Source organism: Marmota flaviventris, chromosome 9 (assembly GCF_047511675.1).
Source record: "Marmota flaviventris isolate mMarFla1 chromosome 9, mMarFla1.hap1, whole genome shotgun sequence".
NCBI lineage: Eukaryota > Metazoa > Chordata > Mammalia > Rodentia > Sciuridae > Marmota > Marmota flaviventris.
Window position 1 is genome coordinate 55,063,339 of NC_092506.1, and position 72,089 is coordinate 55,135,427.

At 35.8% G+C, this 72,089-nt stretch overlaps 5 protein-coding genes across 6 annotated transcripts in view; 3 read left to right on the forward strand and 2 right to left on the reverse strand.

The window, feature by feature from the left end:
- The window catches only part of LOC114078782 (olfactory receptor 5P1-like), a 936-nt gene extending 486 nt beyond the window's left edge, over nt 1-450 (forward strand). The window contains exon 1 of the mRNA XM_027919836.2: nt 1-450. This exon is cut by the window's left edge and continues 486 nt beyond it. Coding sequence (XP_027775637.2) covers nt 1-450 — 450 coding nt within the window.
- Nucleotides 451-11,314: 10,864 nt separating this feature from the next.
- LOC114078784 (olfactory receptor 5P4) lies at nt 11,315-18,103 on the reverse strand. 2 transcript variants are annotated; one of them, XM_027919838.2, is made up of 2 exons: nt 18,095-18,103; nt 11,315-12,253 (listed from the first exon to the last, which is right to left on the reverse strand). In XM_027919838.2, exons 1-2 carry the CDS (start codon nt 18,101-18,103, stop codon nt 11,315-11,317), a joined length of 948 nt encoding a protein of 315 aa, XP_027775639.1. The 2 variants fall into 2 exon arrangements, with proteins under 2 accessions (XP_027775639.1, XP_071473239.1); XM_071617138.1 differs by lacking the exon at nt 18,095-18,103 and adding an exon at nt 17,174-17,200.
- A 2,822-nt stretch (nt 18,104-20,925) lies between these two features.
- LOC114078781 (olfactory receptor 5P80-like) lies at nt 20,926-21,864 on the forward strand. The gene has a single exon (XM_027919835.2). It carries the CDS (start codon nt 20,926-20,928, stop codon nt 21,862-21,864), a length of 939 nt encoding a protein of 312 aa, XP_027775636.1.
- A 7,928-nt stretch (nt 21,865-29,792) lies between these two features.
- LOC114078779 (olfactory receptor 10T2-like) lies at nt 29,793-30,740 on the reverse strand. Its single transcript, XM_027919833.2, has one exon. The coding sequence runs from the start codon at nt 30,738-30,740 to the stop codon at nt 29,793-29,795; it is 948 nt and encodes a 315-aa protein (XP_027775634.1).
- A 22,637-nt stretch (nt 30,741-53,377) lies between these two features.
- LOC114078785 (olfactory receptor 5P76-like) lies at nt 53,378-54,322 on the forward strand. The gene has a single exon (XM_027919839.2). It carries the CDS (start codon nt 53,378-53,380, stop codon nt 54,320-54,322), a length of 945 nt encoding a protein of 314 aa, XP_027775640.1.
- The last annotated feature ends 17,767 nt before the right edge of the window (nt 54,323-72,089 follow it).

The following is a 72,089-nucleotide window of genomic DNA, read 5'->3' on the forward strand; positions in this document are numbered from 1 at the left end:
TGTTTATTGAGTCTGTCTTTCTGTGGACCAAATCAAATCGATCACTTTTTCTGTGACTTCTCCCCTTTGTTGAAACTTGCCTGCTCAGATGTCTCCTTAATTGAAATTATCCCTTCCATCTCCTCTGGCTCCATCATTGTGGTCACAGTGTTTGTCATTGTTCTCTCTTACATCTACATCCTCACCACAGTCCTGAAGATGTGCTCCTCTGAAGGGCGCCACAAGGCCTTCTCCACCTGCACCTCCCACCTCACTGCAGTCACTCTCTACTATGGGACCATCACTTTCATCTATGTGATGCCCAAGTCCAGCTATTCCACCAGCCAGAATCGAGTGGTGTCTGTGTTCTACACAGTGGTGATTCCCATGTTGAACCCCCTCATCTACAGCCTGAGGAACAGAGATGTGAAGGAGGCCCTGCGGAAGACAACTGTCAGAATATATTCTTAGGATCTATTCTTTGAATTTAAAACAACCTATCTAGTGTTCATGTACTCATATCACACTTAGTACCTACCACATGCTTCTTAACTGATTGTTTAAATTAAATAATATTTATTTGTTCTAACTCTCACCTTTATACACCCATATCAGTTGGGAGATACCTCAAAATCAGTAAAAATGATAGTAATAGTTAGTGCTATTATTGAACTCCTGCAAATGCCAAGCCCTCTTCCTTTATTTAATTTATTTAACAAACAATAATTTGTACTATGTGTCAGGCCCCATTCTAAACGTATTATAGCTGTGAAATCATTTATTTTGCACAACAACCCAATTAAGAGGTGCCATCATTTTTATTTTACAAATAAACTATCTGGACAAAGAGATAGTCAGTAGAGTACCAATAGTCATACAGGTAAATAGATGTGAAGTCAACATTCAAATTAAGACTCCAAAACCCTGATGCTTCTACATTTAATTTTTCCAATAAATCTGATGCTGACATTATAAATTTTGCTTACAAATGAGAAAAGAAAGTCTTAGGGAGTTCAATAATTTATTCAGATTTAGATGGATTCAATTTCTCTTTTTCTAATGCTCGATCCACCTGATCTACACTATTCCACCACAATCAGTCTACTGATGTCAGCACTGTTAATGGATGTAGGGGATTTGTTTAAGGTTATCAAACCTAAGCTGGTATACTGCATAAACTTTTTGGACAAACTTTATGCAAGATGGTCTATTTTGTCCAGACACTGGCACAACTGTAAGGCCATGAAAACTGAATTGATTCCTATCTTTTGGGAAATCAGGTCTTGGCACCATCATCACTTGATTTGGCTGGAATTCTAACCATATTTAAATACACATTAAAAAAACAGACTACTGACATAATGTGTCCTTCATTATTTATAGAGCTTTATATAGGCATTCTAAAATCTAAACATTACAATTAGTATTTTTACAACAAGCATCATTCCATAGGACTAGATTTATAAAGAAATTAGAACTGGCAAAAATTGAGAAATTTTGTCACAGATAAATCTACATAATTGTTTTTCTAAAAAAGATCTACTTTTATTTACATTATCATCATCATGAGACTAGAAAGAATGAGAAGAGATTTGCTGCAATTTAGAAATTTCAAAGAAAATACTGACACAACTGTTTATGGTATCTTAAAGCAAATCTGAGAATCTGATTGTCCTTCCTCAGTGTAAGGAGGTGAGAGGGATGAGTTTGGGAGATACTAAAACAAGTTTGAAGCTGGGAGCAATGGCACACGCCTATAATCCCAGAAGTTTGGGAAGCTGAGGCAGGAGGATTGCAAATAGAATATAGAAAGTGCTTCAAGTACTACTTAGCTGCCTATGATAAAATACAAGAAGAAAGCTCTTAACTAAAAAAAGATTTGTTTTATTTTTGAGGAAAAAAATTAGAAAAAATAAGGCAGTTAGATATTGCTGGCTTTGAAAATAAGAATATTTCTCATTTCTAGTAACTTCCATAAAAAGATTCTCAAAGTTGGAAATGGCTTCAGATCAAAGATCAAATCCAGATTGAGACTGTAAGATCCTCTGTTAAGACCTCCAAATATCTATTGCCTGATTAAACCTTCCAGTTGGACTAAGTCCTTCTAAGTCATGTTCTGAAGACCCTTCTTTAAAAAATAAAGCTTTTTATAAATTTTACAGGAATTTTGTCATAGCAGTCCCATAAGCCTTCAGAGAAAGAATTATCTGGAAAATTTAGAAGTGTGAATTTTGTCTAACTCAATAGAGTATAATTTAGTACACAGGACTCACCAAGTTATATTTGACAACTCTCATGAAATTCATTTACATACCATACAATTCACACAATCTTTCTGGAAAACTTCCAAGCCAAATCCAAGGAATATGTTATGTTGATGTAAAATAACAACTCTGCTTTGAGAAAATAATAAAATGTTTTATTCTGAGACAAATCTTTCTGACCATGGCCCAGGAACACAAGTTACCTGGAACAACATGGTTCTTCTGTGGAAGAAGATACATGAGCTTTTAAAGCCACAAAAGAAAGTAGGTGGGGGTCATTAAGTTGGCAGGCTACAAAGAGACAGGGAAATCTCTTCTATAGGATTTACATGTTATCTTTTTTTTCTAGATTTATTTTTTAAAAGTACACATCACTTCCATGCATAAATACCATCAATCTGCAGGGTACCACTCTATAAATACTTTTTTAAATTGGTGCATTTTAGGTGTTCATGTTGATGAGATTTGTTGTTACATATTCATACATGAACACTATAGAACAATATAATTTGGCCAATATCACTCCCCAGCACTTCCCCTCCCTCCTTACCTCTCATCCCTTGTTCCCTTTCTCTACTAATCACCATTTTATTTTCATGAGATCTGTTCCTCCTTCTTTCCCTTTTTACTCTCTATCTTACACATATGAAAGAAAACATAGGACCCTTGGCACTCTGAGTTTGACTTGTTTTGCTTACCATAATAGTCTCAAGTTCCATTCATTTTCCTACAAATGACATAATTTCATTTTTCTTTAAGGATGGATAAAACTCCATTGTGTATATATATCACATTTCCTTTATCCATTCATCCATTAATAGACATCTAGGCTGGTTTCATAGTTTTTTTTATTGTGAATTGTGCTGCTGTAAACATGGATATGCATATATCATGTAGCATAATGACTTTAATTCAGATGTTATCTTTAACAAGGTAAGAAAATCTTTTACAGGATTCAGATGTAATCACATTCTTAGCTGTAGAGTTGGTAGACACCTAAGGTCATCCAAGCTTACTATATATTCTGGAAGTTTTATCTAGCAGTCATGAGAATGCTAGATCATTCCCAGAGGTTGATAATGAATGTCTAAAAAAGGGGACTAAAAATATCCTAAGTTAAATTTGGGTCTTGATGTGCAACATTCCATCTCTCCACAATCATGATATTTCAGTCAGCAAAGATCAAATAGTCTGCAGGCTCTTAAATGTAGTTTCAGTTTACAATGAGATACACTTTCTATTTTTCATTTTATTACAGGTGATGGTATTGTAAAGCTTTCCATCAGCTCTTTAAAAATACCATATTCTAGCTGAGTGTAGTGGCACACACCTGTAATCCCAATAGCTCAGGAGACTGAGACAGGAGAATCACAAGTTCAAAGCCAGCCTCAGCAAAAACAAGGTGCTAAGCAACTCAGTGAGGCCCTGTCTTTAAATAAAATAGAAAATAGGGCTGAGGATGTGGCTCAGTGGCCCAGGGCCCTTCAGTTCAATCCCTGGTACACTCTTCAAAAATTACCATATTCTTTAAACCCTCACTGCCTATGCAAAAATCAGTTAGCTCACAGAGAGCCCAATGTTGGATATATAAATCCGGGAGTCAACATTATTCAAGTGGTACTATGGTTTAAAAGTATTGTCACAATTCAGGTTTTGCCTACGTGGGGATATTTAGAGAGGGGTCCTTTCAGAGGCTATTGGGCCAGGAGAGATCCTGCATTGTGATTGGATAACTTCATAAAAGCACCTGGTCGAGGAAGTTCACTTTCTTCTGCCCTTCTGCCTCCTATCATGTGAAAATACAGTGTTTTTCCCCCTTAGAGGATGTCATTCTCACCAGACATCAAATATTGGTGCTGTAATCTTGGACTTTCAGCCTCCAGAGTTCTGAGAAATTAAACTTTTTTCTTTATAAGTTACCTAGTCTGTGAGATTCTTTTATAGCAGCATAGAATGTTCAAAGTAATGTCTAGATGTGACTAATAATTGGCTGTACATATAAGAATATGAGGAAGAAACCAAGGATAGTCCAACATTTTAAGTTCTGGTAAAGGTTGTACATCTTCATCAATGATGAATTTAAGTAGATAAGAGAGACAGGGAGAAGCCCCAATGAGGAATGTGAGATTACAGAATAACAAAAGAAAAGTGATTCAAAAAGAGAGATTATGGGTAATTTGATGTTTTTCAAATTTGGTGACTTAGGTGATTTAGTAAAAACAGTTTCACAGGGGTAAGATTGAAGCCAGTTGGGAATGTTCTTCATATGTAACTTACAGGTGGAAAGTAATGTTCTTCATATGTAACTTACAACAGGAAAGGCCATGGAGCAGAAAAATGGGGAGCATATTTAAGGAACAGTGAGTAACTAACTCAGTTTTGCAGGGTCATTGGGTAATTGTGGGAAATAGAGGGTCAAAATGCTGGAAGACTGTTACATCACATTGGGGAATTCTATAAAAGTCAGCTTAAGAAATTTAGACTTGAATTCATTAAGTTCTGTCTGATGTCTATAATTTATGGATGATAAAATAGTCTATTACTCTATATGTCATCTATTTGTTTATAGTATGATAAATATACTCTTTTGTAAAAAGAAAAGTGTATTTTTTCAAAAAAATTAAATGTTTTAAAGAATAAACATTGAAGTTTTAACAACAAATAACTTGTGGAAAGTGATGTGTTATTCAGGTTATCTGTAAGAAACAGATGGCTTGTTCAGTCTTGATAATTGAAGGGAATTCAGTAAAGGAGTAATTTACCAGGTCATGGGAAGAATTTAGGAAAAACTAAAGATTTCAGGAGTAATAGTGTTCCCCAGGGCTAGTGACCAGTTCAAGATCTGGAAGGGCAAGAGGTATAGATGATTACAGGAACCTGGAGAGTTATGCTGAGAGGACACCTGTCAAGAGATGTGGCATTTGGTGGAAGGCCACAGCCAACCCAGGTGACCTAAAAGGGAAAGAGCCAGGGGAGCATTCAGACTTCAGTCTCCTCTGCCAGTGTTTCCCAGGAGCCACAGGCAAGGGGGTCTGTAGACGGGATTCATATTGGTCAACCTCTTTAGATCGGAGTAAAAATAGGCAGAAAAAAATCTGGAAAGAGGAACAGGAGACGTCTACCACTATTGGGTTGAAATTATTTTTCTATTTGTATTTTATGGTGTGTGTACATATTTTTAAAATTTATATAATATGTGAACCACTTTTGTAGAACTGAAAATATTTTTAAGTTCTAAAACTAAAGTAAAAGCTAGAAGCAAGAAGAATATTTTTAAAAAATATTTTTATAGTAGATGGACACAATACCTTTATTTTATTTACATGGTGCTGAGGTTTGAACCCATTGCCTCACGTGTGCTGGGCAAGCGCTCTACCATTGAGCTACAACCCCAGCCCAAGAAGAATATTTCTGCCAAAGGGATTATACACGACCAAATTTAGACAGTGCAAAAGTGACCATGCCAGTGGAAAGGAGGTATAGAACTGGAAAGATATGACCAAAATGTGCTGCAGGTATTTCTCTGGACAAAAATCACCTAAGGATGGAAGTATTCAACCATAATTTGATTCCAGTTTACTGGAAGAAGTCTCCCACTCAGTGTCCAACACAGATAACCCTTTTTACCTGAGCACCTACTATATGACTTTTTCCTTACAACACACTTCAAAATATTTACTCAAAATTGGTCATCAGAAGAGAAAACTGGCTGTTATTCATCCACATGCAGAAATCACATAGGTAGAAATTGCTCGTGAGGCTAAGTGTGGGAAAATGGGGTCATAATGCTAGAAGACTGTTATAGTCACATTGGGGTGAGGCTGGATAAATAGAGAGTGTGCTTCAGTCACCCTTAGCTGTTTTACTAAGAGGGTTCCATTTCACGCTTGAATTATTTGAAAATACTTTGTGTCATTCCTATCATTTTCTTCATATTTTAGCAGAAAATTTCTTCTAATAAAGTAGAAAAGTATACAAAATAAGGTAAAACTAAAAAAAAGCCTAGAAATGTTTATACATTAAAATATTTTATATATTATATAGAAAAAAGTGAATAAATCAAAGGACAAACTTGATTATACATATGCTTCCATTTCCTCTGCATATAATTTTCATGCTGAGACTAAAGAAAATTGTGTATTAACTTCTGTCAGAAAGTATGTTAATAAAGTAACTCATTTGTGTGAATATATAAATTAATTCATTTTATGAATTATAAATAAATGCCATAATGTATATCATCCACAAAATTTTATAATAGCTAAAGTCATGTATGAATTAAATATTTTAGCTCCAATATTTAAATAACTATAAGATAACTGAAGCCAAGAACATGAGGCAGTTGGTCAAAGACTCCTTCAGGCAAATGAGCACCACTGATTGTAGGCATGAACAGAATACTTCCAAGGAGTTCTGGCAACTGAGTGTGCCTTCAGAAGAGGCCCGAGTATCTAGAAATTGCAGCAGACCAGGAATGGCATAAGGACCAAGCTTGCTTTGGTCCTTATGAAATAGAGATTCAGCAAAAAGGTAGGGCTTGGGCCTTTTGGTAGGGTGACAGGGTAAGTACATACTTTGGAGGTCGAAGATGCCAAGACAGCTAAGATTTACCAGGTCAAGATCCTGAAACCACTGTAGAGAAACAAGCCTGAAATTCTATGTGTGGTTTTCTCTCAAGAAATTTGACTACTCCTAATCCACACAGGGGCTGGCAGGACATCAAAACACCAGGCAGAAGGCATCCTGTGGGAGGCTGAAGATCTGAGCAGAGATTTTAGCCTTTTGTAGTGCTAATTTGATAGAGTTAGGCCACTTAAGATGGAGGAGACTGTAACATTCTAAGCTTTTGAGACTCCTAAAGGGTTATACCCTACCTTGAAGTAAGACTAAGCTAGTAATACATCATCACCAACAAAGTATAATGTCCAAGCAGCTCTGGAAATGCTATTTCTGTTCTAATACAATAGAAGTTTAGGAGTATATTGCATACTGAAATATCAGTTGTTTCTGTATGTGAATGATCTCTTTGAGTACAACATTTTCATTTCCTCAAAGGGATCAATCCAGTGCCTTTGTTACCTGCCAGAAGAAAATCAAATAGATTTTGGAGTAAGACACTCTCATGTACAGACTCTACAATTTTTTTATCCTCATTGCCCATCATTAAATTTAAAAAAAACTGAATTTTATAATACTCACCTAGCACGTGTGGGGTGCTGGGTTCGATCTTCAGCACCACATAAAATAAAATAAAAGTATTGTGTCCAACTACAACTAAAAATATTTTAAAAAACAGAGAAAGAGAGAAACTATAAGTTTCCAGGAGAAGATAAAAGTTATATTCCCTTAAACAAAAAGAAAAAAGATTGATGGTTGACTTTCAAGGAAAATGATTGAAACTAGAAAACAATGAAATTTTATAAGTGCTCTAAGATTTTTAACTGGTAAAAACAAAACCCTCAAACAACAACAGCAAAAAACATCACCAGTAAACTTGCATGAAAATGAAAACAATATTTTTTTTTAAGGAGGAAAATTTTTGCAGGTATAAGGATAGCATAAAATAAAGGAATTAAGAATACCAAAGAGCATAAACTTATAGAAAACCAGGGGAGGTATAACAGGAGAGGAAGCAACAGTTTTGAGAAATAGTTAAGAAACAGCATTAATCACATGGGCAGGTAGGTGATAACTGTAGCCTTAGTTAAAAATGGGAAAGAAAGAATTCTCTTGTAAAATCTTCTTAAAAACAACTTTATTGCAGTGTAATACACATACAAAAATTTAAATGTATAGGTGGAGGACTTTTGACAAATGTATGCATCTATATTACCATCATCCCAACCATAATATACAATGATTTCATGGCCCCCTCTTGTCCCTTTGTTTTTAATCTTCTCCAATACCCTGCTACAGTAAATATTTTATAAATTTTTGAGAAATGTTTATAACCCCCTAAGTCCCAATCCATTTCAGAAGGGGAATGTTTCTCAGAAATTTGTATAGACTAAGAAATTTTTAACAACACAACAGGTCAGAATCTTTTAAAATTCCTTTCAGTTTCAATCCTTATAAGTAGCAATCTATGATCTGTAGTAATTGAAAACTTTTAATAAAATTGTTTGAAATGAATTTTTGATTTTTCATAACAGGAATATTGATCTTCACTTACTGACTCACTCATTCTGTTTGGAGAAAATGATTTTTACCAATCAAGATACGTTTTCCTTTTTTTTTTTTTTTTTTTGGAGAGCCATCCATTAACATACCTGGCATCATTCCAAGCCTTCATGCCCTCCTCTTCCAGGATTAGATTAATTGACGGTGAATTTTAAGGGGGAAAGTTAGTTATGCAATTGTATTATTTGACTAGGGCTACTATAACAAAGTGATAAAAACTGGGCGTCTTAAAAAACAGAAATTTATTATCTCACAGTTCTGGAGGCTAGAAGTCAAAGATCAAGGTGTTGGCAGGATTGGTTCCTTCCGAGGGCAGTGGGAGAGAATATGTTCCATGTCTCTCTCCTAGCTTCTGAAATTTGAAGGTAGTCTTTGGCATTCCTTGGCACATAGAAGCATCATCCAGATTTACGTCTTTATCTCTGCATGGCATTCTCCCTGCATGATATCTATGTCCAAAATCCCCCTTTTTTCAAGGACATCAGCCATACTGGATTAGGAATCCACCCTATTCCAGTAAACTCTAATCTTAACAAATTAAATTTGCAATGAACCTTATTTCCAAATACAGTTACATTCTGAAGTATTAAGGCTTAAAAGTTCAATATATGAATTTTGAGAAGACATGATTTACCCCCAAAACAACATCCCAGCCCTTCTTTTTTCTCCTTTCTCTTGTGACCAGGCCTGCCCTCAGTGCTTATGACTGTTTTGGGCCATGTTGTAAGCTGATGGGTAAAAATAGTTTCAATGGAAAGACCTGAATGTCTGTTCAGTGACAGAGAAGGAAAGAGTATCAAATTCTAGGATTCAGAGCATGAAAACAGGGCTGGGGGTTTAGCTCCATGGAAGAACCCTTGTCTAGCATGCACAAGGGTTTGGGTTTGATCCCCAGCAGTGCAAATAACCAAAAGAGAAGAACAACAGAATATGAAAACATGTGTCCACAAATATAAAGCACATTCCCTAATATCATCTCTTTCGTTTCTACAGGTACTATTTTGCTCTTCCATATATCTTCATTTTATTTTCATGCTTCAATTGATTCAAAACTTCTGAGAGTACAATGAGCATAGATCTATAACCTGAACAATAAGGACTTAACAAGACAAATGCATCCACATCTCTTAAATCTGGATGATCGTTTAGAGTTGAAACACACAGGGCCAATCCAGGCATAGAGTTATCATAATTAATTGGGAAACATTTTAATCTCCAAACAAAAGGGGCTTAGATAAATGAGGTAAATACATAAATATTTTCCTTTTAAGAGAAGGAATGAGGCCAGCCATTTATAAGAGTGTGCAGTGAGGACTACCCCAAGTTTTTTGGAATACCAGTCTCACCAAGAAGTGACATTTACTGAGAAAGGAAATGGAGGAGATGGGGCAGCTTTGGAAGAAAGATGATAAATTTGGTCAGAGCACACTGAGTCTGAGAATCTGGGGAAAAGGCTAGTGAAGAAGTTCATGTGTTTTTCAAGAAAGACCACCCAGATGGCCATTGACCTCATGGGAGAAGATAGGGTCACTCAAGGAACCATGGGGAGGTGGGGAGATAGGGTAAGAATGAACCCTGTTCAAGGGCCAGGTGTGGAGGACGAGGTGAAGAGGACAGCTGGAAGCAGCCTGTGAAAAACTTCAACCAGCTGAGTATAGGTTCCCACCACAACACTAAGACGGCCCGTCCGAAACCAGACTGAAATCATGCCTTGAGAGCTCTCTGTTTGCCTAGGGCCATGTCTGTGGTGTCTTTAGCTCCAGAAGTTTTGCACTGAGGAGGATTATGGGTCCATAAAGATGCAAGTAAACAAGCATAGATGGGGAAATAGGACCAATGGCTTTTAGGCTGAAGAAGAGGCACTATCCCTTGATCTGGTCAGTGAAGAACCCAGGAATGGGAGGTCGGCTTGTGAAATGGTCCCTTCACACTGTCTCAGGATTTGTCCAACATAATTGCTATACTACTAATAAAAAATTCATCATCTTAAATATGAATCAGAAATTATTGCAGAAGAAGTTAACACATGAGGCAGGGAATCAATTTAGAGGCAATTGCCCTAACCAGACTACATCTTGAGCAGTTTTGCAAAGCGCAGTAGGAGAAGTAGTGACACTGGATACCCCTTGAGAGATACAGAAGTACATGGCAAATATATTTTTTGGCTTGAACCATAATTTTCTGTATATTAGCTATTACTCAGGATAGTCCAATGAAATGTCTGCTTCCAAAGTTCTATTCTAGAACTTATCTATGAAGACTTCAATTAATAATAAACCTCAGCTGAAATTCATTTTAGTTTCTTCTGTGCTATCTGAGATGATTCTCATAAGGACCAAGAGCAGAATCATTAATTTTTGCTTTGGTTTAATTAAAAGGAAAATAAGTAGGTTTTTTTTTTTTTTTCTGAGACATCAACATCACTGTTTCCAAAGATGTAAATATACATTGCTCATAGCTAGGAAGGACCTTAAAGGAAGTGACCTGAACTACTTGACTTGTCAATGTTGCTGATTATTACACATCTAACTGGGCATTTCTTTCCCAAATGTTATTTTACAAGATAAAATTTTCAATAAATTTGATCTTTGAAATGTCTCTGTTTAAATAGGACTCTGTAATTGATAAATAGGAAAGATTTTAAGTTAGCAACTATATTCTGAAGTATGCTTACCTTGTAAAATCTGTATTTCTTTTGAATCCAGCAGCTGATCATGTAAATGACACATTTAACTTCAAAAAATGGAAATAAACATTGGCTTTCTATATTGACAAGGAGCAGTTCGCTGACATGAAGTGATTAAGTTAATGATAAATATCATTAAAATATCAAGCACAAATGTCCCCAAAATCATTGATTTTATTATTTTTGGATTTATATCTGATTTAATTCAAGAAAACCAATGTGTTCTAGCCATCAATTTTCTCATGGCCTCTTTCACTTCCTTGTTCCTCAGACTATAGATGAGAGGGTTCAACATGGGGATCACCACTGTGTAGATCACAGAGGCCACTTTGACCTGATCAGCTGAATAGCTTGACTTGGGCATTACATACACAAACAAAACTGTCCCATAAAACAGAGTGACTGCAGTGAGGTGAGAAGTGCAGGTAGAGAAAGCCTTGTTCCTTCCCTCGGTGGAGCGCATCTTCACAATGGAGTGGAGGATGTATATGTAGGACACAATTATGGTAAACAATGTGCTTATCAGAACAGAGGCAGAAGAGATGGCAGGAGAAATCTCAGCGATGTAAACATGGCCACAAGAAAGCTTCAGGAGTGGGAAGAGGTCACAGAAAAAGTGGTTGATTTTATTTGGGCCACAGAAGGACAGGTTCATCAAACAGCCTGTAAATGATGATGCATTCATGCAACCACCTAGGTAGGATGCCCCCAATAGAAGGAAGCAGACCAGTGGGGACATCTGGGTGGAGTAGAGCAGGGGAGAACAGATGGCTACATATCTGTCATAGGCCATGGTGGCCAGGAGAAAGCATTCTGTTGTCCCAAAAGTGACATCTGAGCCGAGCTGGGCTATGCAGCCCGTGAGAGGGATAGTAGTTTTTTCTCTTAAGAAACTGATGAGCATTATTGGTGTAACTGACGTGGAATATCCTATGTCCACAAAGGCCAAATGGCTGAGGAAGAGGTACATTGGGGTGTGAAGCTGCGGGCTGCTTCGGATTAACAGGATTATGCTGATATTCCCCACTATGGTCACTGCATACACTGCTAGGAAAACCACAAAGAGGATGGCACATAGTGTGCGATTGTCTGTTAATCCCAAAATGATGAACTCTGTCACTGCCGTATTGTTTTCAGTCTCCATCTCTCCATTTAATGGTGCCTACCAAAACCAGAACCAGGGGCAGTTTAACTGGCTGAAATGACCCCATGATTAATGTGTGCACCTAAATATAAACTTGCAGTTAAGTTTTTTTTTTAAATGACAAATTTTGTTTTACTTATAGAATACTTTGGGTACACAAGTTTTCTTTTCAAATTCTATGAAATATTAAAATTGAAAACTCAATTACCTTAGAACCTAGATATTAGATCTCTACTTGTGCACCCCAGAGCAAGTCTAATCCCTATGTGCACAAGAAATATATAAATGGGTGTTTACAACACTGATGGTAATAACATAAACTATAAATAACTTAAATGTTCATGGGAAGGCCAGCTTTTAGTTTTTCCATTCCCATCCCAATGTACCTCTGCTCTATGTTATCTATTTAGTAAATGTTCTCTCTATTTATGCAGCTTATTGGGCCAATAAAGATAGAATTGACTTGGATATCTCTTTCTTTCTGAATTTCTCACTTTCCTAGAATAATAATCATACTGTTAATTATAATAATCAATACCAAGAGCTGGCTCGTGTCTATATTCAAGATGGAAAGGCCAAACAGAATTTTTAGTACTGTTTTGAGATGTTTGATAATGTGTCCTAGGATTATTTCTTTATCATACCTTTTTATGCTTATGGGATTGTGTGAAGCAATAACAGTCTAGGTGACATTATGGACTAGCATTATAAGTAAATAGAAATACTTGGTGACTTGCATTAGGTTATTTTTAGTTTTGCCAGTTCCACTAAGCAATTGTATGGAAATAAATAGTGAGGGCACTTGACACAAGCAGGAGGAGGGGAGGTCAGGGTGTTGTAGCTAGCTAGGAAAGCGAGAAAATTACATTGAAAGAAAGATTAATTAGCATTTCAGAATAATGGTCCCCTTGTTCAAAATATAGCACATGAGCAAAGACAGGGGCGAATGCTAGTCACGTTCATCCTTTTCCAAGACTCTAATCTAAAGACCAGCATATTCTTTAGAATAATTTGATTTTCCTTCAAAAACCCCTATTTGAAGAATAATTTTTTAAAAAGTTTTTTTAGTTGTAGTTGGACACAATACCTGTATTTTATTTATTTTTATGTGGTGCTGAGGATCAAACCCAGGGTTTTGCACATGCTAGACGAGTGCTCTACTGCTGAGCCCCAGCCTCAGCCCCGAAAGAATATTTTTTAAAAATGCATATGTAACTATCAGCAACCATGTTCTGAGCCAAAGATTCTGTCAAATTGTATACAATCAACATCACATAGGATTATGTGTCAGAATTCTCAGATTCTTTTTTATCTAGACAAAGACTCAAACCAGAAATATATTTTTAAAGAAATAGGTGCATAAAAGACACACATATTTCTAAAGTTGGATTATGGTGCCAGATATTAGATTCCTGCTTGTGTACCACAGAGCAAGTCTAATCCCTATGTGCAAAAGAAATATATAAATGGATATTTACAACACTGATTTTAATAACATAATCTACAAATAAATGTTCATGGGAAGGCCAGCTCTTAGTTTAGTGATGTGTAGAAATATCATGGACTTTGGGGTCATGAAAACCTGGCATTAGTTTCTAACTCTACTTCTTATAGTATATGGAATCATGAGAAAAATCATAAGAATTTCTTGATTTTCTATTTTCTTATCTGTAAAAAAGGAGATACATACCTCATGTGATTCTTGTGTTAATTTATATGATGTAGATAAAACACCAAGCCCTGTTTTCAAAGTAGAGGAATAACAAATAGGTCCTCAATTTCTAACAGTTTCTTTGAAACAGTAATTTGTTATTTCTGGAACGTACAGGAGAATGAACTATTTCTATGTTGTTAAAAAAATAAGAAGTATAAACTGGTTAAACATCTACTGAAACAGTGGGGAGAGGCTCCAAGGAATTGTTGCTGTATAGCAAAGCCATATTTAAGTGTCATTTTGGTCATTTGGGATATTGCCCCAAATTACTTACTTCACTTGAAGTTATGAATTAATTACTGCACTTGTTTTGTAAAATTACACAGACAATCCACTGGAGAGAGAATTAAATGTACTCACCTACTGGGACAGAGAACTAAAATGTGTACATGATTATGTAAAAGTCTGAGTGAAATATTTTCTAAATACTCAGGGGTTTCATTTATTTTTAATTAAATGATGTGAAAAAATAAATCACAACATTTTGCTATAATTTAAGTTGATTTTTAGATTAAAATGACTAATATACTTGCAGCAGTTTGTGGCACTGCTGAAATGTGGCCATATTCAGTGGCCCAGGTATGCATGCCACCTACACTTAGAGATAATTTGGGTTTGGTTTACAAAGATGCATCCAATAGAATTGCAATATTATTTTCATAGAAGTGACATAAACTTTAAAAATAATATATATCTACTTTTTTTATAGTAGGGATTTAACCCAGGGATGCTTTACCATTGAGCTACATCCTAAGTCCTTTTTATTTTTCATTTTGAGACAGGGTCTCACTAAGTTGCTGAGGGCCTGGATAAATTGCTGGTCTTGCACTTGCAATTCTCCTGTCTCCTGAGTCACTGGGATTACAGGGCTGTGCCACCATATCTAGTTATTTCCCACATTTTATAATTTGTCCTAGACATGATATGCATTACACCGATTGCTGGTAGACATAATAACTCTCTCTTTCTCTGTCTGTTATCTACTCTGGTCCACTATTGTGTGTGTTTTCAAATAGAACAATAAAGGTTACACTAACATTTTTTAAGACTCTGACATATATAGTTTCTGCATTGCCTGTTCACTTGTCATTACCACCATTAGCTTGTGGTGTTCTTTAACTATGGCTACATAACACAATATTCACTAGGTTAAAAGTCAGGTTCCTTTTATCCTGAATTGGAGAGTCCATAGGAAATTCTTTTTTGGAAAAAGGCTAAGCCTGATGATCTACATTTGGAGGTTCTAGCAGCTCAAACATCTCGACTTCAACAAATTAGGAAATGGACATGTTGTGAGGTTCCATGTGTCCTAGAAAGACAGTTCATTTAGGTTTTAAGAAAACATGACTGTCCAGGTTCTTGGCCTTTCTACCAAAGAATTGAGCCAGACAGCAGAGGTTAGCGAAGAAGGGTTTACTGAAAGCAAAAGTATAATCTGGGAGTGTACTGGGAGTGGGCAGAGCTGTGAAGTAGCTCAAGTTCCCATCAACACAGTGGAGATTGCTTTTATTGGTATGTGCTAGCTCTCCACTTCTCCCCTGTGTGGATTTGGGGTTGAATGGCACCTTGATTGACAGCTGAACCTGACACAATTTCTTTTACACTGTAAAATGGTAAGTTTCTGCCTGCCCCCCTTCCCCTGGAAAATACATAAAAAAGGAACAAATTGAAATGCTAAAAATATGTTGACAAGCAAAGAGTTAAATTTAGGTCAGTCCCTTGGCTATTGCATATAAAGGGCTTTCCCTTCAGGGGCTTGAATTCCTCTTTGTGGTCATCTAACTTCTTCCCTTTAACCTCACAATGACCCAGTTTTGCCTCAGAGGCTGGGCTTCAGGTGAAATGTCGGGAGGGTGGCAACCTCCCTTCTGCTTTTTCTGTTCCTTCCCATGCCCTATCTCCTACCTAACATGACTGTGACTGATGAGTGACACAAATAGGTAGCCAATGATTCCATAAAAACATCCAGATCACATCTGGGATAATTAAATTTCTTTCATCCCTGTTTTTCCACTAACATTTTGTTCACAACTCTTGACTACTACTACTACCTTTCCTTTAAAAATCCTTTTAAAAACTTCCTCTTTCCCTGGTGTGAAGATACAGTCTCTATGACTGTTTTTGTATCCATATTTAATGGTCCAGTACTAGAAATACAGGAGGCATAAAATAGACATTTGTTGAATTGATGTTAAATCATTTTTTTTAATCTATGCTATGGCCAATTAAAATAGTAACTGACATCTCTATCTTTACTCAAGAGTCAAGGGTGTAGCTCTGTAGTAGAGTATGTGACAAAATTATTCATCTTGTTTAACTCAAAGTTTGTGCCTATGGATGAGTAACTCCCCATGTCCCCCACCCTCAGGTGCTGGACCCACATTTCTATTCTTTGAGTCGGTTAATTTGACTATTTTAGATACTTTATTTAAGTGGAATCATGTAGCACCTGTCCTTCTGTGAGTGGTTTATTTAATTTTGCATAATATCTTAAAGGAAATTGAAGTTGCATGTTGCAGAATTTCCTTTTCTTTTAAGCTGAATAAAATTCCACTGTATATATATGCCACATTTTCTTTATCCATTCATCTGTCGAAGGGGATTTAATCGGTTTTTACATCTTAGCTATTTTGAACAGTGCTGCAATGAACATGGATTAATTGAATCCAGAAAATACTGATTTCAATTATTTTGGACAAATAGTCAGAAGACATGTTTCTGGATCATACAGTGTTTTATTCTTAATTTTTAAAGGAACTCTTATACTGTATTCCTTGGGGGGACTGTACCATTTTGCATTCCCACCAATGGTGGACAAGGACTCTAAATTCCCCATATCCATGAAAACACTTCTTGTCTTTTTTTAAAATAATAGCCATTTATGCAAGCATGAGACAATATCTAATTTTGGCTTTGATTTACATTCAAGTAATGACAAGTGACAGTGAGCATCTTTTAATTATCCAGTGGCTATTTTTGTCTTCTTTGGAAGAGATATAAATATGTGGCTATTTATATGTCTTCTTAGTTCATTTTTAATTGGGTTATTAGGGTTTTTTTTTCGTTATTGAGTTAAAAATGTTTTCCTTATATGTTTTGGAAATTAAATCTTTAACAGGAAATGCAAATATTTTCTCATTCCATAGAATGCCTTTTCACTCTGATGATTGTTTTCTTTGCTGAGCAGGAGCTTTTTAGTTTGACACAGTCCTTTTGTCTATCTTTGCTTTCGTTGCCTGTACTTTGGGTCAATTTTCAAGAAATCATTGCCCAGAGCAATGTCGTGAAGCTGCCACCTATGTTTTGTTTTAGAAATTTTATAGTTTCCAATCTTACATTAAGTCTTTACCCATTTTGAATTTAGTTTTGCAAATGGTATAAGATAGAGGTCTAATTTTATCTATTTATATTCACTTATTTAATTTCCCAGTACCATTTGTTGAGGAGAATTTCCATTCTCCATTATGTAGTCATGGCACTTAAGTATCATTTGAGCATGCCTGTAAGGTTTATATATGAAATTCCTATCTATTCTTCTGATCATATGTCTATCTTTATGCCAGTATCATACTGTTTCAATATTGTAAAGGTATTTTGAAAGTATGATGCTTCAGCTTTGTTCCTTTTTCTCAAGATTGTTTTGGCTATTTGGTGTCTTTGTGGTTCCATATGAATTTTAGGATTAATTTTTTCACTTATGGCAAGAATATAATTGGGATTTGATAAGGATTGTCTTTATTCTATAAATTGCTTTGAGTAATGTGAACATTTTAACAATATTAAGTCTTCCAGTCCATGAACACAGATGCCTTTTCATTTGGTTATACTTTCTACCATTACATTCACCAATGTTTTGCAGGTGTCAGGGTACAGATCTTTTCTTTCCTTAGTTTATTCCTATGCATTTTACTCTTTTGGATTATTTTAGAATAGAATTATTTCTTAATTTCTTTTCAAATAGTCCATTGTTAATGTATAGAAAAGCAGCTGATATTTTTGTTTTTGATCATACAACTTTGTTGAATTCCTTTATTAATTCTGACAGCTTTTTGGATGAATATTTATCTTTTGACTATGGATTTTTGTCCATTTATGTTTAAAGTAATTATTGATAGGTAAGGACTTACTAGTGCCATTTTGTTAATTATTTTCTGACTCTTTCATGGTTCTTTTGTCCATCTTTTCCTGTTCTACTATCTTCCTTCATGATTTGTTGATTTTTTTCATAGTAACATTCTTTGATTCCTTTCTCTTTTTTATGTCTTCATAGGTGTTTTCTTTGCAATTATCATGAGGTTTATAAAATATCTTATAACTATTTTAGGCTGGTAATCTTAATTATACAGAAAACTCTACACTTGCCAGGTGTGAGGGCTTATGCCTGTAATCCCAGTGATTCTGGAGGATGAAGCAGGAGGAAAATAAGTTTGAGACCAGCCTGGGCAACTTAATGCGACTCTGTCTCAAAATAAAAAATAAAAATGGTTGAAGATGCATTCAGTGGTAGAGTACCCCCAGGTTCAATCCCTAGCACCATCTTACTGATATCACTTCCCTTATCTTGCATTCTTATCAGAAAGAAGAATTCATGTGAGACAGATACTATATACATTTATAATTTTGCCCAGAGTATTTTATCAAATATAATCTTAGTATAGTAGGAATAGGTTATGTATCTTCTCAACAACCTATAAGGAAAAAAATGGGAGAAAGGACCACTTGAAGTTAGGTTGGAGTTGGGAGAATGTTGAGAGCCACAGCGAAGGGCTCCCAGCAAACTTCCAGCTGCCGGCTGATGATTGGCTCACAGCGGCCCCAGCAACATCTAGCTGATTGGCTCCTCTGCGGTGATGCTCATTGGGCTGTTTCCCTGCCCTTTCAGACCAGGGAGCTGCTCATTGGGGGACTTTTTTGGCTCCGCCCACATGACCCAGCCAATCAGCCTCAAGAGCAGGAGGATTGGGGGAGGTGGAGAGAGGCTTGTGGGAGAGAGAGGCTTGTGTTGTTGGAGAGAGAGGCTTGTGGAAAGCCGGTGGTGGCAGTTGGGGCTCTGAGGGTTTTTCCTGAGAGGCTGTTTTGTTTGGTGTGTGTGGTTCTAAAAATAAAGTTAGTTTCTTTTGACAAGTGGCTCCTGATTCTGCCCAGCCAGACTGCGGCAGGAGAAGAAGGTTGAAAGTAAATGGTTGCCAAGAGTTATCACTGGGAAAATTACAACAGTAAAGAAAAGGTATAGTAGTATAAGTATAGTGCAAAAATTTTAAGGAAAAAATTGTTAAAAGAAAAATGAACTAGATGCCTAACTAACAGGGTATTATATAATGAAAAAGTCTTGAAATAATAAAATGATAGAAATGAGAACATATTAGCTGTTGCCAGAAGTTAAGGAGAGGATGAGGATGGAAGGAAAGTCATTGGGTTATAAAAGGTAACATGGGTGATCCTTATGGTGATGTAAATATTCTACATCTTGATGGTATCACTGTCAATATACTGGTTGGAATATTGCATGATAATTTTACAATATGTTATTATTGGGTAAAAGGAATATAGGATCTCTGAATTGTTATTATTTCTTACAATTGTATGTGACTGTCCAATTATTTTAAAATAAAGAGTTCAATTAAAAAGCAAAGGTAAAACCATCTAGAAATACAAAAATCTCATAAGCACTTAATTCTTCTAGAAATATTTCTATATTGAATTGAAATTGTGTCTAGGACACTGTACTTTTGCTTACCCTTGTAAGTATAATTAGAATGGTTTTAGTAATCCATCAGAATTTTTCATATAAAAAAGTCTAATGCACACAAAAAATCCATTAATATTAGACAATCATTTTATATTGGAATGTGCATCTGCAATTTTCATCATCCTAATGAATTTTCACACACTAGTAATTGTACTCAAGAGGTTATATCCCAAAAGATCTAACTTCTCATAAATATAGCCTTGCTTTACATTGAAAATTCTTTGTTAGTTGTCCTTATTGTTGAGGTACATACATCTACAGGTAATAGTGTTCCCTTTCTATTGATACAGAAAGGTTTGTTTCTCATTTATATATTAGAAGTTAAGAATTGGTAATTTTAAGGTACTATTTTTTGCTCATACCCATATTTCTATTATCAGTGCTTGTTATTATTACATATATCGTCTTATTAAAAATAAGAATCCTGTGAGGTATGTTTTTAAAAAAAACAAAGTAATGATGGGTGTTGAATAGTTTATATAAATTGTCTAAGATTCCATAGATTGTCAGTGACAAAGCTGGAGTCAGATCCCAAGGCTGTAAGGCTCCAAAGCTCAAGGCATTTCTGCCTAACATGTTGCTTCTGTGCCATAATGACACCAAAATAAGCTACTGGTATTTTCCTTAAAAGGTTAAACTTTGTTCAGCTTTGGCAAAATTCCTTCTTATCTCCCATACAAAGATAAGGACAGTAGCACTTTGAAGTTTGGACACATAAGTGTATTGTGTTCATGATAATAGTCATTTATCAGTTATGTTACATATACAGGATTTAAGGATCTTTGTTAATAATTGAAAGGTAATAATGTGGCTGGCTGAGCACATGGGTATCGAGGCCAGTGATTTCTTGAAATCAACTGATTTCTGGAAAGAAAAGAAAAATAGTTGTTCTATTCTGGTTCACCTTTATCCTTCACAGAACATCTGAACTAACAATATGACCCACAAGTGATTTGAGTGTGTTTAAAAAAGGCGGGGAGTAGGGGGAGTTGTGCATATTCCTGGCCATGAATTGATGAGCATTTGTTTAATCAAGTTTTGCATGAGGTATTATATGAAAATATTTTCCCCCAAATTTGCAAATGAGTGTTTATGTTTTGGGAATTTACATTATACAATGATTGTAAAAGTAAGTATGCAAAGGATACTATTTTATTCCACTCTAACAGCTACTTGTTTTTCTTTCAGTGGGGACCATTCCCAATATAAATGGGGACTGGAAACTGCACAATGGTGACAGAGTTCATTATTTTGGGGTTGACAGAGAATGCTATAATTTGTACCATTTTTTTTGTTGTGTTTGTAGGAATTTATGTTGTCACCTTAGTGGGCAATGTTACCATAATCATGTTAATCAGAGGCAGCTCTCAACTACATACCCCAATGTACCTTTTCCTCTGTCATTTGGCCTTTGTAGACATTGGGTACTCCTCATCAGTCACACCTGTCATGCTCACAGGCTTCCTTAGGAAGGGAACTTTTATTTCTGTGGCTGGTTGTGTAGCTCAACTCTGTTCTGTGGTGACTTTTGGGACAGCTGAGTGCTTCCTGCTGGCTGCCATGGCCTATGATCGCTACGTGGCCATCTGCTCGCCCCTGCTCTACTCCACCCACATGTCCCCTGGAGTCTGCATGCTCTTAGTGGGGGCTTCCTACCTAGGTGGATGTGTGAATGCTTGGACATTTACTGGCTGTTTACTAAGTCTGTCTTTCTGTGGACCCAATAAAGTCAATCATTTTTTCTGTGACTATTCACCACTTTTAAAGCTTTCTTGTTCTCATGATTTTACTTCAGAAATAATTCCAGCCATCTCTTCAGGCTCCATCATTGTGGTCACTGTGATTGTCATTGCTGTCTCTTATGTCTACATCCTTTTCTCAATCCTGAGGATGCGCTCAACCGAGGGGCGCCACAAGGCCTTCTCCACCTGCACCTCCCACCTCACTGCGGTCACTCTGTTCTATGGGACCATTACCTTCATTTATGTGATGCCCAAGTCCAGCTACTCCACTGACCAGAACAAGGTGGTGTCTGTGTTCTACACGGTGGTGATCCCTATGCTGAATCCCCTCATCTACAGTCTCAGAAACAAGGAGGTTAAAGAGGCTATGAGAAAATTGATGACTAGAACTCATTGGGGGTCCTGAAAAATTTGACTTGAAAAGTGAAAGAACAATATACTAAGAAAATTATGTGTATGTTTAAAGAATTCTAGACCCATAAATTTCATTGTCCCATTCTTAAGATAATTTTCTGTGTAAAAAAATGTGAATTTAATAATACGGGAACATCTAGTCAAATAAGCTTGCTTTATCCTTTCTCTTTCTACCATTTCTTTTTAAAATTTTGTTCTTTTTAGATATACATGACAGCAGAGTGTATTTTGACATATTAAACATACACGGAGTATAAGTTATTCTAATTAGGATCCTATTCTTGCAGTTGCACATAATGTGGAGTTTCACTGGTGGTGTATTCATATATGCATGCAAGAAGGTTATGTCTGATCCATTCTACTGTCTTCCTATTCTCAAACCTCCTCCCTTCCTTTTATTCCCCTTTACCTATTGTACCTATAAGTAAAAATATTTGCACACAAGTTCTGTGTTCTTTGAGTGTAGGCTTTAGAATTAAAGCTGTGGAAGCATCTGGAACCTCTTGAATGTAAAATAAAGAGTAGTATTCTGAGACCTCAGTGTGAAAGAGATGGTTTCCTTTTTCTACAACATTCTAAGGGTTGGAATCAGTAGAGCATGTGGTTGAAAATCTATTATCCTTTGACTGAGTCTGACAGGATTCCTCTGTGCAAGCCTGATGCAGCCACCCCAAGAAGATATTTGAGGTTCTCCCTTAGTTACTAGCTGTTCCCTTTTTGGAATCCATTTCACCAAATACCTTGAGTCTCTGAAGGACTGCCTACTGGGTACTGATTGGGATGAACTGACTCCTGTGGAAATAGTCACATCTTTATTCTTAGATTTTTTTTTTCAGTCTTGGAATTGTATGCTGCACACTTCTAAGTAGTATCTTTTGAGCAATTTGTTTCTTCTATTTCTATTACCTCTGAAATTAAAAATTCTTGATTTCTTACATATAATCTCACTGAAAATGTTGTAGTAGTTCTGAAAATTCTGTCTCTGAATGAGACTAATTTTCATTTTTGAACTTAAAATTATTTGAGTTATCATAAACCTCTGCATTTACTCATCAAGTGTTTTTTCTATGTGAGCACATTTTTTAAACAAAAAGTAACATTTTTAGGAACTTGATTGTGCTTTAATAAAAATATAGACAGCAGATTAATCTTAACACATGTTATGTGATTTTTCTATTCAATCATCAACATTGGATGTCTTCAACATGAAGTCCAATTTTTTTAAGTGTTGGAAGAAATAGCATGCACATTTCTGGACCATTGTAGTTTGGCCATAATGGTAGTTTTGAAATTGAAAGTTTGATTGAAGTCTCCTAAAATTTACTTCTTTGGGTCCTTCCAATAATATTTAAATATGATATTATCTGAATTAAATTATTTTCTGCTCAAAATAACTAGGAATTGTGACTCTCCTGAACTAACCCTGACTGATATATACTAGAGGACTCATTTAGGTCAAGCACCTTATTCCCAAATGGCACAAAATTATCATGATGTCTTCTGTGCACACCTTACTTGTATTAAGAAAGAAGAGGTCACTTCTGCCCCTTGGAGGCTAGTGCAATATCCTGATGAATTTAAATGACTTACTTATATGAATTCATAAGATGAATTTGTATTTCCACTAGAGTTTAGGGATTAAACAGCATGAAAGAAAAAAATGTAAATCTTTATTTTTCTTACACATTGTATAAAATTATACAGAAGAGGATTCCACATGTAGCCTTCCAGAATTCAAAATTGGATTGATTTTTTTCTTAATATGCAATTTAGAACTCATATCTTCTTATAACCAAAATATAATAACCCAAGATGACTCATAGGGTAACTGCCTGTGATATATTTCAAGGTGATGACAGGTAGTGAGCTAGATATATTAAGTATTTGACTCATATGAAAAATTCTTTAAAATTTATTTGTGAATTATATTATATATATATAATTTCATTGTGATTCATGTGAGATCTTGACTTCAGTTTTTCTCATCATCTATCACTGTCTTAGACATTCCCAATAACCCCTATATTCTCAGAATATTAAAATTGGGGGGCTGGGGTTGTGGCTCAACAGTAGAGCGCTAGCATGTGCGAGGCCCTGGGTTCGATCCTCAGTACCACATTAAAAAAAATCAATCAAGAAAATAAAGGTATAAAAAATTATTTTAAAAAATTGGGAAAGTCCATTCAACATGATTATGTTTTGCTTTTTACACAAATTTATCTACTTATGTAGGTGTAAGGAAGGCAGAGAGTTGAATTTTATTTGGATCAAGATTTTGTCAGTGGAATTGGATAAAAGGAAAGATCAAGGAAGAGAAAACTCAAATTGTTAGGATCAGAATAAAAGAGAGGACTGGGAACTTGCCTAGTTCAATGGTAGGGAGTTTGCTTACCATGAACACATGTACTCTAGGCTCTAAGTTTGAGAACCCAAACACTTGAAAAAGAAAGAAAGAGAATGAGTTCCTGAAAATAAATTAGAAAACTAACTTAAGTGGATAAATACTTAGAAAGCATGAGAAAAGAACTACCAAACTAATTCAAGAAGAAATAATAAGGTCATAAAATATATAGAGACTGAATTAATAATAAAAAGAAACTCCCATTTGAAAAACTCAGGTTCAGATATCTTCACTGCTGAATTCTACCAAACATTAAAGAATCACTACAATTCTTCTACGACTAGGACTAGAACACTTCTCAATTCATTCTAAACTGGGAATGAGACCATTGTTAACTGGAAACAAAAACCAGCTGAGACAATTTTGTATTCCTGGGATGAAACCCACTTGATCATGGTATGATATTTTCTTAATGTGTTTTTAAATGTAGTTTACTAATATTTTATTAAGGAAATATGGATTGATAAAGATCCAGAATAGCCAAAGCAATACTGAATAAGAAGAGTGATACTTGAGAACTCACAATAACTGATATCAAACTATATAGAGAGGTATAGTGACAAAAATATCATGGTATTGACATCAAAATAGACCAATGGCATAGAATAGAAGACACAAAGACAAACCCACATAGATACAGTCATCTAATACTAGACGAAGGAGCCAAAAACATGTTGGAGAAAATATAGCCTTTTTAACAAATAGTGCTGGGAAAACTATATATCAACATGTAGAAGAATAAAAAATATATAAAAATAAAAGGCTCATATCTTTCACCCTGCACATAAGTCTACACAAAAAGGATAAAAAACCTAGGAATCAGATCAGAAACTTTGCAAATGCTAGAACAAAACAAGGTCAACACTTCAACTAATTGTTGTAGGCATTAACTTCCTTAGCACTCTTAAAACTCAAGAAATAAAACCAAGAATCAATAAGAGCATCAAATTAAGAAACTTCTACATAGCAAAGAAAATAAGAGCATGAAGAGAGAGCCTATGAAAGGAGAAAATTTTTGCCAGTTACTCCTCTGTCAGGGGATTCATATCTAGAATACATAAAGAACTAAAAAAACTTAACCTAAACCTCCAATAAAACCCCAAATAATCCAATCAGTAAATGAACAAAATAACTAAACAGATATTTCTGAAAAGAAGAAATATAAGTGACTATAAATTTCTTTAAAAAATGTTCAATATTCCTAGCAATCAGAAAATGCAAATAGAAACTACATTGAGAATCCATCTCACTTCAATTAGAATGACCATCATCAAGAATACAAGTAATAAATGCTGGAAACCATGTGGGGGAAAAGTTACACTCATACTTTTGATGATAGGATTGTAAATTAGCCCTGGAAAGCAGTATGGAGAATCCTCCCAAAACTAGGAACCAATCATATGGAACTACCATATGATCCAGCTGTGCCACTTATTAGTATTTATTCAAAAGAATTAAAGTCAGCATACTATTATGAAATTTTAATAGTGGAATAACTCAAAATAGCCAACATATGGAACCAGCCCAGATGCTTGTCAACAGATGAATGGATAAAGAAAACATGGTATATATACACAATGGAGTTTTACTCAGTCCTAAAAAAGAATAAAATTATGTCATTTGCTGGTAAATGGATGGAACTGCATAGCATTATGCTAAATGAGATAAGCAAGACTAAGAAAGTCAAGGATCTAAAGTTTTCTTTCATATGTGAAATCTAGAGCAAAATTAGAAAACAAGAAAAAGAGGAGGGCATGAAAATCAAAGTCTATCAATGGGGTAGAGGAAGAAGATTGAGGGGGAGACAGAAGGGAATGGAAAAAGGAGGAACTGTGGAATAAAATTGACCAAATTATGCTATGTATATCTATGAATACACCACAGTGAATTCCATTTTTTATGTATGTCTCTAAAGCACTAATTTTAAAAACTGTAAACAAGTAGAGGAAAGATCTGTAGAGGTGAGGACCAAGAAGAGAGGAAGGGAGGAAGAGAAGGAGAGTGGAAGTACTGGGGATTAATATGGAGCAAATTATATTCGTGCATGTACAACTATGTCAAAATGAACCTTGCTATTATGTATAATTATCATGTGCTAATTATAAAAAAAGAGTTATATATGCTTGCTCATTCCCATTTCAAGTTTTGGCAAATCTTTCCAAGAAGAGAAAATCAAAATTTGAGAGTAATTGTCATATCTAGGTTTTGAAATTCTCAATGTGATTGGGTGACATCCTTTTCCCATTTGTATTGATGATAGATTTTATTTTTTCATATATTCAAAGTTTTGCCAAGGATGTTTTGAAGAGATGGTTTTCTAGCTGCAAATTCTTTTAACTTTTGTTTTAACTAGTGATTGGGAAAATGACATATGTCATTATTCCCATTACTTCCAGTCAGATCCTGAGAAGCAAAATTGAAGGAGTTGTTTTCTGTCTAGTATTCTGTGATACATTCAACCTTGGGCTATACATATTAATTCTGTAGACTGACAGGAACCCTATTTCCTAGTTTTGTCAGTCTCTACCCTTGCAGAATGATGTAGTGGGCTGAGTTGAGCATATTTCTTTGAGATGACAATGAGACCTACAGCAATTTGTGGCTGCCTCTTCAATTTAGGTCACTTCACAGACTTTCTTGTCCCCTGGCCATAAGAAAAGTCAGGACATTGTTACTCAATCGAAGTCCCAAGAAGTGATCAAAATAATGATCATTCTGGGACTGCATTCTTCACCAGGCTGAACTAGAGAATATTTCTGGAAGTTTCACTTAATTCCTGTTCATAAAGCAAAGTTCAATAATAGAAAAATGGTAGCTATTTACTACCAAATCTTAGGAAAACTCTATTTTTTTTCAAACCAATCAAAATAAAAAAGTAAACTTTGATTCAGCTTTTCTACAGTGTTTGAAAAAGTAATTGATATTTTTAATTGTCTGAAAAACAAAAGAGTATGTTTTATTGAGTTTCAGGTGATAGGAAATGTAATGAAATTTTCATAAATTAGACATTCATGAGGTTCATTTTTTTTCTGTTTGTAAATGGCTTTCCAGGTTTCCTACATATATGTGAAAGCTTATTTCCTTAATTTTTTTCATCAAAGGAATGCTTGCTGATTTTACTAGTGATAATTACAAAATCAAATGTGTGTACAGTTAGTGGTTAAGGGAAAATGAGGGGAAACAAAAAATCTAATTTACGATAATTTATAGTGAATTAACCATTAAATTATGGTTGAAACTATGTAAATTGTAGAACCTTTATATATATATATATATATATATATATATATATATATATATATATATATATATAATATAACCTATTATTATATAAATGTACTATATAATACACAAGTGTATTATATATGTTTTATAAATGTACTATATAATTATATATCACATACAATTATATTACATATATTATTCTTCCTGCTTGGTTCTTTTAATACAATGAAATCACCTAACTATACCAGAAATTAGATCTGGAGTTACAGTGGTGTCTATTTTTCAATTGGATAGAAAACTGGGCAGAGTTAGGCATGCATTCATATCCAAGCTCTATCAATTGTATACTTAAGTGCAAATAATTTGTTCTCCCTTATAACTATTTCCTCCTAAGTATTATTTGGGGGGGACAGGGTTAAAATGTTATAAATACAGTCCCATCAGAAAATAAATGGTTAATACTTGCTAGTTCCATTCCTATTTGCTAAAACATCACATGGCTTATAAACAACTTTTCCTGATAGGTACATATCAATATTTGCCTGCTCATAAGCATATCTGTAACATTGTAGCAGGCTCTGCTTGGTTGGTCCAAGTGATCCCTACCTACTTCAGTTTGTTCTGGAGTTTGCAGTTCTATCTTTGGCTTTCAGTTTTCTAAGTCTTATGAAATATAATGCAAATTTACATGAAGTGAAACATGCGTGTCTTTAGTGCATGGTCACTGTCTACTGATAAATGCATTTGCCTGTGTAACATGAACAGCTCTTATCATGCAGAACATTAACATCAGCTAAGGGGCCTACCCAGACCCCTTCCTAGCCAGAAACCAATGTAATTTAAGATCAGGAAGACTTTCCCCCATGTTATGAGAGTTTTGTAGTTTAATATTTTCCATTTAGGGCTTTGATCTATTTTGAATTAATTTTTTTGTATGATATTAGTCCAACTTAACTCCTAGTTATGACATTAAGAATATGAGCAAAAATAGAAAAACATATAAGTTGAACCTCATTAAAACTGAATTTCCTTGTATTCCAAAGGAAACTATAAAGAAAGTAGAAAAATAAAGAAAGTAGAAAAATAATTTTCAGAATGAGAGAAGATATTTTCATATCATATATCTGATTAGGAATGTGTATTTATCATTATAAAAATGCTTAAAATTCAAACAAATAATCTAATTAAAAATGGGGGAAAGGACTTGGAAATGCATCTCTTCAAATTAGATAAACAAATGGTCAATAAATTGATGAAAAGTTGCTGGACATTAATCATCAGGCAAATGTAATTCAAACCCACAATAATACACTACTGCACACCCACTATAACCATGTGGACTCTCATCATCTGGTTTCCCACGATTCATTTCAGAAACTCACTACCACAGACACAATCAGAAGGCAGCAATGCACAGCACTTTCTAGCACCATGAGGTCCAAAAATTAGAAGTTATTTACCTTCATGGTCGAAGACAGTTGAAATAATATTATCTCCATGGTCTAAGCACTTTAAAATTATATGTTCCTTGAGAATTTGAACCAAATAATTGTTAAACCATCTGGCCTAATGCTCTAAGGCAGAGGTAATTAGGAAGAATAGCTCTTTGACAGATATCTCAATATTTTCCATGGAAATTGGTATGTTAAAAAGTCTATTGCTCTTTTGGTAGTCCCTCCATCCCCCGAAATTCATCCATTCCATTCTAATTCCAAAAATGTGTTTGAATAGACTTGAACAAATTGTTCTCTTAAGTTGACTTTAATTTTATCTGGATAATGCGCCCATCGTCACATTTAATTCAAATTATATGTGTTTGTACTGTGCTCTTTTTAAATTAATTACAAGAGTTATCTCTTTTTCTCATTCTTTCTTCTTCTCTCCCTCCCATCTTCCCTTCCTTTCTTCTCTACCTTCTTTCTTACCCTCCTCTTTTCTTACCTGCTTCCTTTTTCTTTCTTCCTTACCATCTCTCTTTAATATAAAATCTTCTTTTTCCCCCAAAGCAAATAATATCACAAAAATATAGCATTTCATAGCATTTTAACATGTTTACTGCATGTGCGAGCGCGCGCGCACACACACACACACACACAGACACACATACATAGTGTGACATTTAAAAACAGCTTAAAACTGCAAAATTTGAAGTAGGAAAATGGTGAAGCCAGAATATATCAATTAGCACTTTAATTGTTTCATATACATAATGATGATTTTTACTATAAATAAACCACTTTTTTTCAGTTTTAAACATTAGTGTGCAGTAGTTTTTTTAAATTATTAAGATTTTTTTAATTTGTCAAATAAGAAAAAAATTTAATTACACTGTCTATTACTTTCCTTAGGGCCATCTGCATTTCTTTGTTCCTTAGACTGTAAACTATGGGGTTCAGCAGAGGTGTCAGCACTGTATACGTGACAGCCATCAGCATGTCTTCATGGAAGGAATCGCTGTTCTTGGGCCTCAGGTAGACAAAGCAAGCAAATCCATAGTGTATAGACACGACGGTGAGGTGGGAGGAACAAGTCGAGAAGGCCTTATACCTCCCCTTTGAAGAGGGCATCTTCACAACTAAGGACACAATGAAGACATAGGAAATCATAATTAAAATAAAGCTTCCCACCAATACAAAGGCAGAGAGCACAAAAATAGCCATTGCTTCGTGGGAAGTGTAATCACAAGCAAGGTGAACCACAGGAGAAATGTCACAGAAGAAGTGCTGGATATTGTTGGAGTCACAAAAAGATAAGTTGAATATAATAATGGTGATGCAGAGAGAAATCAGGAACCCAACCACCCAGGAGGCCATCATGAGATGAAAGCAGATCTTTATCGTCATCAGGACGGGATAATGAAGTGGGTTGTGGATGGCAGTGTAACGGTCATAGGACATGGCAGCCATGATGAAACAGTTGTTGGCTGCCAGACCAAAGAAGAAAAACATCTGTGTGGCACACTCAGGAAGAGAAATCGTCTTGCTCTTTGAGAGCAAGTCCACTAGCATGCGGGGGATGATTACCATCGTGGTACAGGTTTCTGAAAAGGACAGGCCAAAGAGGAAAAAGTACATGGGGGTGTGGAGGTTGTGACTGAGCTTGATGGCCACCATTATGGACACATTTGCAAGTAGGATGGTCACATGGGAGGAGAAAATCACTACAAAGAGGAGATTCTGCAGGTCTGGGAAACTGGAAAATCCCCACAGAAGGAATGTGTTTACTGCTGTGTGATTGCCCATCTTCCTGTTAGGCATAGACACTTGATACCAATAACACAGATGCTCTTGGTCAAGACTCAGAGATAATTGGAAAAATCTCCTTAGATGCTAATGCTGCCTGGACTTTGATTTTGAGTCCCTGGACAAATTCTATAAGGCAACTCTTATAGAATTTTAGTAAACTAGAGACTTAAATGTAATTGACAAAAGTCAGGATCAGGAGTCTGATGAGGGGAATGATTCTAGCATGAGGATGTGTATAAATGCCACAGAGGGCATCCAAGTATCTTCTTGGATTCTACTCAGAAAAGTACTCTTTCTCTCTCTTCTCTGCATTCTGGATCTGCAAGGAAGAGACAAAATACTAATAAAAGTCTTATTTTTTGTTTTAACCTTGGCTTACTCTGATTTTGACACATCACATTTTTAAAAACTTTTTAAAAATATAATGATACCCTGGCACTCAGGAGTCCCTAGTAAAATATTGATAGAATAAGATAATTCAATAACTTAAATAATTTAATATTAATATAACGTTTAAAAATTCTGGAGAGATCAGTAAAATTTTTGAAAAGAACTTCCAAATTTCTTTCATCTTTGCTTTCCACATATGAGGGCTCCAAGGATGATATTTTTGATAATGATTAGATCAAATAAATTAATTTAACTTGTTGCAATCTCTGGGCTTCTATATTTGATAATAACTGAATCTTGAGATGTATAAAATTAATTGTTCTTAATATAATAGTTCTTAAAACATATCGGTAAAGTTTCAGTTCTTAAGAACTTGTCAATGAAGTTCTTTCCCATGTGCGTATCCCAAGATAATATGATGGGCTAACGTGGATCTTTTTTGAAGATACTGTCTCATTCCAGAATGGGAAATTTGGTTATATTCTGATCAACTTTTGAGTTGTTAGCAGGACCTCCAGGACATTTTGTAGCTAGTATAACTTGACTGGTTTGCTTTGTTGTACATATCTGAAAGACTCAGTTTCCTCAGATCAATTTGGCAAGCAAACTTCTATTTTGATTGTTCTTTAAACATACAATCCACAAAGGCGATGAGGGCAGAAAAAAGTTATGAGGACTTCCCATAAAATTTTTGTTTTAACCTTGGCTTCTCTTAAAGATGAAGGGAAAAAAGTGACGAGGAAGCAGGTGTGTAAAAAGAGAGGTAGTGGTTGGTAATTATTCTGAAGGATTCACAAAGGTGAAAGATGAATGAAGACAAAAGAGAAAACAATTCTGTTATTAGCCAAAGAGTGGCTGTCTTGTCTTTGCATTGCCACTGTGGTCAAAGAATACAAGAGGAGCCAAGGCAGGTGGCCAGCACCTACTCAATACCTACAATGTGCCAGACAATATACAAGGGCTAGACAGGGTTGGCTCCTGTAGCCCTCACAAGTTTATATGAGGATTGGTCACTCTGATTTTATAAAACACGAGGTATGGAGTGTTTGCATGACTATTGGAGATCATAAATTCAATAGATATTAATGAAATATCAATGATTTAGGAATGGGAAACACAATGTGGACCCAGAGATGTAGGACCTCTGTGAGGTGAGAGTTCATGACTACTGTTGTTTGTGTAGTCAGGGAAGCCCCGTCTGAGGAGATGACTTACTTAAAAGGAGAATAGAATGACAACATGCAAACAACATGTGAAGATCAGAGGAAAGAACATCGCAGGCACAGGGCTCAGCTACTGCATGCCGTGACATGCGACTAAGTCATTCAGGATCACCCCAGGTGAATTGGGTTGGCATGGAATAATCACATCGAGACAGAGAAAATACCTTTTTCTTGGGATTCTTCAGCAAAGGCCCTTCTACTCCAGCCCCCACAAGAGAGGCAGACAAAAAAGAGGAGGAGGACATTCTGAAGCCCTTTTATATTGAGGGGAAGACACTTGAGAAAGTTCCACCCCATTGAGGGGGGTCAGGTTTCAGGGGGTTGAGTCTAGCTTCGTGATGTCTTATGGTCGGTCATCTTGGAAAGCCACGCCCATCTCATGTGCTGTGTGTGGATCATGGGCAGAGCCAGCAAAAAGGACACATATGTCTCCAGTCCACACAGAGAGGCAACGTCAGTCCAGTCCCCTTGTATACTCACGCTCATAGTTCACACCCCACAGCCCATGGCTGGCCCACAACAACTACAGGTCTCCTGAGGTGGGCCATAAATCTACTCAAGCAATCTTCAATCAAGATTCATGAGACTTCTCTTTGAGACCACTCCTCAAAGGCTCTTTCCTCTGAAGGCTTCTCAGTCGATTCACTTTTAAAGCAAAATTTCCATTCTTATTGCTTCTGCTACCACTCATTTTGTACCACTCCCCAATTCCGGTGTCTATAAGAAAAGACTTAAATTTCCTTTGGCACATCTCCAGTTTCAGAATGTTCTCCAAGTACTGGACGCAAAATTTTCAGAACAGAAGTAACCATATCCCTCGCATATCAGAGGTTTTTCCTGTTTCCTGATTTATAGACATCAAAGTGCTACTATCCAACACATTTTCACTCTTTCCACATTTTTTACCCCAATAAGTCACTTCCATAATTACAGTATTCTGTTTATTGACACCTTGGTTATTTTTATCCCCTCTGCTATTGCCCTACATCTATCCTATGGGGTGAATATTATATGTGCTTCCTTCTCCTAGACCTAGTCTCACCTCTACCAGCTTTTTAATTTCCTATCTATAAATGTGCTGTCTCTTCACTATAAACATCTTTTAGATCCCCTTTTCTTACAAACTAGATATACTAATAACTTCTACCTTTTTTGCATGTTTCAATTATACAGTTTCATATATCCTTATAGCTACTGTAAGATATAAGTATTATTAAACTGAAATATTTGATTTGCCAAAGTGATACAGTTGGTAGGTTCATACTTACACACTAAGGAGCATACTTACTGCAGGGCATTGAATGTCTGGAGAACCACTTGCATGGCTAGTTTATTCTAAGCTTCCCCAAGTGCAAGTGCTCTAGTGTGGGTTCAAGGTGTTACCTGTCCATCAACCATATTGGAGAAACATCCCTCAGCTTCTCAAATACAGCATGTCCTTTCTTGGTTTGTCCACTTTGCATGTTATTTTCTCTAGCCTGCCTTTCTCTGCCTACTAAAAACACAGCTTTCTTGAAAAGACAATGCAAATATCATTCCTCCTTGGAAGGCTCCTCCTTGGTTGTTCGTCATTTCTTCTGAACTAATGTGTCATTGTATTGTGATAAAATGTTTTTTATAAGCTGGACTTCAGCTTATAATTCCCCTCCAATACATTGTTTGTTTTCCTTTGCCTTTATTTATATGTGCTAAAGTTAGTTGATTGCTCTATAAACAGATTTCAAGAACTGTGGCTCCTAGCAATATGAATGGAAGAATAGGTGTATTCTAAATGCTTTCTTAATTTAATTTATGAATGTCAAATAACAACAGAAGCAAACAAAAAATTTCTTAAAATTGCAACAGTGGTGGCATAGAGCCTAGGAGAAAGCAACTCTCATTTCTTCACAATAGTGACTATACCTATTTACTATAGAATCAATTCACACTCAACCTATAAGTAGACTGCTGCCCAGAGGTGTATTAGAATTACTAGGAAAGTTTTATCAAAATAATTCACCCCTACATACTAACACCCTCCACAAGTTTTTGACAACTGTCTCCCTGATATCAGGGTATGTATTGTTTGACAATATTTCTCTGTGATTTTGATTGAGAATCTTTCAATTCTTTGATAGTTTTCTTGTATGTCAAAGGTAAATTATGATTTCTTCATGCTATTTAAGTACAGCCACAATATAAGGTAAGGTCGGCATGACATTATTTCCATTCTCCACAACAATCCTGGCAACTGCTGGAGAACAAGATACTTATCATGTTGGATAAACTCTTCTGTTTATTTTCTCAAAACTTACCCCCTTTTACACCAGGCTTCTGGAGTTTGATATTCACTCTCCGTTTTCAGATCTTCAAACTTTCCCCATCCAGTTTTCTGAGTTTGCTCTGTATAGCTCTATATCTAAAATAAGGAATTGGCAACTTTCTTAATTTCCAGCTTATCTGTGTCCATAGTTTCTTTGAAACCTTGTATAAGGCTATGGACACCCACAGTATTTGATAATTGGAAGTTATAGAATGATGTTCATTGTAAAGAACAATCTAAAACTCCCTTCACTCACTTTCCAGTCTCTTTAAAATCATAAGGTAATTAATCTGGAGAAAGAATTTAGTCTCATATCTCCACTATGTACTTTTTACTCTTATTTTACATATCTCTTAGTGCTGGGATAATATTTAAGGTGATTTTGAGTGCTCATAATGAGTCCCTTATGAATTTAGAATCTCCGTAACATGAAAGGTAGTGCCATCCTCATTTCAGGAAAATGAAAAATTTTAATGAGCGTCCTGGGGTCATTGGGAACCATTATCTTGAGATTCCTACTTTAGATACAAGGAGTCTTGCCTCTGTATTGCCCAATGTGAGGCCACAAAAAATGATTTTTAATCTTCACACACCATGGGGAGCTTTCAATGATGTGTGTAACATAGAAATGATTTGAATTTGACTTGTGAAAAATATATCTTAGAATGTAGATGATTCCCACAGTAATATTTTACATCCTGCCCAATATCATTTATTTTATAATTCTGAAAATCTGCCAAGTCTCTCTGGTCTCTTCTACCCCATCCATAGGACAGGGAATGGGGTGTCAAGAGAACTTAGTACCTGGGGAAACAGGAGGAGGTTAGGAAGAAAATGAGCATAAAAGTATGTTTCCTGGGATTGCTTTCTCATGGGTTCAACTCTGCAGAAGACCTTGATGAAAAGGAAAATCATTTTCATCCATGCCCAGTTATGAACCACCATTGTAATAAGCACAAGTGGCTCCTAATTCCCTATGTCACCATCTTGCCCTCAAGTCACTCAACATCTGTACTATCTTCTACCTAATGGTCTAACAAGTCTTATCTTCAGTATCCGCTTTCATAAGCTCAATGCTTCAAACAACTCAAGCAACACATTGTTTTCTAATTAAATCCTGCCTTTTCCTTATTATTTTTTCTGTTCCTTCAGTCTGAAAAGTCCTTTTCCTGATTCTACTCACACAAAATTTTGTCCTTTAAGGCTCAGAAAAAATGACATCTCATCCATGAAGACCTGTGTTTGCATCATGCATGAAAACAGAGAAAGCACAGCTATTAAGAAGGAAGTCTACCAGGAGAGGCACTTTCTTTGAATGATCTCCACTGGGTTCCAGAATTTGCTATGTTATGCCGTGTAGGAGTCTAGATAGCAGTATATAATAAATTAAATAACTTTTTGAAGTTAGGTAGTGTTTTAGAGCCTTTGTTTTACAGGGGATTGGCCAAGACAATTAAAATGGAAAAATCTGGAAGTGCCCATAGCCACCTGCTGAATGACACAGAGATTTCAAAACAATAATAGCAAAAATGTCCTGTTGCTGCAAGTTTGGACCACTCTGAGGTGCCATTCATGCTCCTGTTACCTGTGGGCTGGGGCTGAAACTGCACTTCAGCTGGTCCTGCATTCTCATCTAGAGCCTTCCAATGCCTCGTTTATCTCCCTCCCTGAGATCACTCTTTTTTTTTTGATAATAATTTTTTTATTGATTGTTCAAAACATTACAAAACTCTTGACATATCATATTTCATACATTAGATTCAAGTGGGTTATGAACTCCCATTTTTACCCCAAATACAGATTGCAGAATCACATCGGTTACACATCCACATTTTTACATAATGCCATATTAGTAACTGTTGTATTCTGCTACCTTTCCTATCCCCTACTATCCCCCCTCCCCTCCACTCCCATCTTCTCTCTCTACCCCATCTACTGTAATTCATTTCTCTCCTTGTTTTTTTTCCCATTCCCCTCATAACCTCTTATATGTAATTTTGTATAACAATGAGGGTCTCCTTCCATTTCCATGCAATTTCCCTTTTCTCTACCTTTCCCTCTCACCTCATGTCTCTGTTTAATGTTAATCATTTCCTCCAGCTCTTCCTCCCTGCTCTGTTCTTAGTTACTCTCATTATATCAAAGAAGACATTTGGCATTTGTTTTTTAGGGATTGGCTAGCTTCACTTAGCATAATCTGCTCTAGTACCATCCATTTCCCTGCAAATTCCATGATTTTGTCATTTTTTAGTGCTGCGTAATACTCCATTGTGTATAAATGCCACATTTTTTTTATCCATTCATCTATTGAAGGGCATCTGGGTTGGTTCCACAGTCTAGCTATTGTGAATTGTGCTGCTATGAACATCGATGTGGCAGTATCCCTGTAGAACGCTCTTTTAAGGTCTTCAGGGAATAGTCCGAGAAGGGCAATAGCTGGGTCAAATGGCGGTTCCATTCCAAGCTTTCCCAGGAATCTCATACTGCTTTCCAAATTGGCCGCAGTCCCACCAGCAATGTACAAGAGTACCCTTTTCCCCACATCCTCGCCAGCACTTGTTGTTGTTTGACTTCATAATGGCTGCCAATCTTACTGGAGTGAGATGGTATCTTAGGGTGGTTTTGATTTGCATTTCTCTGACTGCTAGAGATGGTGAGCATTTTTTCATGTACTTGTTGATTGATTGTATGTCCTCCTCTGAGAAGTGTCTGTTCAGGTCCTTGGCCCATTTCTTGATTGGGTTATTTGTTATCTTATTGTTTAATTTTTTGAGTTCTTTGTATACTCTGGATATTAGGGCTCTATCTGAAGTGTGAGGAGTAAAAATTTGTTCCCATGATGTAGGCTCCCTATTTACCTCTCTTATTGTTTCTCTTGCTGAGAAAAAAACTTTTTAGTTTAAGTAAGTCCCATTTGTTGATTCTTGTTATTAACTCTTGTGCTATGGGTGTCCTATTAAGGAATTTGGAGCCCGACCCCACAATATGTAGATCGGAGCCAACTTTTTCTTCTATCAGACGTTATATATCTGATTTGATATCAAGCTCCTTGATCCATTTTGAGTGTATCAAGTTGATCCATGCAACTTTTGTGCATGGCGAGAGAAAGGGATTCAGTTTCATTTTGTTTCATAAGGATTTCCAGTTTTCCCAGCACCATTTGTTGAAGATGCTATCCTTCCTCCATTGCATGCTTTTAGCCCCTTTATCAAATATAAGATAGTTGTAACTTTGTGGATTAGTCTCTGTGTCCTCTATTCTGTACCATTGGTCCACCCACCTGTTTTGGTACCAGTACCATGCTGTTTTTGTTACTATTGCTCTGTAATATAGTTTGAAATCTGGTATCGCTATACCGCCTGATTCACACTTCCTGCTTAGAGTTGCTTTTGCTATTCTGGGTCTTTTATTTTTCCATATTAATTTCATGATTGCTTTATCTATTTCTACAAGAAATGCTGTTGGGATTTTGATTGGCATTGCATTAAACCTATAGAGAACTTTTGGTAATATCGCCATTTTGATGATGTTAGTTCTGCCTATCCATGAACAGGGTATATATTTCCATCTTCTAAGATCTTCTTATATTTCTCTCTTTAGGATTCTGTAGTTTTCATTGTATAAATCTTTCACCTCTTTTGTTAGGTTGATTCCCAAGTATTTTTTTTTTTTTGAGGATATTGTGAATGGGGTGTTTTTCCTCATTTCCGTTTCAGAAGTTTTGTCGCTGATATACAGAAATGCCTTTGATTTATGCGTGTTGATTTTATATCCTGCCACTTTGCTGAATTCATTTATTAGTTCTAGTAGTTTTTTTGTAGACCCTTTTGGGTCTTCTAGGTATAGAATCATGTCATATGCAAATAGTGATAATTTAAGTTCTTCTTTTCCTATTTTTATGCCTTTAATTTCTTTCGTCTGTCTAATTGCCCTGGCCAGTGTTTTGAGAACTATATTGAATAGAAGTGGTGATAGAGGGCATCCCTGTCTTGTTCCAGATTTTAGAGGGAATGCCTTCAATTTTTCTCCATTCAGAATGATGCTGGCCTGAGGCTTAGCATAGATAGCTTTTACAATGTTGAGGTAAGTTCCTGTTATCCATAGTTTTTCTAATGTTTTGAACATAAAGGGATGCTGTACTTTGTCGAATGCTTTTTCTGCGTCTCTCGAGATGATCATATGGTCTTATCTTTAAGTCTATTGATGTGGTGAATAACATTTATTGATTTCCGTATATTGAACCATCCTTGCATCCCAGGGATGAATCCTACTTGATCATGGTGCACAATTTTTTTGATGTGTTTTTGTATCCGATTCACCAGAATTTTATTGAGGGTTTTTGCATCTAGGTTCATTAGAGATATTGGTCTGTAGTTTTCTTTCTTTGAGGTGTCTTTGTCTGGTTTCGGAATCAGGGTGATGTTGGCCTCATAGAATGAATTTGGAAGAGCTCCCTCTTTTTCTATTTCCTGAAATAACTTGAAAAGTATTGGTATTAATTTCTCTTTAAAGGTTTTCTAAAACTCTGCTGTATACCCATCCGGTCCTGGGCTTTTCTTGGTTGGTAGTCTTTGAATTGCTTCTTCTATTTCATCCATTGATATTGGTCTGTTCAAATTGTGTGTATCCTCCTGACTCAGTCTGGGCAAATCATATGACTTAAGAAATTTATCGATGTCTTCACTATCTTCTATTTTATTGGAATATAGGTTTTCAAAATAATTCCTAATTGTCTTCTGTATTTCTGTAGTATCTGTTGTGATGTTGCCTTTTTCATCCCGTATGTTAGTAATTTGAGTTCTCTCTCTTCTCTTCATTAGCATGGCTAAGGGTCTGTTGATCTTATTTAAATTTTCGAAGAACCAACTTTTAGTTTTGTCAATTTTTTCAATAGTTTCTTTTGTTTTCATTTCGTTGATTTCCGCTCTGATTTTAATTATTTCTTGCCTTCTGCTACATTTGCTGTTGTTTTGCTCTTCCTTTTCTAGGGCTTTGAGATGAAGTGTGAGCTCATTTATTTGTTGGTTTTTCCTTTTTTTGAGGAATGACCTCCAGGCGATGAATTTCCCTCTTAAAACTGCTTTCACTGTGTCCCATAGATTCCGATATGTTGTGTCTGTATTTTTCATTTATCTCTAAGAATTTTTTGGTTTCCTCCTTTATGTCTTCTGTAACTCATTGATCATTCAGTAACATATTGTTCATTTTCCATGTGATGTAGGATTTTTCCTTCCTTCTTTTATCATTGATTTCCAGTTTCATTCCATTATGATCAGATAAAATGCATGGTATTATCTCCACCCCTTTATATTTACTGAGGGTTGCCCTATGGCATAATATATGGTCTATTTTTGAGAAGGATCCATGTGCTGCTGAGAAAAAGGTATATCCACTATATGATGGTTGATATATTCTATATATATATCAGTTAAGTCTAGGTTATTGATTGTGATATTGAGTTCTATAGTTTCTTTATTCAACTTTTGTTTGGAGGATCTGTCCAATGATGAGAGAGGTGTGTTGAAGTCACCCATAATTATTGTGTTGTGGTCTATTTGATTCTGGAACTTGAGGAGAATTTGTTTTATGAACGTCCCAGCACCATTATTTGTTGCATAAATATTGATAATTGTTATGTCTTGTTGGTGAATGGTTCCTTTTAACAGTATATAGTGTCTTTCCTTATCCCTTTTGATTAACTTAGTCTTGAAGTCAATTTTATTCGATATGAGGATGGCCACCCCTGCTTGCTTATGAGGACCGTGTGCATGGTATATTTTTTCCCAACCTTTCACCTTCAGCCTGTGTATGTCTTTTCCAATCAGACGTGTCTCCTGGAGGCAGCATATTGTTGGATTTGTTTTTTTAATCCATGTTACCAGCCTATGTCGCTTTATTGGAGAGTTTAGGCCATTAACGTTTAGAGTTACTATTGATAGATGGTTTGTACTTCCAGCCATGTTTGATTATTTATCTTTTTTTTTTAATTTAGTTTGTTTCTCCATGATTAGCTTTCCCCCTGCCCTCTGTCTTTACTGAGGCACTTCCCACTGATGGTTTTGGTTATTGTTTTTCATTTCTTTCTCGTGTAGTGTTTTGCTCAAGATGCTTTGCAATGCTGGTTTTCTGGCTGCAAATTCTTTTAACTTTTGTTTATCATGAAAGATTTTTATTTCGTTGTCGTACCTGAAGCTTAATTTTGCTGGCTACAAAATTCTTGGTTGGCATCCATTGTCTTTCAGTGTTTGAAATACGTTGTTCCAGGATCTTCTCGCTTTCAGCGTCTGTGATGAAAAATCCGTTGTTAACCTTATTGGTTTACCCCTGAATGTAATCTGCCTCCTTTCTCTTGTAGCTTTTAATATTTTCTCTTTGTTCTGTATATTAGATATCTTCATAACAATGTGTCTTGGCGTTGGTCTACTGTGATTTTGTGTGCTCGGTGTCCTGTATGCATCTACAATTTGTATATCCATTTCCTTTTTTATTTCTGGAAAGTTTTCTATAATTATCTCATTCAGCAAGTTGCTCAATTCCCTTGGTTTGAACCTCTATACCTTCTTCTATCCCAATGACTCTTAAGTTTGGTTTTTTTATGTTATCCCATATCTCTTGGATGTTTTTCTCGTGGTTTTTTACCAGCCTTTCTGAGTTGGCTAGACTCTTTTCAAGATGATATATTTTGTCTTCATTATCTGATGTTCTGGCTTCTACTTGCTCCACTCTGTTAGTGGTACTCTCATTTGAGTTTTTAATTTGGTTTATAGTTTCCTTCATTTCTAGAATTATTGTTTGATTTTTTTTTTATAATCTCTATCTCCTGACAAAGATGCTCAATTTCTTCTTTTATCTGTTTATGTAATTCATTTTTAATGTGTTCTTTCACTGTTTGAATTTGCTGTCTCATATCCTCTTTAAGGTTCCATTCCATCTGTCTAAGGTAATCCTTGAGTTCTTTATTTGACCATTTTCCTGATGCCTCTAGGTCCTCCTGAATTTTGAGGCTGTCCGGCATTGCTTGTACTCCTTTTCTTCCTTGCTTTTTCATGCTGCTCATGTTACTTCTTGTTCTGTTTGACTGCTGAGTTACTATTTACTCCTATAAATTTGATGCTCGGGAGGAAAGGTATTAGAAGGGAAGGGAAGAAGTCACTAAATGGAATGAGAGTAAGCAGGTAGAATTCAAGAAAGGGGGAATAAGGAAATTGAAAAGAAATGAAAAGACAAAAGATAAAAATAGAAAAGAAAAAAAGATAAAAAATTTAAAAAACAAAAATTAAAATTAAAAAAATGATAAAAAAAATTAAAAATTTTTTTAAAAACAAAAAAAATGAAAATGAAAATAAAACCAAATTTAAAAAAAATTAATAAATGCAGTCTTAGAGTTTGGTTAACTTCCAGTAGGTGGAGCTGTTCTCACTGGGCCAAGCTTCTCCTCTCAATACATGGGAACCAATCACTGTGCAGCAGCTCCTCCTCCCAGACTGGGTGGGTCTCCAATCCTGAGTGCCTAGGGCCTTCTCTTGTGTCTAGTCACTTCCCCACTTTTCCTCAAGCCAGGCCCACTCACCAGTGACGCTCACCACAATACTGGCTACATGCCAGGTCTGGTGCTCCTGGGAGCCCTATTTTCATGAACGACTGGGCACACTCTCCCTGTTTGCCATTCCCTCAGACCCTAAGTTTGTAGAGCTTGGGGCTGAGAACCCTCAGCGAATTTTGCTTGCTCTCCGGTAGCCACACCCCCGGTAGCTGGTGCAAGAGACCTCAGTTGTCAGCACTGGTGGGAGCGGTAGCCAGGAGTTCCGTGCTGCGGGTCCCGTGCCACTCCTGATTCCCTCGGTCTGGCTATCACACTCACGGGAGAGCTGGGAGGGGCCCTTAAGGTTTCTCTGCTGTGTGGAGAGGGAAGGCTAGGGGGTTACACACCTGTCACCACCTGTTTCAATGGAGTTATCTCCTCCGCCGCATTCTGGTGACGTCAGTTCTCTGCCATGGTGGTATCCCATGCAAATGGCGACAGTTCGTTCCCTTTGCTGGGTGACCAATGCAACAGGTGGGTCCTGACTGGCTCTCCCAAGCCCCGTTTCAATCCTGTGGCCACTGCCTATGAAGGCTCAGTTGGCATTAACCTCCATAGATTCAGAAGGGCCTACCAGTTGTTTCAGCGGGATCGTTTAGTGCTGAGTCACAGCAGTTTGTCTGCGAGAAGCAGGCGAACGGGAGCTTGAATTCCCCTGAGATCACTCTTTCACTAAAATACTAGCCTGAGTATTTCTAAGTATCTTCTTTTGGAAAACTTGTGAGAAGACAGAGTGCCAATGAACACAGGAATAAGGACTGCATGTGCTTAACTATGCACACTCAAAAATTTAAAAACAATGAAGCATAAGCACCATGTTCTGACTACTGGCACAGATTCTTTCTCACTGAAAAACAGTTATAACCCTTAGCCATCATTGCCAGTCATGTAGTCATACATCTGAATCTATGCCTACAGGCCATACTGTACTTGTTCCTCGTGGTGCTAGGATTTCTGCTTCTTGCTAATTGGTCCATGTTATTAGATATTGGTATTTTTCTTACAAATTAATTTATTGGACATTTCATGAAGTTTGAGTTCACATCTTTGATTTTTTTTTTTGTGGTAATGATACAATGTGCCAAAGACATATAGGGCTGGATGATGCTACAGCTCTGTGTCTCTCTACCTCTAAACCATTGTTCTATCTGCTTTGTGTTCATCCTCTGCTCTTCCAAATGCAATGTCAGGTAGCTCAAGGAAGATTAACAAACTATATCAATATCATTTCTTTCTAGAAAAATGGAGCTAAGAACACTGTCCATCTATATTATAAAGAAATATGTGCAGGTTACACATCAAAATAATGTTTTTAACCATATTCCTGATAACAGTAACCTAGAGCATGAATCATTTCATTCATTAGCTCATTATTTATTCAGAACACAATGAGTGTTTATTCAGAATACAATTCCAGGCACTTGCCTAGGCTATCAGAAATATGAGTGAAATATAGCCAGAGATGTCTGCCCTCGTGGAATATAACTTCTATCATCTCCAAAACTGAAAAAGAAGGGACTATGGTATAGCATTAGCTTAATATGCCAGAAATTAGAAAGGAATAATTCAATAACATTGTTTAGCAGAGTAGTTACCAATTAAATTTAAATTTTTTAAAAATTCTTCAACTGGTTCTTAGAGAGGAGCTTAGCAAGAAAGATAAAAACTGCAAAGTAAATATTTATAATAAATACACAAAGGATAAAGAGAATGGAATCAAAGTATTTCATTACAGAAGATCATCAAATCCAAAGGACAACAGCAAGAGAAGAAGAAAGGACAAGTTATATGTAAAACAACCACAAAACAATTACCTAAATGTCAGTAATAAGTCCTTACCTATCAATAATTAATTGTAAATGGACTAAGTATGCCAAAGACATAAAGATGGTGAAAAGATTTGTGGGGTGGGGGGGCTGCCACAGTCTGGCTGGGCACAAGTCAGGAGCCACTTGTCAAAAGAAGCTAACTTTATTTTTAGAACCACACACGCCAAACAAAACAGCTCCTCAGGAAAAACCCTCAGAGCCCAACTGCCACCACAGCCTCTCCACCTCCCCCACTCCTCCTGCTCTTGATGCCGATTGGCTGGGTCGTGTGGGCGGAGCCAAAAACGTCCCCCAATGAGCAGCTCCGTAGTCTGAAAGGGCGGGGAAACATCCCAATGAGCATCACCGCAGAGGAGCCAATCAGCTAGAAGTTGCTGGGGCCGCTGTGAGCCAATCATCAGCTGGCAGTCTGAAAGTTTGCTGGGGCCCCTTCGGCTGTGGCTGTCAACAGGGGGCAGTGAACTGGGGATCGAACCTAATGATGTTCTGACACTGATCTATATTCTTATTTATTTGTTTGTTTGTTTAAGACATGGTTTTTCTAAGTTGCTGAGGCTGGCCTGGAACTTGTGATCCTCCTGCCTCAGCCTCCCAAGTCAGTGGGATTACAGGTGTGCACCACCAGGACTGGTTTGAAAAGGCTTTTTAAATTGCATGTGGTGGCTCATGCCTGTAATCCCAGTGACTTGGGAGGCTGAGGCAGGAGGATCTTGAATCCAAAGCCAGCCTCAGCAACTTAGCAAGGTCCTAAGCAACTTAGTGAGATCCTGTCTCCAAAATATATATACATTAAAAAAGGAGCTGGGGTGTGACTAAGTAGTTAAGTGTCCCTGGGTTCAATCTCTGGTACCAAAAATAAAAAATAAAAATAAAAAGCTTTATAAAAGATACCCAAGTATATACTCATCGAAGAAACTCTCTTAAGCTTTAAGGATATGCATCGACTGAAAGTGAAGAGATGGAAAAAGATGGTTCTTTTTTTTTTAATTTTTCTTTTTATAAATGGCAACCAGAATAGATCAGAGATGTTTCTTTTTTTAATAAATGGAAACCCAAATGGATCAGAGGTAGCTATAATCCCATCACACAAAATAGAGGAGCTGATGAATCTCAGAAGAAGGTACCCTTTGTGTGGGGGTGTATATGAATACTATCTCTGCCAATCTTCTGGAAGCATTATATTAAGTCACCTCTATATCATCACATTTATTCACTTTTTCTTTCACCTGCTTGGACCTCTTAGAAATCCCTCCCATCTTTAGTTAGATTAATTTTATTAAGGCAGAGAAAACTGCAGTATAGAACTCTAATGATTATTACCCCACAGAACAATCAATTTGAACATCTATCCAGGCATGAAAATACCTTCATAAAAGCTACAGAAATCAGGTGATAGATCACAGTACTTGGTTAGAACACAATAATAAGAAATAATGTGCTGAAGTGGGCAGGATCCACAGCTTTGCATAACCTGCACCTCCCCCCCACCACTTCAGGCAGCACCAGCACAGGCAGATATCATGCGCTTGGGGTAAAGAGAGAGATAAACATAGGATTCTGCCTTAGTCTTCAACACAGTATGAACCAGCACTGGACAGACCTCAGTAAAATCCAACATTGAATAAACCTCTACCACCCCTGATTCTAGGCTGGTACCTGCAGCCTGAGCCTCAAAATCTGCTCTTGTGCCACCGTGGGAGCCCATTAGTCCATGATATGGGCTTGATCTCTAATGTGCATAGCTGCTGACTGATTACAGCAAACTTGGGTTTAGATAAATCCTTTTTTTAAAAAAAGTTTTCAATTGCATATGGACACAATATCTTTATTTTATTTATTTATTTTAATGTGCTGCTAAGGATAGAATCCCATGCCTCACATATCCTAGGCAAGTGCTGTACCACTGAGCCACAACCCAGGAGGCCTCAGAGGCCAGAGAGTCATACTTTAACCACAATAATGATAACTATGGGAGGTAATGCATATGTTGATTATCTAGATTTAACCATTCCATAATGCATATACACTTCAGAACATCATGTCATGTTACAAATAAATACATGCAATTATGTCAATTAAAAACAAAGAAAAAGAGAAGTAAAAATTTTACAATATAATGAACTGAGAGAAAACAGAATTTTAAAAAGATCAGCAAAGACAGTAGACCTGTGGAACAATTTCAAATAGTCCAACATATATATTATGGGAGGCTCAGAGAAGCAGAGAGAATGAAAGGTCATAAAAATAGTTGAAGAGTAAATTATTAAAAATGTTCCAAATCTAGTAAAAACTGTTAACTAAGGGGGGAAGGGGATCTCAGTGAATAATAAGCAAGATGCACACACACACACACACACACACACACATTCTCTCACACACACAAGTTATGAGCACAATACTACCATGCCAAAAGCTAAAAGTGAAGAAATCTTCAAAGGCCCATAGTATAAGAACACATTTCAATACAATTTCTTAATTATTTATGTAGGGAGAAGAAAAAAGAATAATTAAATATAAAATAACATATAACTCAATATTTCATTATTAGGGTACAAATATATTTGAATTTAAATAGAAAATAAAACAATCAGGTGTTTGTCCCTAAATATAGACACATTATGAATAAAGACAGCTACGAATGCAACCTACTATTGGTGTGCTGCATCAACAACATAAACAACTATTGTTTTAAAAACAACATAAACAACAACATAAACAACTGAACAGCATTTGTATTATTGCTACTCATTTTTGAAATGGTGAGAAAATGTAAATTTCTTTGCTTTTGCACTGTGACTGCATTACAAGTAAAAAAAAAATTAAAATTTAATACCATTAAAAAACACACACACACATTATACACAGAGAGAGCAATGATGTGATTAATTACTGCTGAAAGCTGGAAAATACTGGAATGAAAAATTTCTAGATGTAAAAGGAAAAACCTGTCAAAAAACAATTTTAAACCTATGCAGATATCTTTCAAAAATTAAGGAAAATAAATGTTTTCAAATAAAACAGGCAATAATTTTTTGTATATGGACTGAAACATCAATAAAAATATAGAGGAAAAATTTCAAACTGTAGGAAAATAGTTTCAGACTGTAATTAGATGTATATGAACTAATTAAATACACTGGAAGTGATAAATATGTTAACCTTTGTTGACAGGTTTTTCTATTGTTTACATCCATGAAATCAACAGCAACCTGAACACATGAAATGAAAGCAAGTATATATCATCTTCTGGATTTGGAAATTCAACATAATATAGACGTCAATTCCATGATATTAATCCTAACATACTTGTGTGGTTAATTTCAAAGAAAATTCCAGTTGGTTTTTTTTAAAAGAAATCACAAATTAATTTTAAAATTAATATGGAAGGACTTCTGCATAAACATGGTAAATTAGTTATGTGCATCTAATTTTACTTCCTTTCAAAATCCCACTAAGCTCCCAGAAAGGGGATTTTTAAATTTTTATTTTACATTATTTATTGAAATATAGTTTCATATAATGCATAAATGTTAGGCATATAGTTTGAGAATTTTAGACAAATGTATATATCCATGTAGCACAAGGTATAGCACATATAGCACCCTGTAATACATACATCAAAACTAAGAAAAATGCCATCAAGGAAAGATTGTGTGTTTTCAAACCACAGGTTTGAGGACTTTTTAAAGATTTTCAGAATTAAAATGAACACATTTATTTAAAATATATTTTACACCCATGTATCCAAAACCACACACAATCAAATAAAAATACATTTCAATCACCTCTCAATTGATCATTTCTGCCCCTTTGAAATCCACTTTTTTCCCCTCTGCTGGCCCAAGGCAACTCCAGGTTTGCTTTTTGAACAAAATAGATTAGATTCTCTTTCTGTAATTTTATAAAATGAAAATCATGTAAAATATAGACTATCACATCTAACTTCTCTCAGCATTGCTATTTTGAGATTCACAGATAATGGGTGCATCAACAGTCTGTTTCTTTTTATTGCTGAGTCATTTTTCATTATACAGATAATGCCAGCTTTTTTTATTCACTCACCAGTTGGTGGCCTTTAGCATTGTTTCCAGATTTGTGCTATTGTGGATAGAGCTTCTGTGAACATTGGAGTCATCTGTGTGGATATAATTTTCCATTTGTCTATGGGTGGGTTTTTAAAAATTTATTTACTTAACTTGTTAGTGCTGGAAATTGAACTCAGGGACACCCCACCACTGACCTACAGCCCTGATCATTTTTGTTTTATCTTTGAGACAGCGTCTTAATAAGCTGCTGAGGACTGGTCTCAAACTCACAATCCTCCTGCCTCAGCCTCCAGAGTTACTGGATCTACAGGCGTGCACCACTGCACATAGATAACAGTGTTTAAATGTAAAAGAATTTTCAAATCATTTTTCAAATAGATTGTATTGTATTACAATGCTTCTTGCCATGTTGAGATTTCCAGCTGTAACAAAACTGTATCAATATTTGGTATTATTAAGCTTTAAACTGTGTAGTAGTATCTATTTATGTAGTAGTATCTATTATGTTCTAATTTGCAATTTCCTGAAAACAAATGTGATTAGACATTTTCAAATTACTCTTACATTGTTAAGATGAGAGTGAACGGAGCTAGTAGTTGTTACATCTTGTTATGTATAAGATATGAATAAAATGTTGGGAAAATATACAGAATTATTTATTAAAGAAACTGAAACCATAATTTTTTTTCAAGATAAAATTTATATTTATGTTCTATTTTGCTGTAATAAAGTTGAGTAGCTTATTGTAATAAAACTCATGTGTAAAATTCTACTTTGGTTAAATTTAAAGCTTAATAATACCAAATATTGATACAGTTTTGACACAATTAGAAATCTCAACATGGCAAGAGGCATTGGAATACAATACAATCTATTTGAAAATTCTTACACATTTAACTGTATTTTTGTTTTTATGTGGTGCTGAGGATTGAACCCAGGGCCTTGCACATGTTAGGTGAGTGCTGTACAGCTGAGCCACAAGCCCAGCCCCATTTAACTGTATTTTAGAGTGTGTATGTGTGTGGTGCTGGAATGGAACCCAGGGAATCTTGTATGATAGGCAAGTGTTCTACCCCTGAGCTATACCCCCAGGCCCTATACTTGCTTATTTTTATACAACTTTTAAACTCAATATCACAAAATTTTCTTGTCTGTGGGAAATGATTTTTATTCTCTCATTGCAATAAAATATTGTATTAAAGTTTATTCCTTTTTTGACATTTGAAACATTTAATATTATTATTTGGAACTTAAATTCAACAACTATATTCCGTACAGATCTGTTCACCCCCAGGAAAACCATTAGTTTTTTCCTTGTACCCATTATGTTCAAATTAAATAGGGAAAATAGCAGGAACACATAAATACTATTTTTTCCCTAGCAAACTGTATGATTTTCATACTCTGAAGTATCTCAATCACAGAATAGTTAAAAGAATAAAAGATGGTTACCTGAAGGGAGCTTTAGATTTGTATTGATGTGGCCCATTGCCTTTTTATATGAGTCATTTTAACTTACAGCAGGCAATTATTTGATACCAATAAAAATGAGTGAAGTTAAATTCTTTCAAGAAATAACTCATTCTGGCTGTGATGCAAAAGAATATCATGAACATAGAAAAATCAGTGCAGAGATGGGTAGAAGTGAACACATTTTACAAGGTCAAAGGAGGTGAGATCAACAGACTCACTGGCAAACACACGAGAGGAAATGAGCATCCTGATTACCACCCTTAGTGCTCCGGATCGGACTGTAGGCTGCTAGTTGGAGGAACTTGGGTGGAGTGTTGAGAGTGGAGAGAGAAAAATAATTCATCAGGGATTAGTTGTGAACCAGTGGTCATTATGGGGCACTTATATCTTGGTGACAGCAGGAATTCAGGGTACACATTCTAATACCCAATCTGCCCCAAATTTTAAACCTGGATTTACTTTTACCAATTGAGTATGTGTTGACAAGTAGATTAAAGTAAGCCTTCTCTATTAATCCAGGATAATGGGAATACTTGCTTTACCAAATCATTGTGAGGTTGAAATGTGATGAGGTGTGCAAAGCTAATGCACAGTGCTTGGCAGAGTAAGCTTTAAATGAAAGTTGGTCAGTACTATTAGTGGTCAGCCTTTTCCATCAAGGGGGCATCTGGAGGGCAAGGCAGGATTTTTAAAATTAGGATTAGCAAGAGAGTTAGATTGAGTCTTCAGGTTGAAGTCATTGTTTCTACCATCCTTCTTTGCCTCACATAAGCCACTAACCAATAGTTATCCTTGTGGCATGTGGACATAACACAGGTAAGACCGTGTCTTAACTGGAAGTCATCAGAATCTCTTTAATTCACAGTTCCTCATCTGTATAACTTTAAAAGGTTTTATTTTATGATGTTGGCTATAAAAATTTGTGCATATCTTAAATAATTTTGATATTTAAAATTCAATTTTGTCAACTTCCCCATATTCCTCAAGGTACCTAAGGGAGTGTCTTAGATCTAACACTATAAAATACTCTAAAATGAACAGGTGGTAATGAAAAAAAGATAAGCTACCATGTTATATTTGTAGCTTAGTTTTATTTTGTTTTGGTATCAGGGATTGAACTCAGGGGCACTCGACCAGTGAGCCACATCCCCAGCCCAATTTTGTATTTTATTTAGAGACAGGGTCTCACTGAATTGCTTAGTGCCTCACTTTTGCTGAGGTGGGTTTTGAACTCAAATCCTCCTGCCTCAGCCTCCTGAGTCTCTGGGATTATAGGCTTATGCCAATTCTCCGGATGCAGTTTAGTGTTATTAAGCCTGAATTAACAAAGTAAACTTCGAACCAATATTTAGCTGTGAAATAATTGATTATACTTCCAATAATTATCAAATGAAAGTGTACCAATATCTACTTAAAAAGAAAAAGAAGGATCACTTGAGAATTGACAGAATCCTTGAAGATTAGTTGTGGTTGTGTGAAAGGAACTACTCAATATTCCCTTGAGAATGTAAGAATGATCCTCAGTGTTTTTGAATTCACATTTGACTCTAGAATCTTCGGAGATTTATCCCCCAAAGCAAACACTAATATTAATGGATAACAGCTACGGTATATTAATACTGACTTTGCATTTGCTACAGCAACATAAATTAATGCTTATTTCAAGAGGTAAGAGTTTGGCTTTTGTGAGTAAATCTGATTTACTGATTTTTATTTACACTTAAGAACACTTTATTCTTCTAAGTTGTTCTATGTTCCTAAACTGTAGTTGAGAAACAAGGCAGATATAACCAACCAGTCAGCTAGCAAATAATTGTAGTTGAATTAAAGTTTCCACAAATTTCTGTGAATAGACAGGAAATAATTCAAGTTTTCCAAGATTCCTCATTTATCTACCTATAAGATTAGAAATTTGCATGATCTTTATCATAATGCTAAAAAATCCAGTAGCTTATATAGAAGGAAGACTTTATGGCATTTGCTGGTAAATGGATAGAACTGGGGACTATCTGAGTAAAATAAGCCAGTTCCAAAAGATCAAAGGTCAAATGTTTTCTCTGATATGCAGAAGCTAAACCAAAATAAGTGAGAGAGGGGTTTAAAAAAGAACAGAAGCAAGATCAGAAGAGTAGACAAAGGGGAATGAAAGGAAGGGAGGAGGGATAGGATAGGGAAAGTCAGTGGAATGAATCCGGTCTTTCTATGTGTGTGTGTGTATATGTATGTGTATATATATATATATGAAAATAGCACAGTGACAATGATTTTTAAAAATATGTAAGTAAATAGCAGAAAGATCAGTAGAGTGGAGGGAAGGCAACAGAAGGTGGGAGGAAGAAAGGGGAAGGAGAAATACTGGGACTGAATTGGAACAAATTATATTCCTTGCTTTTATAATTATGTCACAGTATATTCTATTGTCACATATAAATAAAAAGAACCAATAAAAAAAGAACTCATAAGAATAAAAAAATATACAGCAGCTTTAACATACTTTGGGTACACCCTGAAAATTTTTCAGGAAAACTTAGTTTGTTTATTGATTGAATGTTCTAGCATCGAAGGCACTAGACATTTTAGACAAAGAAAAGGATATAAGACCAAAAGTCTTGGGAGTTTAGAGTGAACCTGACACATTGCTGGGTGATCCTCAGTGAACATATTAACTCTAGGTTGAAATGTGGTTCAGCTCTATGTTGTGTTGAAAATAATAATGTTTCATTCCATAATATTCCATTTGAGAAAATATTAACATTATAAAATTATTTGATGTACTTGAAGAAAACAAACTTTAATAATTTGTTCTAAATATTAATCATATGATATTTTAATAGTGATTAGAATGGCATTTCAAATAATTTGTTAAAGCAATGGTTTAACTAGAAATAATAAAAATGTTTAATAAATTTACAATAGGTAATTTAATTTATTACTTTGATTCCTTGATATTTTTTCCTTGTTCTATCAGAAAAAAAAATGTATTTCTCATTTTAAAAAATGGTCTTAAAGATGGTCTCATTTAACTGAAAGATATTGTAAACTATGTGACTAAGGAAGTGCCTCTTTTATGTATCAACTTCCAGAAAGCTGAAAGGCTAACCTGTTATCCCCCACTTACACATATACTCATAATAATGACCATCTAATTTGTTATAATTAGCATTTCATTTACAGCAATGGTTACTAAAAGAATAGACAAATTTTAACCAGCCTGAGTTCATACCTGATTCGACTACTTCCTGTGTAACCTTAGGAAAGTTACTTAACATTTTCAAACTGACTTTCCTCAACTATAAAATGGAAATAATAAAAGCACTTAATTTCATGGAAATTAAAATATAACTATACATATAAATTTTAATCTATGGGGTGATAATTTAGTAAGCATAAAATAAATTTAGCTATTACTCAAATCTTAATTGGTCTCATACATTTTAATTATTTTTGTCATAATTAATGATTCCTTTTTGTAAGCCATGTTTTTATATTTTAAGTAGTGTTAAAGCTACTTAAATGTTTGCCCACACACATATATATTTACATTATTTGTAGAAAGTTTTTAATGTTTCCATTAAAACCAATTTTTAAACTACAAAATGACTCATTACACATAAATATATAAACTCTGGGACTCTAAAATAAAAAAATTAGACCAAATTTTGCTTGAATGATCTATTTTTATAATAATCCCCATGTAGGCATTAATTCAAATAAAACCATATATTTATAAATTTTTTAATATAATGTCATGTTTTTCTCACAAGTTCATTTTTCAGCAGCCACTGTCCCATGGATTCCCTGGTCAATGGGAACCACACTGCAGTGACAGAGTTCATTCTATTGGGCTTAACTGAGGATCCAGTCCTCCGAGTCTTCCTCTTTGTGATCATCCTGTGCATCTACCTGGTGACCATCTGTGGCAATCTCAGCACGATCATTCTCATCAGAGTCTCTTCTCAGCTCCATCACCCCATGTACTTTTTTCTGAGCCATTTAGCTTTTGCTGACATAGGCTTTTCATCTTCTGTCACACCCAATATGCTTGTAAACTTCCTGGTGGAGAGAAATGCTATCTCCTACCTTGGGTGTGGCATCCAGCTTGGTTCAGCCACTTTCTTTGGGACAGTGGAGTGCTTCCTTCTGTCTGTCATGGCCTATGATCGCTTTGTGGCAATCTGCAACCCACTGCTTTACTCCGCCAAAATGTCCACACAAGTCTGTCTCCAGTTATTTGTAGTGACTTATACAGGGGGTTTCCTCAATGGTGCTTCATTTACCCTTTCTGTCTTTTCTTTGCTCTTCTGTGGACCAAATCGGGTCAACCATTTTTTCTGTGATTTTGCTCCATTAGTTGAGCTCTCCTGTTCTGATGTTGGTGTCTCTGCAATTGTTTCCACATTTTCTGCTGGCTCCATCATTGTGGTAACAGTTTTTGTCATTGTCATCTCCTACATCTACATCCTCATCACCATCCTGAGGATGAGCTCTACTGAGGGGCGCCACAAAGCCTTCTCCACCTGCACCTCCCACCTCACTGCAGTCACTCTGTTCTATGGGACCATTACCTTCATTTATGTGATGCCCAGGTCCAACTATTCCACTGACCAGAACAAGGTGGTGTCTGTGTTCTACACAGTGGTGATCCCCATGCTGAATCCCCTCATCTACAGTCTCAGGAACCAGGAAATTAAGGGAGCTCTGAAGAGAGCACTTAGTAGGAAAATATTTTCTTAATTATCTGTTTTTTGGTTAGACTAGATAGAGTAACTAATATCTCATAGATATATTAATAAAAGGAAATTGTGTGTCCTTGGTTGAAATATACCTACTGGTACATAATTAGCCCATGTGGAGTATTTTAGTAAATGTAGAAGGGTTTATTTTTAGATATCAAATAGTAAATCATAAGTTTGTAATGAATTAGCTTTAATAAATTTAATTTATATTTAAGAATAACAAATTATTTCCCATAAACATAATCTGCATAAAATTCTTTTCATTTGTATTCATATTTTTTCAGAAGTAATTATCACTAGAAATTGAGGTGATTGTGCATACCATCTTTAAGGTTGTATTCATTTTCAACCACAACTCATCCTGCAATGTACATGATAATGTCATTTATGACTGGGTATACATTCTGAAAGAAAATGACAAAGTAGAACAGAAAATAAAATTGCTAGAGATGTGTTTTTTAGTTTGTTTTTGCACTGTGATTACCTGTTGGATAGTGGTTTTTGTGGTCCCCTATAATTCTGGTCTGTGTTCCTAGCCTATGACTCCAGCCTTGGATACAGAAGGATCACCACAGAAGAAAATGTTAAGATGTCCCTGACTAATGTGTAAATTTCTTTGTCAGGTCAAAGGGGCACTTTCTATGTATAAATGAACACAATTTCTGCAATCTTTGAGGAAAGAATGGAACATGCTTGGAGTGACTCACCCATGGTCAGACATTGTCACCAATGGTCAGGAAGCTTGAGGGATGCATATTTTCACCCTGAGAGTTTTATCTTTACATCTATATGATGATGACTACAAAATTTATTTATCTTTTCCTGTCCTTTCTTTATTCACAACTTGTTCCCCTCTAGTAAGGAGCACAATTATTGACTCAGTTTATTGATCCAAACGTGTGAGGGTAATTTACTTCTTTCCGTGAACTCCTATATTTGATCATAATGTCATGTTCATTCTGAGACCAACATTTATCTACTACTCTTCTCCATCTTCATTGTTAGCACTTCTACTTCAAACTAAGATCCTCCATGTTTTGCTTATGATAGATAGCACCACTGTGATGGGTTAATTTTATGTGGTAACTTGAATAGACTGTGGTGGCCAGTTATTTGGTACAATACCACTATAAACACGCATTTGATGGTATCTCTTTAGATGTGATTGACATTTAAATCAGCAGTCATTGACAAAAGGAGGTCATCCTTCACAGTATGGATGGGCTGTGTTCAGATAAAGACCTTAAGTAAAAAAGACTCAGGTCCTTTGAAAAGGAAGGACTTCTGCTTTCAGAGTGGCTTTGGACTCTGGACTGCAACACCAACTCTCACCGGTATTTTTAATCTGCTCACCTGACCTTTGGATTTTGGACTTTCCAGCCCCCACAACCATGTAAACAAATCCCTAAAATTTCGGTGTCTTTTTCTTTCTCTCTTCCTCTCTGAAATAGATGTGTGTATACGTGTGTACTTCTGTCTCTGTGTAAATCCTGTCTCTTTGGGAAAACCTAACTAATACAACCCTATCTAGATTTCCTCTTCTGTCTCTTACTCTCTTCCAATTCATTCTCTGTATGCCAACTATAGCCATCAATCTAAATAATTTTCTTAAAGTTTCTGAAGATCTTAGAATAAGATACCTTTCTTAACATGTCGTATAAGTTCCTGAATATGGCCTTTATTTTCTTTCCATCTTTTATTAATTTTCCTCTTGGTATCTGAGAATACAGATTCTAAGAACCAATGATTTTATTCTATTAACCAATGATTAAATCCTTAAACATACCCCCATTATTTGCTGCCTCTGGCCTTTTCGTAAAATACACTTTTTCCTTTACCTAGACAAAACTTACCTATGCTACAGCTACCAACCTATATGTTATTTGACCGATTCTAGGGTGCCGTCTGGAAAAGCTTCAGACCATACTATGGACACCATTATCCTCTTGTAGAACCTTAGGTGTTTTCTTCAAAATACTTAGTGCACTGTTAGTTATTTATTCAGGTGCTTGTGTTTTCACAATGCTGGAAGCCTCACAGAGGAACCAAAAATTTCTCCTCCCCAAGTCTCTAATTTTCACACAGCTCCTGGAACATAGTTCCTAATTTTCATATAGTCCCTAGAACTTAAATGCATATTGGATATGAATGAATGAAAAAATTGATAAATTAATGGATGGCTGCATGAAACTTTTGCTCCTTCTTGAACCATTGATTCTGCTGACTTTGAGATCTTATTTTATAGAAGATAAGCATAGAGGATTAGCAAAGGATCAAGATCACAACTGTCCTCTTAATTCTTAGATTTCTTTTAAGATATATACCTTGAGAAGGTTGACAAACAGAACATTTGGCTCTAGGGGACACTGTTTCTGACACATTTACTTCTGGCAAAGTCTTTCTGTTCAAAATACAGAGATGTCCAAATCTGAATATAAATTGACAGTGACAGGATAATTTGTATGAGATTCTCTGAAACAACAAACAAAAATAAGAATTTGGATAAGTACTTTTTGATGTTTGAAGGCATAGATTTCTGGTTAACTGAAGATGAATTATCCTCATTCCTCCCAGGACTTCCTTCTTATTACTAAAAAGAAACTCTAGATATAACACAACAAATGAATATAGGAAGACTTCAGAAGGCAGATTCTAAGTGATCTCAAGACTGGAGGAAGAAAATAGCGGAGAGTCTCTTGGCTTTCCTTATTGCTTCCATCTACTGTGAAGGAGCAAACAGAGTCTCCAACCCAGGACCACCAACAGACACAGACCAAAAAAGTTTTAACAAAAACCTGTCCTTAGTCAAAAACCTGGGGAAAAAGTAGCCTTAAAAGAACACCTGTTAGCAATTCTCGCCCTACTTCAGACAAATACTAATGAAAAGGTAGAATCCTCCCGCTCCTTCAGGTTTCAGTGGGGCCAACCAAGGGGTTGATCCTCACCCCTCCCTTCCTTCCAGCCCCCTGCCTGGCTAGTATTGGTGGTTCCACTGGGGAAATGAGCCTCCTGTGTTACCAGGCAGCCACAGACTTAATGAGATGATGTGAGGTGAGACTCTGGGTGTTCTGTCCCCTCCCCTGTGTGCAGCCAGTGGGAACTGAGATTCCCCACCTGCAACAACAAAGCAGTGCCACCCGCTCTCCTCCTCCTCCTTCCTAGAGGCAGCGCTGCCCAGTGGTAAGCAGAGCTCACTCAGAGGGAGGAGGCATGCACATCAGGACCCCACTTTCTCTGCTTCCATCTGAAAGGAGTCAACAGGGCAGAGGGGGTGCTAGACTTCTACCTCACCCAACTGGAAGGAGGCAGTGTGAGTCACACTCCATTTTTGGTACTCTGGTATCAGTGAGGTGTAAAGAAAGCAAAAGGAGACAGCAGCAAGATGCAGAGGCAGCAATGGCTAAGTGGCCAAATGGCTGCTCCTCTGAGCTGCTGGCTTTATTTATAATCAATAGGTTACATTTGGTCACAATGTAAGATGTTTTGGTTATGATTAGACAAGTGCTCCTGCCAAGCATACATTGGTTATCTCAAGAGTGCCTGGGAAAGACTGCAAAATATCCCAACCATGGGGAAAAAGGCACCTGTTACACCCCCCACCCCTCGAGTTTGCTCACCAGAGGAACACTGCCTTGTACATTTCCATGGTCAGAACCTCTCCAGTGGGGCCCAGCAGAAATCCAAACATGTACTCTTTCCTAGAAATTCTAGTTTAACCTCAAACAGGAAAACTGCTTCACACACACACACACACACACACACACACACACGCATATGTATATATCTTATGATGATATCCCCAATGTCCATAATACAATAATAACTAGTCTTATCAAGAATTAAAATGTTCACAAATTGAATAGGAAAAGACAACAGACACCAACAAAGACGTCAAAATTATCTGATTGTGTTTTAAAGCAGCCATCAAAAAAATGTTGTGGCTCAGCAGTAAGAGCGCTCGTCTCACATGCGCGAGGCCCTGGGTTTGATCCTCAGCACCACATAAAAATAAGTAAATGAAATAAAGGTATTAAAAAAGAAAAGAAAATATGTTTTAAAAAATGCTTCACCAAGCAAACACTAATTTTCTTGAAAGAAATGAAAAAAAATTTCAGCAAAGAAATTAAAATTAAAAAAATAAACCAAACTGAATTATAAAACTGTAACATTGTACCTATTAACAATGTTATATTAAATCAGAGGAATAGGTTCTGGTATTCTGTCTCTCTGTTGGACAGTAGGGTGGCTAGTTAACAAAAATGTTTTATATTTTCAAAATAGCTTGTAGAGAAGATTTTGAATGCTCTCACCACAAGAAAATGAAAAATATTTCAGGTGTTGGATATGGTAACTACCCTGATTTGATAATTACAAAATATATTATGAATAGAAATATCATGTTGTATCCTATAAATATTATTATTATTATGTGTCAATCTACAGTAAAAGTAAATCAACCCCCCAGACAACAATAACAAGAGGAAAATAAATAATAATATAATGTAAAAAAAATCATAATCTGAAAAATGAAATCATCAAAATTAAACAAACTTCTTGGATGGACTTTATAGTAGAGTTCAGAATAACAGAATGGAGATACATAGGACTTAAATAAAGATTAATAGAATTTACCTATCTAAACAGCAAAGAAAATAGATTGGAAAATAGAAAAAACAGAGCTACGTGTACCTGTGAAACAATAAAAACAGCTAATATACATATGGTAGGTCTCCAGAAGAAGAGAGTAAATGGGTAATTGAATCAGTATTCATACAAATGATGGGTGAAAATGTCCCAAAATTGGTGAAACAGATATGGAGTCACAGAACCAGGAATCTGGAAAAATGCATAATAATAGTTTTTTAAAAATCAAAGAAATTCATGCCATGGCACATGCACATTCCAAATTACACTTTTAAAGATGAAAGATAGAAAAATACTGAAAGTAGCCAGAAAGAAAGGACTCTTTGAAAACCAATCTGAAAGATGTTTCTCATCTGAAACCATGAAACTAAAAGGAAGTGGCACATTTTTTCATTTTTAGGAATTGTACATGTTTAAGGTATAAAACATGATGTTTTGATAGTGATATGATTACTATAGTTAAGAAAATTAACCTATCACTCATGCCACATCTTTTCTTTTGGTGGTAGTGAAGCCAAAATTACACAGGCAGATAGGCAGGGGTCAGATCCAGAGAATGAAAGGATTGAAATGTTAATTCCTTCAGAGCCCTTCCTCCACCCTTATCAAAAACCTGTCCCTGATCCAACCTGTTGCTAAGGTAACCTGTCCCAGGAATTGTCCCTCCCTATAGGAGTTGTAAAGTTGCTATTAATTCACCCTGGGCCCCTTCCTACTCGGATCATTCCTCCCTGGCCCCTTCAGCTCACCTGTTTCCCACCTTTTGGCCATCCCTTCTTGCATTTCCTGGGCCTAGTCATGCACACAGGAAGGAGAGAGATAAGGGGGAAGGGTGCAGGAGAACAAAGGAAGCCTAGGACATATAAAAAAGCAGAATGCCTTCATTCCTGGGGATACCAGGATACCAGCTATGCCCTACTTCTCCCCCTTTTAAATGTATATGCTTGCCTTGTTGTGCTTCTCTAATGTTATACTTCAACATGTGAGGGAGCAGAACCCATCACCAGTAACTGGCAGTATCAGTAGGAGCATTTAAAATTTACTTTCTTAGGATAGTATTAACTATAGTCCTGCTATACGCTGGATTTCTAGACATTCATTTTACATAACTGCAAACGTTGTACTTTCTGACCTTTATCTTCCATTCTCCCATCTCCTGCTGGCTACCAATATGCTGTTTCTATGCATTTGCCTTTTAAAAGATTTTTGCATATAATTGAAATCATGTGATATTTTTATCTGACTTATTTCTCTTAGCATAAAATCCTCAAATTCTATTCAAGTTGTTGTAGATGGCAGGGAACCTTCTTTTTAAGGTTGAATAATAGTCCATTGTGTATGGACAATTTCTTTATTCATTCATCCACTAAAGGGCACTTAGGTTGTTATTATATCTTGGCTATCCTGAAAAATTGAGGGGAACATGATGGCTCACCTCTCTCCATGAGATATTGATTTTATTTCTTTTGGGCTATTCAGTAGGGACCTTCTCAAAACAAATAAAAAGCTTGTGTGGCGCCATCAGTGTCAGTGTGAACCTTTCACAACTCAATTGTATCATTGTTCCAGCTCTACAGTATAGGAATAGAATGCCCAATCAGAATGTGTATTAATTTATATAGGAGATAAAGAGCTGGCAAATGAAAGAGGAACTAGCCAGGGGTATATAGGGCAACATCTCTTGCATCCAGTGCTCAGTCTTTGGATGAGAACAGCTGAGCCAGTGCTGGCCCTAATAAACACTGCATCCTGCTGATGCCCTGGTATCTTGTATTTCTGTGCAAGAATCCCACAGCAAATGTACCCAGAAGAATAATTGCTGGCTCCTACAGTAGTTCTAGCATTTACTTTTTGAGGAACCTCCATACAGTTTTCATGATGGCCTTGTTACTGAAAGCTCCATCCTTGTGCCTGATGACAATCTAATAAGGAGGACATGGATTTGAGAAAAAGGAAGAAGAAAGTTATTTCTTTGCTAGCAAAGGAGAAGTATAGGGGACTCCTGTCCCTGTGATTCTGCCCATTGAGGAAAACAGGGGGTTTTTTAAAAGAGGATTCGAAGGCTACATTCCAGATGTGCCTTGACTGGGGTCCAAGGTGCAACCTGATGGTGTGTTGAAATTCACTTGATAATTTGTGAGATGGTCACTTCCTAGATCTTCCAGTAACATTTTTTCCCTGTAGTGCGTGTGTGCTCAAGGACAGACAACTAGGCCTAAAATAGGGAAGAAAAGATAACCTGTCTTCCTAATCCTGTTAGGGAGGGGGAGAAGAGAAGAAAGAGAAAAAAAAACATGTCCCTTTAATAATAATCCTTGGTTGCAGAGCAGCAAGGGCTATATTCAAAGCATAAGGTGGACCACTGCAACAGCATCACCAATTTAATATTGAAAAACCAGCCTCTACCTCAGAGCAAAGCCTGTCCAAGGAAGGGACATGACCTTTGTCCTTGAAAGACCCACAGAGCACTCCTAGGCACATTCCCACCCTGCTAAATTGTTTATCTACAAATAACAGGAGAGATCTGCTGCGCCAGGTGTCCCTGACTCAGTCAGGCTAGGTGGGGATCCATAGCAACCCCCTAGCAACCACCAATCAGCATGAGACAGGGAAATACCTGGGATGCCAGATGACCCTCCCAGTAGTTTATGGTAGTTGATAACGTGTTGGGAAACCATGTAGTTCAGCATGAACACCCCTCTTGGCTTAAACCAATCAGTTCAAATGAATACCCTTTTTGTACTGACCAATCACCCCTACCCAACTTGTTCCCGCCAGTGAATGTGCTAATCATGTTTTAGAGTTGTTATTTGATTTTCCCACGGTGTGTGATGATTTGCTAAGAGATGCTATGATGTATGTGGGGGTCCCTGCCTTCTCCAAAGAATGTATAAAACTGCTGCAAACCCTGGGCTCAGGGCCTCTCAGCGTCACCAGTTGCTGTGTGTGCGCGCGGAGGACCAAGCTAGCTCGCAATAAACACCTCTTTGCTGTTTACATCGATCTTGGTCTCTGGTGGTCTTTTGGGGGTCCCAAATTCGAGCATAACAATATTCACAGTGTGAACACAACAGAGTGTGAATGCCCATTGCCACAGTGTGCAAGGGTTTCTCTCTGTACCTTCATCAACCCTTATTATCTTCTGTCTTTTTGGTAATAGCTCTCCCAATAAGTGCAAACTGATGTTTCCCTGTGGTTTCCATTTCAATTTACCTGATGTTTAGTAATACTGATTAGCACTTTTTCATGTGCTTGTTGGTCCTTGGTATGTCTTCTTTACAGAAATGTTTATTCAGGTCCTCTTCTGATTTGGATGTGAGGTGTCCCCAAAAGCTTATCTGTGAGACAATCCAAGAACATGTAGAGGAGAAATGGTTGGGTTGTGAGAACCTTAATCAAGACTGTGAATTAACTCCCCTGATGGAATTAACTGAGTGGTGACTGAGAGCTGATAGGGTGTGGCTGGAGCAGGTGGGCTATTGTGGTATACATTTGGTGAGCTGAGCTTAATCTCCCTCTCTGTGCTTCTTGATCATCATTTGAGCTGCTCTCCTCTGCCACCCTCTTCTGTCCTGATGTTCAGCATCACCTCAAGCCCCAAGGAATGGAGCCAGCTGCCTATGGACTGAGGCCTCTGAAACTATGAGCCCCCAAATAAACTATCCCTTCTCTAAAATTGTTTTTGTTGAGTATTTTAGTCCCACAGCAGCAAAAAAGTTGATGAAAACAGGTCCTTTGTCTATTTTTTAATCAAGTTATTTGCTTTCTTGCTACTGAGTTGTGTGAGTTCCTTATATACTTGAAGATTAATTGCCACGACCTGCGTGGCTTTTATGCAGTTTTTCCCAAACTCAGGCTGATGATGGGATTGGAAAAAAAAAAGATAAATAAATACACAAATATTTAGAGAGAGCTGGACCTGGTGGGAAAGCCAGCCCTGATAAGGCTTGACTGACATCAAGCATATTTATCATGTAGGTTTAAACATTAAAAGAATTTGCTGTGAGAAAGCTTATTCATGATAAACAAAAATGAGGTTGCAAGCAGGAACAGCCCAATTAAAAGCTTATCAGCTTGTGCTCATTTCCCTTCTACCTCTAGGCAGCTGATATTTGAACTCAAGGCTATTAAGCCAATAACTTCTGTGAACTACAGAACTTCCTTTGAATAGGGTGTCACCAGCAACTGAGCAGTCTCAATTGGGGTGTTTCCACTGAGAGTTTTCAGAGGGTCATCACCTCTGCCTTGGGATGGTTCAAAGAAACCTGCAGTCATTTGCTGCACCTGACAATTAATCCCTTGCCAAATACTTATCAGGTATCAGTTAGCAAATATTTTACCCAAATTCATAGGCTGCCTTTTCTTTTCCTTCTTAAAAAAAAAAAAAAAAAAAACACATCTTTTACTTATTTTCTTTATTTTAATGTGTACCTTTCTTATTTGTTTGTTTGTTTATTTATTTGTTTATGTATTTACATATCTATCTATTTATTTATTTTTGCGGAGCTGGGATCAAACCCAGAGCCTTGGGAAAGCTCAGCAAGTGCTCCACATCCAAACCCCCAGTCCTCTTATAGTTTCCTTTGTCATGCAGACTTGTTTATTTTTACTTTTGTTATTTGAGCTATTATTATCAAAATAAAAATATCATTGCCAATGTCAATATTCAGGACATTTTCCCTCTTTTCTTCTAGGTCTCATGTTTCAGGTCTTTATTTCATTTGGAATCACTTTTTGTGTGTAATGTAAAATAAGGGTACAATTTCAAACTTTTTATATTGGAAATCCAGCTTTCTCAATATCATTTATTGAGGAGATAATCCTTTCCCTATGTGTTTTCTTAACTCCCTTTTAAAAAATTAGTTAATTGCATGTGTCACACAAAGAGTTCTCTTATTTTGTTTCATTGTCTAATGCATTTCATTTTATGCTAATGACATGCTGTTTTGATTACTATAGCTTTGTAGCATCATTTGCACTTTGGCTGAGTGATGTCTTTAGTTTGCCCATTTTAAGATTATTTTAGCTCTTTTATGGTTCCATAAGAATTTCAGTTTTTTTTTTTTTTAAGTAACATTGACTGCATTTGTTGTTGTTTTGTTTTTTTCCAGTACTAGGGATTGAACATAGGGTTTTATGCATGCTAGGCAAGCACTCTACCCCCGAGCTACATCCCCAGCCCTTTTTATTTTATTTTTGGCATAGAATCTTGCTAAGTTTCCCAGTATGGCCTTGAACTTGTGATCCTCCTATTTCAACCTCAAAAGAGATAGCATTGACTTTGTAGATTGCTTTGTGGAGTATGGACATTTTAACAATATTTATTCTTTTAATTCAAGAATAAAAATATATTTCTGTATCTTTGTGTCTTCTTTAATTTCTTTCATTAGTGTTTCATAGTTTTCAGTATACAGATCTTTCATATCCTTGCTTAAATTTATTCCTAAGAACCTTATTTGTTTTCTTTTTTTTTGGTGCTTTTGTATCTGGGATTATTTTCTTGATATCTTTTTTGAATACGTGATTATTGACATAAATAAATGAGAGTGATTTTTATATTTTGATTTTATAACCTGTAACTTTACTGAAGTTATTTGAAGAGGTTTTGTGGAGTCTTTTGGGTTTTGTATATACAGAATCATATTACCTGAAAAATGTAAAAATGTTGCTTCCTCCTTTGATTTAGATGGCTTTTTTATTACTTTTCTATTTTTCTCTTGTTTTTGGTATCAGGGATTGAACTCAGGGGCACTTAACCGCTGACCCACATCCCCAACATCCCCAGCTCCTCCTCCCACCATTTTTTTTTTTTAATTTAGAGACAGGGTCTCACTGACTCACTGAATTCTAAGGCTGGCTTTGGACTTGCAATTTTCCTGCCTCAGCCTCCAGAATGGCTGCCCCAGTGTGCCTGGCTTCTTTTTGATTTCCATGGTTAGAACTTCCAGTGCTGTGTTGAGGAGAATCGGTGAGAAAGTGAGCACTCTTGCTGCAATCCTAGAGGAAAACAATTTCAGCACTTTACTGTTACGTATAGTATTAACTGTGGGCTGGTCATATGTGGCCTTTATTATATTGAGGTCTGTAACTTCTATACTTTATATACTTTCTTTAGACTTTTATCATGAAAAGGTGTTGAATTTTTTTAAATGATTTTTCAGCATCTTTTGAGATGATCATGATTTTAATTCTTTTTGTATTAATGTGGTATATCCCATAAAGTTGTGTATATTGAACCATTTTTGCATCCATGAGATAAATCTCATTTGATCATGATGAATGCTCCTTTTAATGTACTGTTGAACTTCATTTGCTAGTATTTTGTTGAGGATTTTGGCATCTATGCTTATTAGGGTTATTGGCCTATAATTTTCTTCTTTTGAAGTATCCTCATCTGGCTTTGTTCTTAGGGTAACGGTGGTCTTGTAGAATAAGTTTGGAAGTATTTCCTTCTCAAATTTTTGGAAGAGTTTGAGGATTGGCATAAATTTTTCTCTATTTGTTAAATTTCACTGGTGAAGTCATCTGGTCTGAGTTTTCTTTGATGGTCTTTAATGGGAGATACTTGATTATTTATTCCATTCCCTTTCTTCTTAATTATCAGTTCCGATTTTCTATTTTTCACGTTCAATATTGGTAGGTTGTGTATTTCTAGGAATTTATCTAATTTCTTCTAGTTTATAAAATTTATTGATGTATAATTGTTCATAGTAGTCTCTTATTCTTTGCATTTTTGTGACATTAGTTTTAAATGTATTCTTTCATTTCTGATTTTATTTATATGTTCTCTTTTCTCTTATTCTGGTAAAGAATTTGTCAATATTTTTTTCACATGACCTATATAATTTCTTTGATCTTTTGTATCATTTTTCTATTCTCTCACATTTATTTCTGCTCTATTGTTTATTTTTTTCTACTTTCAGCAAAATTGGGGCTTAGTTCATCTTTTTCCAACTACTTGAGGTTTGGGTTTTTTTTTTTCTTATCATTATAAACTTCCCTCTTATGGCTGCCTTTTCTGCATCCTGTAAGTTTTAGTTCGTTTGTCTCAAGATACTTCTCGATTTCCCTTTTGATTTTCTTTGACCATTGGTTGTTCAGGAGGATGTTGTATAAATTCCAATAAGTATTTAAAATATTTCTAGTTCTCCCTGTTATTGGTTGCTAGTTTCAAAAAAGATGAATGGTATATTTCAATCTCAAAGTTGTAAGGACTTGTTTTGTTGCCTCACAAATGACCTTTGCTGGGGGATGTCCCATGTGCACTGGAGAAGAATGTGTATTGGGCTTCTGATGGATCACATGTTCTGTTCACATACTTTAGGTCCATTGATCTAAAGCATAATTCAAGTCCAATGTTTTCTTATTCGTTTTCTGTTTGGATGACCTGTCCTTTGTTAAAGTGGAATATTGGAGTCAAATACTAGAAGCTTATCATGTGCCCTTAGTGAGGTCATGTTTTCCTGGTTCTGCATTATGCTCATAGCCTGTGTAGTTGTCTGGGAATTTGAAGAAGCAGCCCTCTTTTCCAGACTTAAGCACACTGCAGTAAACATTGGAATTGGGTATAGTACTGGGGAGCTAAATGCAACAAGTTAAGTATATTTTTAGCTTTATTTTTATTAATTAATTAACTTATTTTAATTAACAAGTAATAATTGAATGTACTTGAGAGGTACAATATGATATATTGATCTATGCTATATTATACAAAGATTAAATCTAGTTAATTCATCACTTTAATTTATCACTTTTTGTGATCAGAACTTTCTTGAGATGCACCATATATTATTATTAACCTTGGTCATTTTGTAAGGCAATGGGTCACTTAAAGTTATTCTTCCAGTCTAATTGAAGCATTGAACTTTTAGTCACTATCTTCCCTTTGGAAAAAATCACTTTTCTACTCTCTGTTCCTGGGAGACTGACATTTTTAGATGCTGCCTGTGAGATCATACAGTTTGTGTCTTTCTGTGATTGGCTTGTTTCACTCAACATTATGTTCTCCAGTTCTATTCATGTTGTTGCAAATGACATAATTTTCTTCTTTTTAAGGCTGTGTAGTAGTCTATTCTATATATTCACACTTTCTTTATTCATTCACTAATAGGCATTTGTATTGCATTCAGATCTTGACTATGATGAATAATTCAGATATAAAAAGAATTTGTCCTAGAATCTTCTCTTTTATAGTTGAAGTCTCTTATTGATCTGATGCAATTTCATGAATTTAGGCACCACTTAAATATTGTTCTGTCTAATTTATATATGTACATCTGCAATTTCTTCTGTTTAAAGAAGATAGAAGAATATGTCTGCCTTCAATAGTAATAAGCAGTGAGAATTTAAAAAAACAATGATGGCATAGTTTTTTAGGAGCTGAAAAGAAACTGTCATTTGATAAGTAGTACTGGAAATTTTGATAATATTGTCACCTGTGATAAAATGGAAATGTACTCTTGGATTTGAAAAAATTCCAAGAAGAATATAGGAAATGTTACTTTACTCTCAAGAGTTGCCTATCATGAAATATAACAGTGAGTCTAAATAAACAATTTGGGTTTTATGAAAAAATTTGGAAAAAAATATAAGAGGAAGGGAGAGAAAAATCTTTCTGGGATTGAAAATAATGCATTTTTCATCCTCAGTATCTTCCAATGAAAAAATCCTCAAGGTCACAAATGGTTTTAGGTTAGGACTCTTAGGGTCTCTTAAGATGTCAGAAAAATCTATGGCCTCATGGTCTCTTTCAGCTAGATAAGTCCTTCTAAAAATCTTAATGTCATGCTTCAAAGACCCTCTCTTTTTGAAAAACAGGGATTTTAAAATCTTAAAGGAATTTTCTTGCACAAGCCTCTAGAGAAAGTTATCTGGAAGAGGTTTATGGGTGTGGGTTATGTCTGAGTGGATAGATTTTAATTTGGCACACAGGAATCTACTAAGTTGTTTTGAACAGCTTTATGGAGATATAATTCATGCCACCAATTCACATATTTAAAGCATACTAATTTTAGTATATTCATAATGTTTACAATCTTCCCCACAGTCAACTTTAGAAGACTTTAATCATCTCAAAAAGGAGGGGAAAAAAGACCAAGAAAGTTCTGTGTTCTTTAGTATCACCTCCTATACCCATAGCCTCACAATCTTAAGTAATCACTAATCTACATTCTGTCTCTATAGATTTTTCTATTATGAAAATTTCATATGAAGGGCAGCATATAATACATGGGATTTTAAGAATTTTGTAATCTTAGCATAACATTTTCAAAGTCTATTCATGTTACAGTATGTATCAGTTCTTCATTCCTTTTAATTACCAAACAATATTCAAATGTGTGGATATGCTACATTTTTTTATCTACTTATATGTAGGCTGATAAAATTTGCATGGCTTCTAGTTTTGGTTATTAGGAATGATGTTGCTATAAACATGAATGATGCTGCTATAAACATTCATGTACAGCTTTTTGTATGGTTATATATTGTAAAATTTTAGGTCATAGGGTAACTGTGTTTAATAGTTTGGGAACTCCATTGTTTTACAAAATTGGAAAATATGAAGGCATTTTACATCACCTCCACCAGTTTAAAGAAGGTTCCAATTTCTCCTATCTTGTCTAGAACTTTTGATTATCTGACTCTGATTCTAAACATTCTACTGGGTATAAAATGGTACCTTACTGATTTTTTATTTGCATTTCACTGATGACCCCCACAATGTTTTAAAAGATATTGTTATTAGATTGAACTGAAAGGGGCAGGAACATTGAAAAAAGAAAAGAGGTCTTTGATCTCCAATGATCATGAAATTAGACCAAGAAAATTAGTTAATTATAACATGGGCTATTATTCTATAATTCTATAAAAGGAAGGATAATTCATAGGATAGAACCAAAAGTCCAGAAGGCAGAGCAAAGCAACACCAAGACTTATTAATAGCAAACAGAACTAGGCTCTGACCAGAAAAAATGGAAACTTGTTAGATTAAAAATCTAATTAGATTTTTTTGCCATTTTGGAAGAATATTTTTCTTTCTTTTTAATTATTTTTTATTAGTTCATTACAATTAGACACAATAGCAGGGTTCATTGTAACATATTCATACATGCATACAACATAATTTGTTCCATTTCATTCCCAAATACTTTGCCTTTTCCTCTTCTCTCCCATAATCTTCTTCCTCTACTATACTTCCTTGTATGAATTTACTTATTTTAATTGTTGCATTATAATTATATATAAAAGTGGGATTCTGTGTAACATATTGTTATGTTACTCCTGTGTTAACTCTTAATGACCAGGAGTGTTACTGCCATTTTCTTACCCAATATCAACAGTATCTCTTAGGTATGAAGGGAGCAGAGGACTTGTCTCTTCAGTTCACACATCCTCAGATCAAGAGGGACTCTATGCAAGTATCTGTCCTTGAGGAACACCACCCATGCTTGACCTTGATTTAGACCTCATTATGATGGACTCCTTGTGATGTTGTCATAGCATGACAATTTGAGAGACTGTGTGAGTGTGAGATTATGAATGTATTTTGGTATGTAGGAAGTATATAAATAATTGTGGCTATAGGGGTTTTGATAGTTTGGAATTAGCTGAAAATTCTCTGTTATTTCTCTAATTTTAAAGTTACCATCTAATTCCATTTCTTTGAATCTGGATGGCTTCAGTGTTTTGCTTTACTAGTAGAAATGGCAGAATATATACTCTGGGTCTCTTAAGGCTAGGTTGCAAGGAACACTGCGTCTTCCTATTTAGATTATTGGAACACATGTAGTTGGAATATTGAGCCCCCATATGACAATGACAACTACTCTGGATGAGATAATATAAAAAGATTCTAAGACAGGAAGATGGAGAATCTTTGAAGCAATCCTTGCCAAGTTGCTGAACCTTCTTGACTCTATGGACATTCAGGTGCCATAGTATCACTAAGTGACCTCTACTGATGTCATGTAGAGTATGATTGCCAAGCCAAACCCAACTTGAGTTTCTGATTTTCAAAACAATGTAATATAATAAAGTAGATTTTTAAGTCACTAAGATTTGGATGATTTTTACAATAGATAACCTATTTTCTTTATCTAACAACAGCATTCCTTTTACATCAACTGCATAATTTTCACCAGAATTTATGAATTGCCGTTAACTCATTCTCTTATTTTTAACTCCCCACATGATTGTTTTGGAAAATCCTTTTGATCCTTTACATCACCTATATATTGAGTAGGTCAGTTTCTTTCTTATTATACTGCAGTCATCCTAGCCCAATGGACCATCACCTCATGTCTTGATTATCAGCCTTCTCACTAGTCTTCTAGTCCACTTTCCCTTTAAGGATCAATTTACCATGCAATAACAACAGCATTCTTTAAAAATATTAATTATATTAGATAGTACCTATTTTAAAATGTAATGGTTTCTATTTCTTTTAGAATAAAATCCAAACACTTTTATATGGCCCACAAGTTTACTCATGGTATAACATGGCCTCCTTTTGGTATATCACAAGTTTACTCATGGTATATCATGGTCTCATAATCTTTTCTAAGATTATGAGGATTTTTGTGTTTGTTGTTTTCTGTTTGGTAGTATTATCCCAACTCTTCACATCTGAACACCCTTTTCAATTTTCTACTTAAATGTCATCCACTCCCTGTGTATTTTCCTGTCACCCTAACACCATCCACAGCACCAATTATTCTTTGTCAGCCATAACAATCCCATTGATTTGTTTCTTCCACAGTACATACCTTGTTTTCTATTTATGATGTTGATTTATTCTCTATTATTCTAACTACTGAAATCTAAATTTTATGAGAATTCTTTTATTCATTAGCATATCTTCAGTATTTACTCAGTTTTTAGAATTGCTCAATCAATATTTTCAAAAGAAATCAATGGATAAATGATTATCTCATATTTACCTGTAGAAAATACTTCAAGACCTTGGTTAAATATTCCTCATAGAAACTGAGGTCACAAAAGCAGAACATCATCAATCTTTGAGGGCTTCTCTCTACCTTCTCACAAAATAATTCATGAACAGGTCAAGATGGAGACATAAATCTTAAAAGACCTGGAAACCAATGTTTATCACTGCTTGTTAACTTGCATTAATTCTAGATCATAAAAACTCAGCTAATAGCTAATGTAAATTCAGCAGACTCTTGAATGTTCTGACCTCCAAGATGTGGGCCCAAAGTGTCCATGGGGAGACTAATCTGTCCAGGAATGTAGAGTTCAAGTAACTTAAATTCCAAGATCTTATGGAATCAGAATACATTTTAAAATTTTATCATACCATTGGAGTTGTTTATCAAAAGATAAAGTGTAAGCATCAAATTAAAAAACTTCTGCTCAGCAAAGTAAATTATTAAGAGTGTGAAAAGAGAGCCTACAGAATGGAAGAAAATCTTTGTCAGGTATTTTTCCAACAGGGATGCAATATCCAGAAAATATAAACAACTCAAAAAACAACACACATATAAAAAAACCAAGCAAACAATCAGTAAGTGGGAAAAAGAACTAAACAGAAACTTCTCAAAAGAAGAAACACAAATGGCCAACAAATGTATGGAAAAAAATGTTCAATATCTCTAGCAATCATGGAAATGAGAATCAACATCATTAGCAATCAAGGAAGTGCAAATCAAAACCACATTAAGACTTCATCTTATTCCAGTAAGAATGGCAACAAATAAGAACACAAACAATAATAAATGGTGACAAAGATGTAGGTGAAAAAGTTACACTTGTACATTGTTGGTGGGACTGCAGACTAGTACAACCACTCTGGAAAGCATTATGAAGACTCCTCAAAAAACTTAGAGATGGAACCACCCTATGCCCCAGCTATTCCATGCCTTGGTATTTTTTTTTTGAAAGAACTAAAATCAGTATACCATAGTGATACAGCCACCTCTTTATAGCAGCACAATTCACAATAGCTAAATTATGAAATCAACCCAGGTGTCTGTCAATAGATAAAGGAATTAAGAAGTTGTGGTTATATATACACAATGGAGTTCTACTCAGCTATAAAGAAGAATGAAATTATGGCATCTGCTGATAAATGGATGGAACTGGAGAATATCATGCTGAGTGAA

Coding starts and splice junctions, on each gene's coding strand:
- LOC114078781 (XM_027919835.2), top strand. CDS start 20,926: ATGGGGACTGGAAACTGCACAATGGTGACAGAGTTCATTATTTTGGGG.
- LOC114078779 (XM_027919833.2), bottom strand. CDS start 30,740: ATGGGCAATCACACAGCAGTAAACACATTCCTTCTGTGGGGATTTTCC.
- LOC114078785 (XM_027919839.2), top strand. CDS start 53,378: ATGGATTCCCTGGTCAATGGGAACCACACTGCAGTGACAGAGTTCATT.